Raw genomic sequence first — 72089 nt, forward strand, 5'->3', positions numbered from 1 at the left:
TGGAACCCCCTCGCTCACTACCTCATCCCCATCCCCTCCTCTGGTTCTCTCCCCTGCACCGTCCAAGCGCAGTCATTGTCGCCGCTCACCGTAGCCACGACCACCGTCCACCTATCGCCTCTCCACGTGTCCCCGAGCTCCGCCATGATGTCCTTGTCCTCCACACCGAGCCACGCAGTGCCAGAAGCCCTGCTGCATCTCCAACGCCGCCGTTTTCCCCCTCGGTCATCCAAGATCGCCACCGTCTGTAGGTCGCCCTCCGGCCTTCCCCGAGCCCGCTTCGACGCCTGCTGCAACCGCTGTGAGCCTCTGCATTGAACACCCCTCTTCTCTGCTTCTTTTGCTCGCTATAGACACCGCCCCCTTGCTCACCGTAGCACGCCGCCATGCGAGCTCGATGCCGGCGTCACTCCGGTGACCATTTGGTCATGCGCGGGTGCCTAACGCACTCACGGCACCTTGTAAAGCCTCTCTAGTGCGTCTGTTTCCCCACTAGCTCGCTGCAGCAGCAAAACCACCAACGGCCGAGCTTCGGCCGCTGCCCCGAGCTCGTTTTCGACGAGCTCCGACCACCCCAGCTCACCCAGCTTGCTCCACAAGCTGCGGCGCACTCCAGGAACCCATAGGAGGAAACCGCGCATCGAACGGTGCTCCGTAGCGATTAAACGATGCACCTCTGCCATCGGCCGAGGTCATCGCCGATTAACCTCCGGCGAGGATGACATGGCACCTTAATTAAACACTAATGACACCACTAACTAACCCCTAGCTCACTGGCGGATGGGCCCCACGCCCTAGTTAATCCCAGTTTTGTTTCTGTTTAGGTTAGTTTAAAACCCAGTGGGACCCACATGCTTGTGCTGACCCCGCTGACGTGGCCGTTGACTAGGCCCACACATCAGCGGCCCTAACCAGCACCGTGACACTGACCAGTGGGACCCCCTGGTCAGGTTTGACCTAGACCGGGTCAGTTGACTCGCTGACGTCACAGTGACGCAGTTAATCATTTTCTGGAATAACAATAATCTAGTAAAATTCCAGAAAATGATTTAAACTTAAAAAATTCATCAAAATTCAACCGTAACTCCAAATGAAATAATTTATATATGAAAAATTATCAGAAAAATCCAATCTTTCCATCTCTACTTGTTCCATGCATATTTAAACAACTTAACATTGTTGTTCAGATCAAAACATGATAATGCAACTTTATAAGTTCATAGTTTGAATTTGAATTTGAACCTTTGGTTCAAATCAACTCAAACCCTTTTGTTGCAAGTTGCGTTAGCTCAAATCACAGCATATTTCCATGTCCATTCATGCATCATATTGTTGCATTGCATTGATTGTGTTTCGTCTTTGTTGCCGGTAATTGTCCCCCTTCACTAGATGTTGTTCCGGCGATGAGATCGATGATACCGATGAAGAACTATACTATCTTCAGAAGTTCCAGGCAAGCAAAACCCCCTTGTTCATTCGATACAATCCCACTCTCTCACTCCTGCTCTCCTTTACTGCATTAGGACAACAACGATTAAACTGTTCCATGCCGTGATAGTTGAACCCCTTTCCTCTGCATGACCTGTCATTGCCACACTAAATAGATGAAACCCACTAGCATGAGTAGGAGTTGTTTGAGCCCTGATTTGCCTACTCATTCATGCTTATTTGTCATGCCTGCTACTGCTTAGAGTTGAGTCAGGTCTAATTCATCGGGCATGAATTGGAATGTGGTGAACATGTCCTACTGTTGAGAGCTATGTGTGTGAACACGATTTGGTAAAGGTAGCGGTGAGAGGCCATGTAGGAGTACATGGTGGGTTATCTCATTGCAGCCATCCTCAGGAACTGAGTTCTGTGTTTGTGATCCATGAACATCTACTACCACGCATTGGAATGCTTAAGTGCCCCTCTCGACTTATTAATCAACCTGATCTCTATCCATGAGTTGCAACTAGTTTCTCGTGTTTGTAGGTTGTGTTAGTAGTCTACCAAGTGGTACCCGGTACAGGTGGGCTTGGGACAGACTAGGCACCGTGGCATAGTGTACCAAGCATAGATCCATCCGTCGAGGTGGGCTTGGAACCCTGCACACATCATTTGGGGCCGTGTGCGACACCCCGGCCGGATCTCCTTGCGGATGGAACCCGAATAGGCGATAAACCTGGACGAGAGACTTGTGTGGTTAGTCAGGTTGTGGCCGACTTCCTCACCAGGCTTCCGCTTGAAGGTTGCCGAGATACACGACGTGTACATGGTGGTAAGTGGCGAGAGCGTGTGTGAAGAAGTACACCCCTTCAGGGCTAACATCATCTATTCGAATAGCCGTGTCCGCGGTAAAGGACTTCTCGCTTGCCTGTATAGTTCATAGACAAGTGAAAGTTGATACTCTAAAATGCGCAAGATAAGCGTGAGTGCTATGGATGGCATTCTCGTAGGTAGACGGGAGAGGATCCATAGTGCTGTATTGAATGGTGAATATGTGGACTCATGTGCGCCACCTCAAAAGAGTTACTTGCAGTCGTAGTTCAGGTTAGCCACTGAGTCAAAGCTGGCTTGCTGCAGTTAAACTCCACCACCCCCTTTATTGATACCGATGCATATGTCGATAGTTCTGATGTAAGTCTTGCTGGGTACATTTGTACTCACGTTTGCCTATTTTATGTTTTTGCAGAGAGACTTCAGTCTCGCTAGTAGTTCCGCGTGGACTTCGACGTTTATCTTGTTACCTCAACTACGATCTTGTGCTCTCGGCAGGGTCTTGTAGACAGTCAAGCTTCTTAGCCTTTTTCTTTTGAAGTTGTCTGTACTCAGACAAGATAAGTTTCCGCATGTGCTTGTTGTTTGTATGACTTGAATGCTGGGTCATCAGACCCATGTTTGTAATATCTGGCTCTTCAGAGACTAATAATAAATACTCTGAGTCGTAGAGTCTTGTTGTGATGCCATGTTGTATTTGCACATATTGAGCATATTGTGTGTATGATTTTGAAATGCTTGGTATGTGTGTGATCCGACAACCTAGTTGTTTATCCTTGGTAGCCTTTCTTATGGGCACATGTAGTCTAGTGCTTCCACTGATCCATGATAGTCTGCTACAGCCCGGTTTACTAGAGTCATGCTAGCTCAGTTACTACTGCTCCGGAACACTTACACTGGCTGGCATGTGATCCACTTCGTCCCTGTGTCTGTCCCTTCGGGGAAATGTCACGCGGTGACTTCCGGAGTCCTGATAGCCTGCTACACCGGGTTCCCGGAGTTCTGTTAGCCCAGTTGCTACAGCCTGGATTCACACGCTGATGACCGACACGTTCGATGCTAGTTCATGTATGCATGTCCCCATAAGTTAGTGCCACTTTGGGTTTACGACTAGTCATGTCGGCCCGAGTTCTTTGTCATATGGATGCTAGCAAGACTATCAGGTGTGATATGATGTGATATGATGGCACCCGTGGGAATACCGTGCGTGAGGCCACAAAGTGATATGATGTGTTGCACGCTAGATCGGTGTGACTTAGAATCGGGGTCCTGACAGCTTTGGTATCAGAGCCTGACTGCCTGTAGGATTACCAAGCCAAACTGGGTGAAGTTGAGTCTAGCAATGCTTTAGTTATATAAGGGAATTGATTGTGGAAGGGGACGTAAGGCTCGTTTTACTCCTTTACTTTATGCCCTTCTGATCTGAGTCAACCTCTTCTTTTCTGCGGGGATTAAGAACTAGGCTTCTCATCTTTCTATCAGGATCACGTGTTACTAATCTGTAGACCTATAACATTGATGGTTTCAAGCCCCAGTTCAGTTCTTACTACTTTTGTGTGTTGACAGTTGATCTCAGAACCATGATATTGTGCTTGTGACTGGTTATGCCACCATTTTGCAGGATGTCTCAAATCTTCTTGAGCAATTACAGCCGTTAAGCTGTCCGAGTCATCCAAGGTATCTGAATAATCTGATGCATTTGCAAATCCCTTCTTTCCGTTCTCGATGTTCCTTTGGGCCAGATTAACCACACTAATCGTTACGTTGAGGTACCCTGTTGCCTTGACATATATGTTGGAGTTATTATAATGACCCTAGGTGTCTTAGAGGACCACCCACTAATCTAGCAATGCTTTATATTCCCAGTGTGATGATTCTGGCCATCATTTTCAAAAGCATCCCCTGATGCCATTTAGATAGTAGGCATTCCATTCCTAGGTTCTTGAACCCGAGGTTCACTCTACTCATTCATGTTGGTAGTGTTTGCTAGTTCCTTATGATATTAGTAACCTTTGTGACAGTCCTCAAGGTCCTTGGTATCTCATTCTTCCAATACCATGAACCATCATGGCAAAAGTTCTTTTGAACCAAAAGATCACAACCAGGGTGCTCTTGAGGAGTACTCCATTCATTTTGTGACTCTGCCAGTTCTACCTTCTCCGCATGGGTTATCCGAAAGAAATATTTTGAACTCGTTCGACATGCTAATCTATGCATCCACAACTCAGAAAAGCATATGTTCTTTTCAGTTCTCCCTCTTTAGTTGTTTTCTAGCCCTCGTCTATCAATTTGTAGTTAGGAGTAGTCACGCACTCGTGTTATCGATGCCTATTACTCTTGTGGTTCGTCAAGCCATTCTATTTCAGAATGACTAGGAGAAACAAACTCTAGTACCTTGTCCATTTCTAGGATTGGGTCAAAGCAGTTGTCGGATTTCGGGTTCTGGCAGACCCTTGAGGTTCGAACACTGGGGTGCGCGCGGAGATTTCGCCTCCTACCTACCTGCACCCCTCCGCCATGCTAGGATCTAAAACTAAGGAAAGAACAACACGAGAGACACTGGGTTTATACTGGTTCGGGCCACCGTTGTGGTGTAATACCCTACTCCAGTGTGTGGTGTGGTGGATTGCCTCTTGGGCTAATGATGATGAACAATACAAGGAAGAACAGCCTCGCGAGGGTCTGTTCTTGGCTGGGGTGATGAACTGCTCGGAGGGGTTCAGTCACCTTTCTCTCTCTCTCTCTCTCTCTCTCTCTCTCTCTCTCTCTCTCTCTCTCTTTCTCTGCTTCCCGCCAACCGACCTCTTGCTATGTGGGTGGCTGGTCCTATTTATAGAGGCCCTGGTCCTCTTCCCAAATATCAAGCAGGAAGGGAGCCAACAATGGCGGGCTAATTTGAAGGGGGGCAGCAAGTATCAGCTATCCTGACAAAAGTAGTCTTCGCCTGCGCAAAGCTCTGGTGATGATGCTATCTTGGGCTCCATGGTGACCTCCGTCTCGTAGTCCTCCTGGTCTTGGTCTCGTTGCACCGAAATGGAAACCTTTGCCTGATGCCTCGGTACTCCGTGGCTGCGCTTGCCCCCTTTGCACCAAAGAGGAAAGGAGGATGCTGCGCGGGCTGGCACCCGCCTGGCGCCCTGAGTCGTCATGGCTTGCCTCACGGGCACCTCGTGAGGTACCCCACCATGATCTCTCCGCCTCCTCGTGAGCCAGCCTGACGAGGCCGTGCCTGAGGAAGCTCCACGTCGTCCGCCCCGTGAGGCTTGGCCCCTCGCGAGGGTCTTGGGTTTGTGTTGGTGAAGACGGGCCGTGCTGGGCCCCCCTTTGAGCCACGCCGCAGGTCGCAGGCAGGAAAGTCTGGGGACCCCCGTTCCCAGAACACCGACAGTAGCCCCCGGGCCCAAGGCGCGCTCGGACTTGGCCGTGCAGGGAGGCAGAAGGGCAAGAGCAAAGCGCCGCGGGCCCTAACAGCCTGCGGCCTTGGGCGCCGCATGGCGGCTGACTGGACGTGGGCGCCTTAGCAACCGCGCGAGTTGATAAAGGAGTGGCATCCTCCTAGGCCCTGCTTCTTGCTTTCCCCGGTTGCTGCTCAGATCCCCTTTCTTGCGCCTCTCCTTCCTTCCTCCAAAATTTCCAGATCTGCTCTGACCGTGCGACCTAGGGAGCCATGGCGCCTCGTCAGCCCCCGGCCGCAGCTTGGTACTCGTCTGCCCTGCACTCGCTGAACATGTCGGAGGCGAGCCTTGCCCGGTTGCGCTAGATGGCGACGGCGTGGGGAATCGACGGGGCGAAGGTGTTCAAGGCCGGCTCCGCCACCCCTGAGGGTCAAAGGAGCACCTTCTATCCGCTCTTCATAAGTGCCATTGTTGCTGGTCTGGTGCCTCCCTTCTCTGAGTTCTTCTTCTCTGTCCTCCGCGATTACAAGCTACAGGATCTGCATCTCCATCCCATCTCCGTCCTTCTCCTGGCAATCTTTGCTTATTATTGCGAGGCTCACGTTGGGGTGCAGCCCTCAGTGGCCTTACTGCGCCACTACTTCTACCTTCGGACCTCTCGTGGGACTGCTTCTGCGTGCGCGAGCTTCGTTGCGTACGGCGGCGCCATTGCCATCTCGAACTCTGGGAAGAGGATTGAGGGCTTCAGGAGCAAGTGGATCTTGGTGGATGCTGGGCGCATCCACCCTCGGCTGATCCTGCCCACGGAGCAGCCCATGAGCTCCAGCGACTGGGGTCGAGCGGAGCTCGCGCATCCCCGCATGAAGATGGTGTTGGAGAAGACGGACGCGGATCTGAGGCCGACCGACATGGCGGCGGCGAAGCTGACCGGCGCGTCGCTGCTGAGGGAGTTCCTGGAGCACCGGCTGGCTCCGCTTCGGCAGTACTCACTTCCAATGTGGAGGCCCCGTCCGAGCCCCGCGGCCTTGGCCGACGGAGACCTGGCTGCGGTTCTCCAGTCTCTGGTCGGGGGCAACATGGCGAGGCTGGAGGGCGCTCCCATGCCCTTGTTCTAACGACTGGGAGCGGGTAGTGAAGTCCATGCCCGTCTTCAACGGGGATGGGCCCGTGCCCATGGAAACTCCCGAGGAACCGGTGGACGTGCCCTCCAGTGACTCCAGCAAAGAGGAGGAAGGAGGGGAGCAGGGAAAAGGGCCTGACTCCGAGGCGTCTGACAGAGAGTCGAGGGCTCCCCTCCCCCGGTGTAGTTCCCGCGTTCTCCGCCTCTCTCCGAGCGATGACGATGAGGATGACGACGAAGACGACGACGAGGACAACGACGGGCAGGGCGGTGGGAGCTCGCCCCCGATCCCGAAGAGGGACAGGACCAGGCGGATCTCCCGCGGGTCTCCCCCAGCCCCGGGGTGAACCGCAGACACACCTTCTGCCTCCAAGCTTCCCGAGGTTGACCCTTCCATCCGGCTGCCAGAGGCCGCTTGAGCTCACTGGCGACGACCCGTAAGCATTCGATTCTTGTCTTTATCTCTTGCTCTGCTTCTGAGGCTTGACGTCCGCATTCTTTTGGATAGGCTGGCGCCCGCAGCAAAGAAGCCGGAGGGGGCTCCCGAGGTTCCATCCGTGGCGGCGCTTCTGCCCGCGAAGGAGGGTGACCGCGACGCATAGGCTCCTCCTGCCCGGTCGTCCTCGCGAGGCCTGGCTGAGACGACTGGGGCGAGCTCAGCCCCCACGGCCCAAGTGGCTCCCGAGGTGCTCTTGCCTGCCGCCGCCACTACAGCTGTCGGGGCGTAGCAAACTCCGTCTCAGGATGCCGCGGCTGCGCTGCTGCCTTCTCCTCCTACTCCACCGGCCGCTGTCTCTCCGACTCCTTCTGCCGTTCTGGATCGTGTTGTTGCTGAGCTGGACCGACTGCGTCAGGATCTTCTTGGCGCTGACCCCCGCTTGGTGGTCGGGCGCTTGGAGCTGGCTTCAGGATGGGTTCGCTCCGACGCCTCGATTCGGGCGGCGCTGGTCCAGGCCTCGACGACATGCGACGAGGAGAAGCAGGAAGTCCTGGAGGCGAAGGCTCCTCATGATGCAGCCCTGGGGGAGGTGGTCGATGTCCGTGGTCGTTGCAAGGCGCTGGAGGACGAGCTGCAAGGCCTGCGGGATCAGCTCGCGAAAGAGGTCCGCCTTCGCCAAGAGGAGGAAGAAGGCGTGAAGGCTCGCGAGGCGGTCGTCAAGGGCCGGGAGGCCAAGCTCAGGTAGCGCCGCGACCGCCTAGGCACGCTGGAGCAGGAGTTGGGGGAAAGGAAGGCCAAGCTACACGACGAGGCCCTGGTTCTTGCCGAGGACCGTGTGGCCTTCATGGAGATGGAGGCGAGGGCTCACTCCTCACTGAGGGCGCTTTACGACAGCAGCCTGGAGAGCCCATTGGCTGGCCCCGAGGACGGCCCCGCCAAGCTGCTTCCCTTCCTGGTTCACGCTCTTGAAGATGTCGCCCTTGGCCTTGGCCCCACGGCCGAGGCCGAGGCGCGTGTCCTGTCTTCTGCAGCACTGACGCGGGTCCTCACCCACATCTACCTTCACGATCCCGGTGTCGACCTCGACGGCCTGCTGGAGCCAGTGAGTGGTGAGCATGCTACTGCCGCTGCCGAGGCCATGAAGGGTCACATGGCGGCTCTGCTGGGGAAGTTTTGGGCCTTCAGCACCAAGCCGGAGCAAGGCGCTGCCGACCCCACTGCTCCGTGAGGCGAACCCGATCCGTGTTGCTCCACCGCCGATAAGTGACTCCGTCGCGGCTCCTGTCCTGCTTTTAGTTCCTGCACATGTATCATGCCTCCGGGAGGCGTTTAAACTTGCGTTGGGCATCGAGATAATAGTGTGGACTGTAATATTTGCTTTTGAATTCCTTGAAATTTGCGCTTTTCCTACCTACTTGCTTATGTACTACGCCGGCAGAGCTCGGCCCCGCGTGTATCTCACCCAACAATAGTCCCGACCGGAAACCAGGACGGGACCAAGGAGTGAGGGGCTACGTGACAAGTTAGGCTCCTGAGTCGCGATGCTCAGGAGTCCCCCTTGGCGCACGAACAGCAAGTAGGGAGGTATGATGTGGGTGGATCCACCGTTCTACGTCTGCAGAGCCCGGCCCCGCGTGTACCTCACCCAGCAATAGTCCCGATCAGAAACCAGGACGGGACCAAGGAGTGAGGGGCTACGTGACCAGTTAGGCTCCTGAGTCACGATGCTCAGGAGTCCCCCTTGGCGCACGAACAACAAGTAGGGAGGTATGATGTGGGTGGATCCACCGTTCTATGTCTGCAGAGCCCGGCCCCGCGCGTACCTCACCCAGCAATAGTCCCGACCGGAAACCAGGACGGGACGAAGGAGTGAGGGGCTACGTGACCAGTTAGGCTCTTGAGTCGCGATGCTTAGGAGTCCCCCTTGACGCTCAAACGACCTTCGTACCTTGGCTTCGCTCGGGGAGAGACGCGCGACGAACCAGGCCCGGGGGGACCTGGCTAGGCGGCGTGCGTCTGGGTGTGACCCAGGCGCAGCCCCGTGCCCAGCCCCCTCACGCGGCACTCCCGAGGGGAGGCGTTACGATGAGGCTAGACACTGAGCTCTGGGCTCCCTGAGGTTGATGCGGCCCGGGGGCCACCCTCAATTGTTTATCACCAGCGCGGAGCATAGCGCTACCATATGTGTACGGGCATAGCCGCTCCTCGGCAGTGTCGTCAGCCAGCGCGGAGCATGGTGCTTCCACTGGTATGTGGGAGGGGGGCCCCCTCCAGGAGGAGCCCCCGGGGCGTGTACAGCTCCACCCTGACACGTGGCTGGCACGGTAGGGCCTGGCGAGGTGTATCTGGGCACCCGTGAGGCAGCGCGGGACTCACGGGGCCCTACCTCTAGGCGGGTTGCGCCTGGCACTGGGCCTTATCTTGTGATGTGTCCCTGCAGATTTGGTTAGATGTCGACACTCTACGTCCTCGGGTCCTGGCCCTTGAGCTGGTCTCAGCCGTCGCTGGTATGCCAGGTCGTGATGCCATGGACAAGGCCAGAGGGTGAGGGCTGGAGAGCCAGTAAGAGCCCTGAGTCACGATGCTCAGGTACCCCCCCCCCCTTTAACGTGCAAGTGGTCGGCATGGAGGAGAAGAGGTGCCGTGGACCGGCATCACATAATCGAGCATGGTGGTTCTAGCGCATAACCAGAAATAAACGCAAATGGGATACGTGCCGCCGGGCCTGGCCCGAGCGGCTTGGGGATGATGCAGCCCGGGTGGCGCCCCCAACAAGGTAAGCTAACAACATGGAATAAAAGGGATACACGCCGCAGGGACGGACCCACGCGGCCTGGGAATAATGCAGCCCTGGGGGCGCTCCCAGTTGAAAGTGAAACTTGAAAGATGTCACCTGATGACGCTGAAGACGAAGGGGTGTTGGTGTAGCAGACTCGGTGGGCTGCGGAAGCCAATCCTCATGAACCCCAAGGCCCAGGAGCCTCGGGAGGCTCCGGAGGCGCTGGCAGCTCCTCGCGGGCCATCTCCACCCCTGCCAGGGCAGCGAAACGCCTGGCCTCTCGTGCCTCCGTGATGCCCCTCATGAGGCGCTGGTACGCGTCAGCCGCGTTCGGCAAGCCGTAAGGCATCCGAACGTAGCTATGGGGTGGGCCTCCGCAGCGCCCCACTCGCGAGGGCCAGAGGCGCTCCAGAGAGGCGACTCGGTTGAGCCCTGGTATGTCGATGCAGACGCGCAGCCCCACCATCCTCGCCTGGATGGGGAGCCACTGCTGGCAGGCGGCGGCCGCCTTTCATGACTTTTGACTCCTGTAGCTCCTGAATGGCCTTGCAGACAAACTCCTGAGGGTCTGGATCTCCTTGCCTTGCTCCTTCTTGAGGGAAACGTGCTTCAAAACACGCCTCCATGTGGTGCCCAAGCGCCTCCCTCGTGACCCTAGCTAGGTCGGTGGCCCTCCAGGGGAGAGCCCCCGAGCCCTGCCTGAGGAGGGCGCCGGGTGCGCTTTCCTATGCGATGGAGGGAGGTTCCCCCTAGGCAGGCGCAGACCCAGAGGGGCCTGCTGATGGAGTCATGTACCTAGGGTAGGGTCACAGACCTGATCTAAGTACCCTTCCCAAGGACACCCTTAGAAGAGATCACCTTCCAGTCGACCTACGAGGGACTCACTCGACTGACTTGAAGGACTCGACCACGAAGACTCACTCGACCACCAGAAGGTCAAGAGGCACTCTGCACTACAACGGTCTGTAATTAAGTAGACTTTATGATAGTAAAGACACTTTATGTGGGGCGTTACCAGTAACGCCCCGGACTTAATGTACCTTAAACCCTTCATTACGTGGGTTGGCTGGGGTCCTGGCGCACTCTATACAAGCCACCCCCCTCCACAGGCAGAAGGGTTCGGCACCTTGTAATCCATATACACATAATCCACTCGACCGCCTCCGGGCTCCGAGACGTAGGGCTTTTAATTCCTCCGAGAAGGGCCTGAACTCGTACATCTCTTGTGTTTACAACCTCTCCATAGCTAGGACCTTGCCTCTCCGTACCTACCCCCACTGTACTGTCAGGTTTAGATCCACGACAGTTGGCGCCCACCGTGGGGCCGGTGTTTTAGCGATTTTGTGGAGAAGTTGCGATTCTTCCGAGTACTTTCATCATGGTAGCTGCTGGAGTTTTGGTCGAGGGTCGAGAGATTCGTCTCGGTGCTCTCACCTTCGATGCGCTCCCCGTCCGCGGTGCGACGCATTTTCGCGCATGTGTCCGCGGCGTTCTGCTGCGGCAACCGTCGACCCCATATCAGTCAACTCCCCTATCGACCACCCTCCCGGTCTCCCGCCAGCGCAAGCGCTCGGGTCGGTCGAGGCTTCAGCGGTGGGTGAGACACGCGGTGGCTCGCCAGACGGCCACCACCCAAGTTGCGGCAATCGAGCCCGACGAATCTCTCTACGGCCTGTTCGATCTGTCGACTGGCTCCGTAGAGACTGCATCCGAATGCGATAGCAGTGATCCAGCGGCGGAAATCCTGATGGTCGACGGGCCTCGCAGCCCCCTGGCTTCGCCCATGATGGTGGGGCAGGCGACGGAGGCGACCCCGCACGAGACCACGAAGAGTACCAGCCCGAGCCACTCGACTCTCTGCAAAGAGAGGAACTTCGCCGCACGAACATGGATGCCCTGCATAGTCCCATCGCAGGAGAAACCCCCGAGGCTCGCGCCTTGGAGGAGGCACGTTTGGCCAATTTGGCCGAACGTGCTCGCCTGGAGGATCTTCAGCGAGCACTAGACGAGCGCGCACGGCAACGAGTTCCCGACACCAATCGATGTCAACTCTTCCCGCCGACTCAGGTATATCGAACCCCAATCCAGAATTTAGCAGCTGCGACCCGTATAGCAGAGTCCATTCAGCCCTCTCAGTCGGAAGCTGGCAGAGGCTTGATGCAGATCAGGGATCTGCTCCAGGCAGCAGGAGATCAGAATTCAGCCGTGTCGCAGTCGCGCAACAGAATTCACAGTCGATCCGTCGCTGCGAATACGGTTCAGTCGGCTCACAGCCCCAGATCGCCTCCGCGGCGTGAAGGGCGCGAGAATCGGCGAGACCAATATGGAGACCGACACGACCGAGATGATAGGCGTCGAGTGCCCACTTCCCCTCCGAGGGGTGGGTCTTATGCTCCTCGGCAGCAAGATGACAGACGTCAGCTCAGTGCAGGGTGAAGAGTTCCAGTCGACCCCAGAGAACCAGGCTTCAACGCGCAATCCATTATCGTGCAAGGCTTGGTCGACCGGAACAGAGCCCATCGAGGTGGACTCGATAGAGATGCGCCCACGAGCAGTCGAGTGCACGTTTCTGGTCCGGAATGTTTCAGCAGAGCTATCAGAGCCGCAGTGATTCCTCCCAATTTCAGGTTGGCAACAAGAGTCAGCAAGTTCACCTGTGAGTCTAAGCCTGAAACTTGGCTTGAGGACTACCAAGTGGTGGTTCAGATTGGTGGTGGGAATGACGAGGTGGCCATGAAGCATTTGCCCCTCATGTTGGAAGGTTCTGCCAGAGCGTGGTTGAATCAGTTACCTCCTAGCAGTATTTACACTTGGGAAGATCTGTCCCGAGTGTTTGTCAGAACGTTTGAAGGAACTTGCAAGCGACCGGCTGGATTGACAGAGCTGCAAGTCTATGTGCAGAAGACCAATGAGACTCTCAGAGAGTATATTCAGAGATGGATCACTTTGCACCATACTGTGGAGAATGTGTCTGATCATCAGGCAGTCTGCGCCTTTAAGGATGGTGTCAAGAACAGGGAATTGAGTTTGAAATTTGGTCGAACCGGAGACATGACCTTGAGTCGGATGATGGAAATTGCTACCAAGTACGCCAACGGCGAAGAAGAAGACCGACTCCGAAGCGGCAAGCACAAGCCGAGCCAGTCGGAGAAGGGAAACACCAGTCGGAAACAGAAGCGGGAGGCTGAACCGGCAGCTCCTGGAGAGGCTCTGGCCGTGGCTCATGGAAAGTTTAAAGGGAAACCAAAAGGATCCTGGAACCCTAAGAAGGTAAAGGATAAAGAAGGGAACGACATGATGGATATGCTGTGTCACATCCACACGAAGAAAGACGAAGAGGGGAATATCATTTACCCAAAGCATACCACTCGCCAATGTCGACTCCTGATCCAGCAGTTTCAAGGAAAACAGCCTAAAGACAAGGAAAAGGAGTCGGACAAGGCCGAAGACAAGGAGGACAGTGAGGAAGGATATCCGCATGTCAACTCCACTCTGATGATCTTTGCAGATGTGGAAAGCAAGAGTCGATTGAAAGTCATTAACCGCGAGGTGAACATGGTTACCCCAGCAAAAGCAAATTATCTGAGATGGTCCCAAACACCCATCACATTCGACCAATCTGATCACCCGACTCATATTGCCACCCCTGGGAGGCAAGCTTTGGTGGTCGATCCAGTTGTCGAAGGCACTCGACTGACAAAAGTGCTGATGGACGGTGGTAGCGGGCTGAATTTGTTGTATGCAGACACACTGAAAGGAATGGGCATTCCGATGTCCCGACTGAGCACCAGTAACATGAGCTTTCATGGAGTTATACCAGGGAAGAAAGCCGAGTCACTCGGCCAAATAGCTCTAGACGTGGTGTTTGGTGATTCGAAACATTTTCGCAAAGAGAAGTTGACGTTTGAGGTCATGGATTTTCAGAGTGCATATCATGCCATTTTGGGGAGACCAGCTTATGCACGGTTCATGGCTTGACCATGTTACGTGTACCTCAAATTGAAGATGCCCGGCCCCAAAGGAGTGATCACTGTCACCGGTGATCGGAAAAAGGCAGAAGAGTGCTTTCAGAAGGGCTCAAAGATTGCTGATTCCCAGGTGACAGCGGTCGAGTTTGAAGAATACAAGCAAAATGCAGATCCGAGTGATTTGCTGCGATCCAAGAAACCCGCCACAGAATCTGCATTTCAGTCGTCCGGTGAGACGAAGCCTGTTCACATTCACCCGACCGACCCCGATGCAGCCCCGACCCACATCTCCACAACACTCGACCCGAAATAGGAAGAAGCGCTCATCCAGTTCCTCCGTGAGAACTGGGACATTTTTGCATGGAAGCCCGCTGACATGCCAGGTGTTCCCAGGGGACTGGCTGAGCATCGCCTAAGAGTCGACTCATCAGCAAAACCAGTCAAAGAGCATCTTCGGCGGTCCACCGTCCAGAAGAGAAAAGCCATTGGTGAGGAAGTGGCTCAACTGTTGGCGGCAAGATTTATCCGAGAGATATACCACTCCGAGTGGCTCCCCAATGTCGTCATGGTTCCTAAGAAGGCCAAATCGCTCCGAATGTGCATTGATTTCAAGCACATCAACCGGGCCTGCCCGAAAGATCATTTTCCTCTCGCTCGCATAGATCAAATTGTTGACTCGACCGCGGGATGCGAGAGATTGTCTTTTCTAGACGCCTACTCCGGGTACCACCAGATCCGTCTGTACATACCCGACGAGGTAAAAACAGCTTTCATCACTCCATTCGGGTGCTTCTGCTATATCACCATGCCATTCGGCCTCAAGAATGCCGGAGCCACATTTATGCGAATGATTCAGAAGTGTCTACTCACTCAAATCAGTCGGAATGTGGAAGCGTATATGGATGATATCGTCGTCAAGTCACGAAACGGTTCCGACCTGCTCGCTGACCTCGCCGAAACATTTGCCAACCTCAGAAGGTATGATATCAAGCTCAGTCCATCAAAGTGCACATTCGGAGTTCCTGGTGGCAAGTTACTCGGTTTTCTCGTTTCTGAGCGAGGGATCGACGCTAATCCAGAAAAGATCAGCGCTATTCTCCAAATGAAACGCCCTGTGCGAGTGCACGATGTCCAGAAGCTTACTGGATGCTTGGTCGCATTAAGTTGATTCATCTCACGACTCGGTGAAAAGGCATTGCCTCTTTACCGACTGATGATGAAGGCAGACAAGTTCGAGTGGACTCCAGAAGCTGATGCAGCGTTTGCCGAGCTAAAAGCTCTGCTCTCCACCCAGCTGGTGCTTGCTGCTCCAATCAGCAAAGAGCCTCTGTTGCTTTATATCGCAGCCACAGGACAAGTCGTCAGTATAGTGCTTACGGTCGAGCGGGAAGAAGAAGGAAAAGCTTTCAAAGTTCAGCCCCAGTGTATTATTTGTCCGAAGTCTTGACTCCATCCAAGCAGAGATATCCTCATTACCAGAAGCTTGTGTATGGAATATACATGACCACAAAGAAGGTTGCTCATTATTTCTCTGATCATTCCATCATAGTCGTCAGCGACGCTCCACTATCAGAGATTTTGCACAACAGAAATGCAACTGGTCGAGTGGCGAAATGGGCGATTGAACTTCTTCCCCTTGATATCAAGTTTGAGGCAAAGAAAGCCATTAAGTCCCAGGCAATAGCAGATTTCCTCGCCAAGTGGATTGAACAGCAGCAGCCGACTGAAGTTCACTCGGAGCATTGGACCATGTTTTTTGATGGATCTAAGATGTTGAATGGTTCCGGTGCTGGGGTTGTCCTGGTTTCCCCCAGAGGAGATAAGCTCAGATATGTGCTCCAGATTCACTTTGATTCCTCCAACAATGAGGCAGAGTATGAGGCCCTCTTATACGGATTGCGCATGGCCATTTCACTTGGCGTCCGTCGCCTGATGGTCTATGGCGATTCAGATTTAGTGGTCAACCAAGTGATGAAGGAGTGGGACGTGAGAAGCCCAGCCATGACTGGATACTACAGTGCAGTGAGGAAGCTGGAAAAGAAGTTCGAGGGGTTGGAGCTCCATCATATACCCCGACTGAAAAATCAAGCAGCTGATGATCTAGCAAAGATAGGTTCCAAGAGAGGAGCCATTCCGAGTGGTGTGTTCTTGGAGCATATACACACTCCGTCAGTCAAAGAAGATCCTTTCACCGAAGAAGCTCCACAGCCCAAGAGTGCCACAGATCCGACTGAGGTTGAGGTCCCAGCAGTGGTCGACTTGGTCATGGAGGTCTTGGTGGTCATTCCCGACTGGACAGTTCCGTATATCGCGTACATCCTGAGAAAAGAGCTTCCGGAGGATGAGGAAGAGGCTTGACAGATCGTCCGTCGATCTAAAGCCTTTACCGTAATCAAAGGACAGTTATATAGAGAAAGCGCGACTGGAGTTGGTCAGAAGTGCATAACACCAGAAGAAGGTCGAATCATCCTTAATGATATCCACTCGGGGACCTGTGGTCATCATGCGTCCTCTCGGACCATCGTGGCCAAAGCATACCGAGCCGGATTTTACTGGCCAAAGGCGAATGAGATGGCAAAGGAAATAGTGGATAAGTGCGAGGGATGTCAGTTCTACTCGAATATGTCGCACAAGCCTGCATCAGCTCTGAAGACCATTCCACTCGTCTGGCCTTTCGCAGTATGGGGGTTGGACATGGTTGGTCCTTTGAGAACAGGTCGAAGTGGCTTCATGCACGTACTGGTGGCAGTCGACAAGTTCACCAAGTGGATTGAGGCTAAACCAATCAAGAACCTTGACGCCGTACTGTTGTTAGCTTCATCAGGGAACTGATATTCAGATATGGAGTCCCACACAGCATCATTACGGATAATGGGTCGAACTTTGACTCGGAGGAATTCAGGGATTTCTGCAACTCTCAAGGCACACGAGTCGACTATGCTTCAGTCGCCCATCCGCAGACGAATGGACAAGCAGAGCAAGCCAATGGCCTGATTCTCAAGGGATTGAAACCCCGGCTGATGCGTGATCTCAAGCATGCAGCTGGAGCGTGGGTCAACGAACTTCCCTCTGTGCTTTGGGGACTGCGGACCACACCTAATCGATCGACCGGAAGAACTCCATTCTTCTTGGTCTACAGAGCTGAAGCAGTCTTGCCGAGTGATCTTCTCCACAATGCTCCTCGAGTTGAGATCTACAACGAAGCAGAAGCTGAACAAGCGCGGCAGGACGCAGTCGACCTTTTAGAGGAAGAAAGGGAGATGGCTCTGATCCGATCGACCATCTACCAACAAGATTTGCATCGTTTCCACGCCAGAAATGTGAGGGGTCGAGCCTTCCAAGAAGGAGATTTAGTCCTCCGAGTGGATCAGAAGAAACCACACAAGCTTGCTCCTTCTTGGGAAGGACCCTTCATCGTCACCAAAGTTCTCCACAACGGGGTGTACCGTCTTTACAACGTCGAACATAATATCGACGAGCCCCGAGCTTGGAACGCGGAACTACTCCGCCCATTTTACACTTAAGTTTATCACTCGGATGAGTTGCAATAAAGTACTCCCGTAGTTCATGGATTTCAAAATAATAGTGTCATAGTTCCTCCATAATTTTTGTCACTTTTTATTTTTGTCCAATAAAATTTTCCCCCCAGCGGGTGACTTAGCCGCGAATCCATTTCGCCTAAGTTTGTAAAAATCCTTACCGAGTGGTGAGCCAGACTCCCACTCGGAGGCTTAGCTGCGAATCCGTTTCGCCTAAGATTAAATAAAATCCAACCGAGTGGTAAGCCTGACTTCCACTCGGGGGCTTAGCTGCAGTCCAAGTACTCGCCTAAGTTATAAAAACCCTACCGAGTGGTAAGCCAGACTTCCACTCGGAGGCTTAGCTACAGTCCAAGTACTCGCCTAAGTTATCAAAATCCTACCGAGTGGTAAGCCAGACTTCCACTCGGAGGCTTAGCTACAGTCCAAGTACTCGCCTAAGTTATCAAAATCCTACCGAGTGGTAAGCCAGACTTCCACTCGGAGGCTTAGCTGCAGTCCAAGTACTCGCCTAAGTTATAAAAATCCTACCGAGTGGTAAGCCAGACTTCCACTCGGAGGCTTAGCTGCAGTCCAAGTACTCGCCTAAGTTATAAAAATCCTACCGAGTGAAGAGCAAACCTCTCACTCGGGGGCTTAGCTGCAGCCCAGTGCTCGCCTAAGATATAAAAATCCTACCGAGTGAAGAGCAAACCTCTCACTCGGGGGCTTAGCTGCAGCCCAGTGCTCGCCTAAGATATAAAAATCCTACCGAGTGAAGAGCAAACCTCTCACTCGGGGGCTTAGCTGCAGCCCAGTGCTCGCCTAAGATGTAAAAATCCTACCGAGTGAAGAGCAAACCTCTCACTCGGGGGCTTAGCTGCAGCCCAGTGCTCGCCTAAGATGTAAAAATCCTACCGAGTAAAGAGCAAACCTCTCACTCGGAGGCTTAGCTGCAGCCCAGTGCTCGCCTAAGTGGATTAAGGAATAAGTCGACTGAGGTGAGCGTCTCGCTTTGAACCTGCAAAAGACATTTCAAGCCAAAAGCAATCATGTTCAAACATCAAATTCAAGTTCGGAACGATACCTAAAGGAACCGAAAGTGCTCAGGCGCTAAGCCTGTTAAAGTTTATCGGTTACAACTCCACTCAGCATACCGAGGCAAATTTAAAGCGTCGAGCGTAAAAGAAGTTTTTTACCCCTCCTGTGGAGGGCTGGAAGGTGCAACAAACTCATCAAGATCAATTCCATCTGCGATCCGAGTGGCAGCAGCAATGAAAGTTTCCATAAAGGACCTGAAGTCGTGTTTCTTGGTGTTGGCCACCCGGAGGGCCGCCAGCTTGTCTTCTCGCGCATCTTTGCAGTGGACTCGGGCCAGACACAGAGCAACATCTGCACCGCACCGAGCCGAGGACTTTTTCCACTCCTGCACTCGACCCGGGACCGTGTTCAAGCGAGCCACCAGCGACTCGAGGTCGTTCGGGAGTGTCTCCCCGGGCCAGAGCGTTGAGTCGATGCGAGATGTGGCGACCTTCAGCCTTGCAAGATAGTCCACGACAACTGCAACACGGGACTCCAGTCGGAAAACATTCATGGCAACTTCGTCATTCACCGGAGAATTGACGGGGTCAAGGTTTGGTTCCAGCCGGCTAGTCTCTTCTTCAAAGTCTTGACAAAATTCTGCAAGGGCGATCACCGAGTCAAGGCAATAGTCGAATGGAAAAATCACAGTTGAAAATGATTGTTGAGCATAAAGGTTTACCTTCAAGCATAAGGAACAGCTTCTTGGCAAGACCATTCAGGAAGGCCTCCAGATCATTTTTCTTCCCAAGAGCAGCTTTCAGATTGGTATTTTCTTGTTCAAGCTTGGTGACTGAAGCTAACTTCTCGTCAGCAAGCTTGATCTTCTCAGCTAGTTCAAGGTCTTTTTTCTGTTGGGCCTCCTTCACCTTACCTGCAAGTTACAGCAAGATCAGATTTTGAAACAAATAAAGGGAAAAAGCAGTCGTCGAGGTCTCACCAAACATACCTTTGGTCTCCTCCTTTGCCTTCGTCAGATTCTCCTGAGCCAGCTTCAAATCCAGCTCGAGCTGAATGTGCTTGTTTTCCAGCTCAGTGTAGCGAGCCGCAAGGTCACAGGATCTCTGCGAAGAATCAATCGACTAAATGTCAAAGATAATTCACTTCCGAGTGGAATAGGAAAAATCATGCGTTTCTAAGACTACAGCCGAATACAAGCATTCGACCGTAGTCTCGGGGACTACACCCAGTGGGTGCACTCAGCGTGCCCCCACTAATCCTATTGAAGACAGAGTCGACCAGTCGACCTCAAAAAAAAACAAGATGTATTCTTTAAGACTGTAATCGACTGCAAGCAGTCGACCACAGTCTCGGGGACTACACCCAGTGGGTGCACTCAGCGTGCCCCCACCGGTTTGCGAAATCCAGTCGCCATAGTCGAATGACGGAAAGACTGAACTTATAAAGCCTAAGGCCGACTGCCAGCAGTCGACCTTAGCCTTGGGGACTACACCCAGCGGGTGCACTCAGCATGCCCCCGCTATCACGGAGTTTAAATCGACACACCCACTGGGTGATTACTATAAATTCTGGAAAGAAAACAAGCGGTGGTCGACTGACCTGAACAATGCTTTGAAGGGTGGAACTGGCGTCGTAAGCTGCCTGGCTCGCATCCCGGATGGTCTTCAACTGCTCCATCATGATCCCTGCCTGGCGTATCGCCTCCTTCGCGGCGCCAGCTTGGTCCTCTGGGACGTGGTGCGTCGTGAAGAGGGAGGGCTGCAGAGCACTCGTCAGTGGATCTGCGAAGGACACAGTGTGTCGAGTGGTGTTCTCCTCCTCCGCGACCAGAGTCTCAGGCACCGTCACATCCTGGGACACCCTGCCGGCAGACGCTTTCCTACTCCTTCTGGGCTTCAGTGGTTCCTCATCTTCATCATCATCAGGGAGAGTGATAACAACATTGGATGGAGCTACAGAAAAGAATCAGAATTAGAGATCATGAGTCAGTCGACTAGAAACAGTGTTAAGAATATAGTACCAGGTTTTGAGGTTGCTGCATCCTCCATCTCATGGTCGTCAGCCTGGGCTGAGGTCTCAGAAGTAGCAGCACTGCAACTCCAAAGAATCAGTCGACTAACTCCAGCGCCAACCAGAGATAATGTTCGCACAAAACAAGAAGACTCAAGCAGCATGATTACCCTGATATGGTGGGGATGGACACCTTCATCTTCGGCAGGAGCTTGGTCGGCTTTGACGGGGCCGCCCTGGGCTGCTTCGACGCCTTTTCAGTCGGCGCCGGAGAGGTGGTCCGAGGGCGCTTGGTCGACTGTGTAACAGTCGCAACCCCCTTGCCACGTTCAGTCGCAGGGTCATGGACAAGTTTCGACCGCCTTTCCGAGCGCGGTGGTGCGACCTCCTCCTCCTCCTCTTCTTCGTCCTCATCATCATCATCATCATCTTCATCGTCATCGTCATCATCATCATCCTCAGCGGCGTCCGAGTCCCACTCCTCCTCCTGGCTCTCGCCCCCGCTCGCTTCTCCCTCCTCAGTCGGAGCCTGTGCTCCATTGGGCATCGAGTACAGCTCAGTGAGAGCCTGATAGACATCAAGACAAAGATCAGTCAACCGATCGGCAGAGAAAACAGAAATAAATGTGACAAGAATACAATGGGAATTGGAGCAGACATACCTTGTTTGGATCACTGTGGTGGTCGAGCGGAGGAATCCTTCTGGCTCCATGAGGGTTATCCTTGTTCCCAGTAACAGCGGCCATCCACCTTTCCAGAGTGGCATCGTCGACTGCTTCTGGATTGACCCGAGTCACATCCTCAGTCCCGCAGTACAACCACATGCAATGGCTCCGGAACTGAAGAGGCTGGATACGACGCCCAAGAAAAACCTCCAGGAGATCCATACCCGTCACTCCCTCCCGAACCAACTGAACTACACGCTCCATCAGCATCTTCACGTCAGCTTTCTCCTCCGGAATCACCTTCAGAGAGGAGGGCTTGCTCACTCGGCCCATGGTGAACTGAGGGAGTCCACTCGACTGCCCCGGCGTCGACTGATCCTGGCAGTAGAACCAGGTCGACTGCCAGCCTCTGACCGACTCGGGAAATGTCATGGCTGGGAAGGTGCTCTTGTTCCTCACCTGGATCCCCAGACCCCCACACATTTGGACAACTCGGGTTTTTTCGTCGCCTGGGCTCGCCTTCTTCACGGTCGACAACCCAATGCGGTCAACAACCCAGGAAACTCTCACACATGGACACAAACGCGGCAAGCTAGGCGATAGAATTCGGGGTGAAGTGGTGGAGTTGCGCTCCAAAGAAGTTCAAGAAACCACGGAAGAAAATGCTCGACGGCAAAGAAAATCCGCGGTCGACATGGGTAGCCAGAAGCACGCACTCACCCTCTTCCGGCTGGGGCTGCCACTCTTTCCCCGGAAGCCTTGCCGCTCCATGAGGGATCAGGCCCTCGTTGGCCGTGTCGAGGAGATCCGTCTCCGTGATGGTCGATTGGATCCAATCTCCCTGGACCCAGCCTTTCGGCAGGCGAGATCTAGACGAAGACCCGCCACGACTGGTGGATCTCCCCTTCGCCTTCTCCGTCGCCGACGCCTTCTTCACGTGTTCCAGCGCTACCGTCTTCTCCTTGACCATGGCTGCCGGCGAGACGCGCGAGGAGAAGTTGTGCGGAGGCGAGAGCGAGCGCGTTGGGCGAAGACAAAGGGAGCAGAGAGAGAATGCTGAAGCACTGCTCAAAAAACCCTCGCCGGGCGCGTTTATAAGATCCCTTCCGAGTGGATGACAGGTGGGCCCGGTCGATCTAATCATATCCTGAAACAGTTGCGCGGACGCGATACGTGGTGAAAAAAGCGGCGCGGAGATCGAGGCGTCTATGCCCTGTCCCATCCGAGCGCCACGGTCCGCTCCGCTTCGCGCGCTTCCCCAAATTTCGTATCCCGCGGAATCCGCGAACTGCAGATCGGTCTGCCCGACGCGGGATTTCCTGTGATCCGTCGCTCGGAAATCGGCGAAGTCCAAAAGATCACTCGACGAAGGAAAAGAATGGATCGAGTCAACCGAAGAAAAGTTGTTCACTATCAACAAAGAGATTTTTTGGTTCAAAAACAACGCACGGCCAGTATGCGAAGGCTAATCGGAAACAGCATCAACTCCTTCATCACTCAAGCCTCAATCCATTCGGGGGCTAATGATGGAGTCATGTACCTAGGGTAGGGTCACAGACCTGATCTAAGTACCATGCCCAAGGACACCCTTAGAAGAGATCACCTTCCAGTCGACCTACGAGGGACTCACTCGACTAACTTGAAGGACTCGTCCAGAAGACTCACTCGACCACCAGAAGGTCAAGAGGCACTCTGCACTGCAACGGTCTGTAATTAAGTAGACTTTATGATAGTAAAGACACTTTATGTGGGGCGTTACCAGTAACGCCCCAGACTTAATGTACCTTAAACACTTCATTACGTGGGTTGGCTGGGGTCCTGGCGCACTCTATATAAGCCACCCCCCTCCACAGGCAGAAGGGTTCAGCACCTTGTAATCCATATACACATAATCCACTCGACCGCCTCCGGGCTCCGAGACGTAGGGCTTTTACTTCCTCCGAGAAGGGCCTGAACTCGTACATCTCTTGTGTTTACAACCTCTCCATAGCTAGGACCTTGCCTCTCCGTACCTACCCCCCACTCTACTGTCAGGTTTAGATCCACGACACCTGCCTCCTGAGTGGTCGGGCCGGAGGATGTCTTCTTCTTCTTGGGGGCCGTCTCGGGAGCCCTCCTGCTTCCACGATCTGGGTCTTCCAGGGACGCGGCCTGGAAGGCTCGTTCCAGGGAACACACCATGTCCTTCTCTTCACAGGGCACCGTGATGACTCCACCGCTTCCTGGCATCTTGAGGACGTTGTAGCCATGGTGAGTTACGACCATGAACTTGGCCAGCGCTGGGTACCCAAGGATGGCGTTGTACGGTAAGCGAATGTGGGCGGCGTTGAAGTCAATGAGCTCGGTGCGGTAGTTGTCGCGTGCCCCGAAGGTGACAAGGAGGCGGACCTGCCCAATCGGGACCATGGAGCCGTCGGTGATACCGGAGAAAGGCTTAGTTGCTGAAGCTGGCTGTAGGGCACTTAGAGGTTGTTGAACGTCTCCACGGACAGGACGTTGAGCCCTGCCCCTCCATCGATGAGGGTCTTGGTGACCACCACGTTGCTGATGATTGGGGAACAAAGCATCGTGAGGACTTCGGCTGTAGCCGCACACTTGAGCTGATCTGCTGAGCTGAACGTGATGGCGCACGCCGACCACCTGAGGGGGTGCGTGGCTTCGAGCCTGGGGAGGACTGCATTCACTTCGTGGGCGAACTGCTTGAAGATGCGCTAAGAGGCGGGGCTTGTGCTCCGCCCAAGATGCAGGCGATTGCACGCGGCTCCTGGAAGCCCCCAGCCTCCTCGTCCTGGTGGCGGTCCTCGTTTCTCCTTGGCTGCGGCGGCAGCAGTGGGAGGCCTGTGTTGCCTTGCGGGCGATCCTCGTGAGGCTGATCCCTCTAGTCTCCCTCGCGAGGCTGATCCCTCCATCCTCTCTCGTGAGGCGGGTCTTGCCAGGGATCCTCGCGAGGTTGGTTGCTCCACCCTTGGCGCGGGCCACGGTCTTCCCAGCGTCCTGCGTTCCTTCCTCCTCCTCGATCGTAGCCCCGGTCACCGCGGTCGGGGCGATGGCCGATCCTTCCTTCTCGCATGGCTCGGAGTTCTTGACATTCGTTGGTGTTGTGGGTGTGGAGGTCATGGTACACGCAGTACCGGCTGCCCTTGGAAGGTTCGGGCTGATCTCTGCCCCGCTTGGTGTCTGGTTCTGTCGTGAGCACGGCAGCCCCCTTGCGCTTCACATCCTTAGCCTTGGGCTTCTTCTCTTCTGGGTCTGCGGCGGACAGCTCGAGGAGGGAGAGACGCCCTTCCTCAGCCCTGGCGCACTTGTTTGCCAAGTTGAACATCTCCAAGGAAGTGCACAGGTCTTCATGCATTGCCAGCTCCTCCTTCATCTTGACGTCGCGCACGCCGTCGGAGAAGGTCAAGATGATGGCCTCCTTAGTCACCTTGGGAATCTTGAGGCATGCGTTGTTGAAGCGCTGGATGTACTTCTGCAGGGTTTCCCCAGGCTGTTGCTTGATGCAGCGCATGTCGCTCACGGCGGGTGGCCGGTCACGAGTGCCTTGGAAGTTGGCGATCAAGCGGGTGCGCATCTCGTCCCAGGAGGAGATCGTGTCTGGAGCCAGGTTCAGGAGCCAGGGCTGAGGGACTTCTTGGCAGCTCTGCTCTTGCCGCGCTGGCACCTGACGGAGCGGGTTTCGCCCAGGGGCCCCGCGCCTTGGGGCCATGGCGTCTTCTTGAGGACGAGGCGGCTGGGGCTCCGCCGAAGCCTCATCGCCCGCGCGGGGCGGGGTGCGGTGCAGTGGAACGGACGGCGCAGGAGAGCCCCCTTCGGCGCGGACGAGCTCGGCGACGCGGTCGAGCCATTCTTCGTAGACGTCGTTGACGGGACGGTAGCGCAGGAGCTCATTCACCGCGATGAGCGCAGCTTGAGCCTCCATGGGTGTGCGGAGCGTGCGGGACGAAGAACCAGCTGCGGTGAGCGAGGGAGTTGCGGTGTGGCCGTCTTGCCGCACGGACGGATGCTGGGACGATGCTTGCCGCTCGTCCCCCACCGGGCTGGTGGCGGCATTGACGGCAGGTGACGGGGAACAGTGTGGATGCCCGCCAACAGGGGCCATCTGGGCGACGCAGGAAGCGAGTGCGGCCCAGCGCTCGGCGCGGGCCCGACGAGCATCAGACATGGGCGTGATGGTCGGAGGAGAACGGGGCGGTGGAAGACGAATTCTGGCGCACCCCTACCTGGCGCGCCAAATGTCGGATTTCGGGTTCCGGCAGACCCTTGAGGTTCGAACACTGGGGTGCGCGCGGAGATTTCGCCTCCTACCTACCTGCACCCCTCTGCCATGCTAGGATCTAAAACTAAGGAAAGAACAACATGAGAGACACTGGGTTTATACTGGTTCGGGGCACCGTTGTGGTGTAATACCCTACTCCAGTGTGTGGTGTGGTGGATTGCCTCTTGGGCTGATGATGATGAACAATACAAGGAAGAACAGCCTCGCGAGGGTCTGTTCTTGGCTGGGGTGATGAACTGCTCGGAGGGGTTCAGTCACCTTTCTCTCTCTCTCTCTTTCTCTGCTTCCCGCCAACCGACCTCTTGCTATGTGGGTGGCTGGTCCTATTTATAGAGGCCCTGGTCCTCTTCCCAAATATCGAGCGGGAAGGGAGCCAACAATGGCGGGCTAATTTGAAGGGGGACAGCAAGTATCATCTATATTGACAAAAGTAGTCTTCGCCTGCGCAAAGCTCTGGTGATGACGCCGTCTTGGGCTCCACGGTGACCTCCGTCTCGTAGTCCTCCTGGTCTTGGTCTCGTTGCACCGAAATGGCAACCTTTGCCTGATGCCTCGGTACTCCGCGGCTGCGCTTGCCCCCTTTGCACCAAAGAGGAAAGGAGGACGTTGCGCGGGCTGGCACCCGCCTAGCACCCTAAGTCGTCATGGCCTGCGTCACGGGCACCTCGTGAGGTACCCCGCCTTGATCTCTCCGCCTCCTCGTGAGCCAGCCTGACGAGGCCATGCCTAAGAAAGCTCCGCGTCGTCCGCCCCACGAGGCTTGGCCCCTTGCGAGGGTCTTAGGTTTGTGTTGGTGAAGACGGGCCATGCTGGGCCCCCCTTTGAGCCACGCTGCAGGCCGCAGACAGGCAAGTCTGGGGACCCCCATTCCCAGAACACCGACAACAGTTGTATTCCGTAGATCAGATGCCAATCCAGCTTTTGTTCTGTTCTACCTTGGGGCATTACCCTCTTTATGTCAAGAATGTCATAGGAATTGCACCCCATCTTATGAATTCTTGGTGCAGTGATACTTCTCGCCATCATTATTCATTTGTCGGTATCCGTGTTGTTGTGACCGGAATACCGGCAAGTGATCCATGATGTGTGAAATCCATACTCCTAGCACCTTCGTTGCTTGGTAGTTAATGGACAACAACCTCATTCTTAGCATGTTGGTTATTCAATCATCATCCTGAGATTGACCGTGTTACCTCGTCCATTTTTCCTTGTGCACTCCTTGATCAATGAGTTAAGATTGTGTCAATCCCTCGCTCTTTTGATCATATCGTCTTTCCCTGAAAGGCAAGATTGTTTTCGAGCTTCATAACATATTGGTGGTTCGTGATTTCCCGATTATCTTCTCGGAGGAATCACCAGGTTGTTCCCTGGCCGTTATGTTGAGTTCGTGATCAAGATGGGTTTTCCCTAAACCACCCCTTCTCCAAGAATCTATGTTGGATACCCTAAGCTAGTTGGCTAAGCTAAACAACAACTTGGAGAGTTGGAAGATAAATGCTTTATCTGACTTAGTTCATTCCAAAGGGATATTTCTTTGTTTACGTGTGTTGAAGAAAGTTGGTATCTTCAGCGATTGATCTCCTTGACCAAATGTTGGATCTATTGTCTTGTCCAAACTTTGATTTGAGTGTGGGTTATTCTCAAATCAACTCCGAACCAACGATATTCATAATGTTGTCTTACTCTTGGTTGACCCTCGAGCATACACCATTATATCTTTTGGGTCTGACCAATACTATCGTCTTGTTCGCATAGTTGTGGAATTCCACCTTCATGGGAATCTTGATGACTTGTTGTTGAGCCCATCAACAGCATCTTATCTCATCCATGATTCGTGTTGAACATTAAGCTAGTGTTGGAAACTTTTTGAAAGCATTTCTTCATGCTAGCTCATGAAGCATATGTTTGTATGAAAGAAGTGACTTCCTCTAATTCATGTGCACTTGATGCAAGTTGTCGCCGTGAATTCGAGAAAGCTTGTTTTTGCTTCCTGTCGGTGTCAAAACCGGCGGATCTCGGGTAGGGGGTCCCGAACTATGCGTCTAAGTCGGATGGTAATAGGAGGCAGGGGACACAATGTTTTACCCAGGTTCGGGCCCTCTTGATGGAGGGAAAACCCTACGTCCTGCTTGATTAATATTGATGATATGGGTAGTACAAGAGTAGATCTACCACGAGATCAGAGAGGCTAAACCCTAGAAGCTAGCCTATGGTATGATTGTTGTTCATCATACGGACTAAAACTCTCCGGTTTATATAGACATCGGAGAGGGCTAGGGTTACACAGAGTCGGTTACAATGGTAGGAGATCTACATATCCGTATCGCCAAGCTTGCCTTCCACGCCAAGGAAAGTCCCTTCCGGACACGGGACGAAGTCTTCAATCTTGTATCTTCATAGTCCAGGAGTCCGGCCGAAGGTATAGTCCGGCCATCCGGACACCCCCTAATCCAGGACTCCCTCAGTAGCCCCTGAACCAGGCTTCAATGACGACGAGTCCGGCGCGCAGATTGTCTTCGGCATTGCAAGGCGGGTTCCTCCTCCAAGTACTTCATAGAAGATTTTGAACACAAAGGTAGTGTCCGGCTCTGCAAAATAAGTTTCCACATATTGCCATAGAGAGAATAATATTTACACAAATCTAATCTGCTGACGTATTCCGTAGCGTGACATCACACCACGGCCAAGTCTTTATTCGAATCGTTTTACTGTCCCACCTCAGCGCGTTTAGCGAGGCGGTTTCCTTGGCACGTCTTGTTAAAGCAGAGATCGTGTCCCCTTATTCCGGGATTCTCATCAATACGGGTGTGGGTAACCCAACCGCGCCATTGAGTATGGCGCTTGGGAGATAAGCGAGTTTTACCAGGCTGGTGGGGGCGCACAGTTGCGTCCGCCCATATAAGGGGATAAGGATCCACCTTTTCATCCACGCCTTCTTCCTCCTTTGCCTATCCATTTCCGCGCACTCGAGCTCCAGCGCCCAAGTCCGCACACCCCACCTCAACCTTCTCCAGGCATGTCCGGAGCGGGAGGCAAGTGGATGGTCTCCTCCGTCATGGAGGGACACATCAAAAAACTGAGGAAGGCCGGATACTTGTCTAACGACATTGCGCTCCGGCTTCCCGAAGAGGGGCAGCTCATCCCCACCCCTAGGCCCCATGAGAGGGTGGTGTTCCTCCCCCATTTCCTCCATAGTCTGGGCTTCCCTCTCCACCCATTTGTCCGGGGGCTCATGTTCTACTATGGCCTGGATTTCCACGATCCGGCCCCGAATTTTGTCCTCGACATCTCGGCATTTATCGTCATGTGCGAGGCTTTCTTCCGCATCCGCCCCCATTTTGGCCTATGGCTCAAGACTTTCAACGTCAAGCCGAAGGTGGTGCGCGGCACCCAAGCAGAGTGCGGAGGCACCATGGTGGGCAAGATGCCCAATGTCCTATGGTTCGAGGGCTCCTTCATGGAGTCCCTAAAGGGGTGGCAGTCGGGGTGGTTTTACATCACCGAGCCACGCGACCCTGAATGGGTCGCAGCCCCCGAGTTCCGATCCGGACCCCCTACGTGGCTCGCCTCCTGGAAAGAGACGGGCCTGTCGTGGGGTAAAAAAGGAGAGCTGACCGGACTCCAAACATGCATCCAAACCCTGGTGGACAGGAATCAAACTTGTCAACGTAGTCCAGGTTATGCTCATCCGTCGGATCCTCCTGTGTCAACAACGGGCTTTCAACCTATGGGAGTTCGACCCGGCGCCGCACTGAACTCTGAGCAGGCTCTTCGACACGACCTACGAAGATGCCTGGAAGGTGCTTTTCAAGGGCGCCGAGGCCCCCGCATCCGCTACCGAGGATCGCGGATTCAGCACGCAGCGTCGCGCTCGTGCGGTAAGCTGTTTTTACCTTTTACAGGGTATTAGTTTTTCATAGTTCGACCCCATGCGGGATCTAAGTTCCCATACCTTTGACAGGATTGGTAGGAGACGTCCGGACAGATCAACTGTCCGGCTCCTTTTCCCGAAGGCCCAGCGGACTCTCGCTTGGTGAAGCTGCTGGTTCCGGCACCCTATGTGGTGCCGAAGAAGAAGGCCAAGAAGAAGGCCACGGGGACTCGAAAGAGTGCCCGGCGCTTGGGGGTGTCGGATTCATCATCCGATGACTCCAAGACGCACTCCTCCCGTGAAGATGAGGAGGAGGAAGAAGAGACCTCTCCCCTCCAGCGGGGGGAGAGAAGAAAAGGAAGGCCGCCCCAACTGGGAGGCCAAAGGGTCCAAGAAGGGGAAAACCCTTCCTCCGGACGGCTGCACCAACGCCAACAACAGCGAAGAGGAGTGGCCACACAGGGCCAAGCCCCTGGCGAGATCGTAAGTGTCCGGATACCAGAATGATTCATAGTATTCTTCCATTGCACATCTTTTCCTTATGTCGAACATGTTTATGTAGTCCACCCAAAGACCGACTTGACGTGTCGTCGAGCGGTTCCCTGGATTCGTCGGATGTGAATTCGCTTCCGACGGCTACCTCCCCCCACCTACGGACGACGCCGAGGTGCTGTCCCAACAGGTTCCAAGCCAGGAGGAGGTGGTCCTGGAGGCGCCGCAAGGCGACCTCCCGGACTCCAGGCGCAAAGGGGATAAAACCCCCAAGGGCTCCGAGTCCGGCCTTGAGCCGGACACCGCGCCGGAACCTTCAATGGTTCCGGACTCCAGTAGGCAGCCTCCTTCCAAGAGGAGCGAGCCTACCGAGCCGGTGACCTCCGTCCAACCGGAGGCACCGGACAATTTGCTGGAGACGCTTAACGGCGCCTCCATCGACGAGGAGCACCGCACTATTATGAGTGCGGTGATCCAGAAGGTTCAGTCCGCCAAGAGCGGACTGACTGAAGCCTGTGCCAGCCTTCTAACAGGCTTTGAGGTAAGTAAAGAATATGTAAAAATATTACCGCATAGACAGTAGCCCCTGATGCTCTGTTCGGCGTTCGGAAAGAAAAGCCGAATAGAGGATCTAATAACATTCATAGGAGTCTAACATAATCAAGTCAATATGCGTATGCAGGCTTTGCTGCTGGCCTCCGCCGCACTGACTGCGGAGGTGGATACGCTGAAGCAAAACCTCGCGCGGTCCGAGAACGAGCTCGGCCATGCCAAGAGGCAACTCGAGGAGAAGGAAGGTAAGTAATACCTTGCGCAATTATATAGAGAAGATGTGGTTGCAAAAAATGACAGGATCAACGTGCTATTATAGGGGCCACGACCGAGGTGGCAACCCTTAAGCAAGCACTGTCCGAGGCCGAAAATAGGGCGGCCGCGGAGCGCACGGAGAGAGAGAAGCAGGAGGCGCGGGTGGAGGAGGTGCAGAAAGAGCTCCAGGCTCTCGTGAAAAACACGAGAGTTTGGAGCTTGACTCAAAGACGCAAGCGTCCGAGCTTGCGGCAGCCCTCAAAAGCGCGAAGTCTGCCAAGGCCGAAGCCCAGAAAGCCCTCAAAGAAATTGACGCGATGAAGAAGATAGCGGCGGGTAAGGCATTCATTATGCAAAGCAAGCACGTGAAAGTGAATTACTTGTTACTTACCCGAGTCCGGAGCTCTCCAGGAGCATTCGCAGATTTGCCCCGCAGTGCGTCGGATGCCGCCGCCTACTACCGAGCCGAAGAGGGGAGCTCGACGGAGAAGGTGTTCTGGTCTCAGTATGCTGAGGCCGGACACCTGGTGCCTTTGAGCGACCAGCTGAAGCAAATGGTCGAGCTCCACAAGGTTGCCGAACAGGCCATAAAGGGCCTCATAGTTCGGCTGTGGCCTGGAGAGGCTCTGCCTGGGAGCTACTTCGGGCTGGTGAGGCGGCTGGTGGATGCCTGTCCACGGCTTGAAGTAATCAAGCGCTCCGTCTGCATCGAAGGTGCCCGTAGGGCGCTTGCCCGTGCTAAAGTGCACTGGGGCAAGATGGATGCGGAGAAGCTGGTGAAGGACGGGCCGCCGCCGGGCAAGGAGCATCGCGTCCCGGAAGCGTATTATGAGGGCGTCCTGAAGGGTGCCCGCCTTATAGCGGATGAATGCTCCAAAGATGTAATTTTTGAGTAAACTCGCATTTGTGATCCTGTACGCTGAAAACTTGTTCATATGCGCTAAGCAACGCTTTTGAATTTAAAATATTACCTTCTGTGCGGCCGTTTATCAAATTTGAGAGATGGCGAGTCGTCGGCTTCTGCCCCCATGCCACGAGTGCTGGGGTGTTCGGGATAAACATGAGCGCTCTTTTTCCCATTCTTGGGTCCTTCGAGGGAGGCGCTCAACACAACGAACAAGGCAATCGGACTATAATGCTTGAACACTCTCACTTAGCCATAGAATTCTATAATTTTAAATTTCGGCGAAGCCCCTAGTGTTCGGAAGACCGAGTTCGGGGCGCTATCCACGCCTAGGCCGGACAAAGCCGACTCCTCGCTCTAAGCGGCATAAGTCTTTAGGGACTCGAAAACCTCTCGAACAGCGACCAGCTCTCGCCTCATCATGACGGTCAGTTTTAGCTTTCTCTACTGAGGTGCTTAGCCCAGCTCAACTGGGGCACAATCGCAGTAGTTCTCCTAGTGCTACCTTAGCCGATATAACGGAACGTAAGGTACCAAAACATAGGAGCCGGGCAAACCCAACTATTGACCCAAGACATGATTCGGAGACGATGCATATAATGCTATAAGTTCGGGGTGCCGCACTTGTGAGAGTGTTCGGACTTCTCACGCCATATTGTGGGGTACTTAAGCCCCTGGCGTATTGGACGTACCAAAGTGTACGGGTGCAACATGTCATTAATGAACAGATATTCGTAAAAAGAGGTAATGCAATAATAGACGGAAGCTATGCATTGTTTATTTAAAAAAGCTGCGATCAAAGCAGAACGATACAAATAGTGCGATAAGCAAAAGATGTTACTATCAAATATGTCCTTTCCAGAGGCGAGCTGTGAAATGTTATGCGAAACAGGTATACTGCTCGTTATAGAGACCACCTTAGAGTTCCGTAGTGCAGCGTAGCTTTCTGCTTCCCTGGTTGTATCGTTTGTGCGGCAATTATACTGCCGGACAAGCCTTTTGAAGAATAGAGTCCTGAAAATAAGAGAAAATTAAGAAATCGGCAGCCCCTAGTGCGGTTTAAGCCGCGTTTCGGGCGTGCCGTGATGGTGCCCCTCCCCCTGTGCCCATGGTATTTCTAGAGCGTAGTTATGTACGCGCAACACTGGTTTCGCAAGTTCGCAAGGGCGAGGGTTGGGGCCGCATTGCTACGCTTGCTCGGAACGTGCCAGGCGGTCTTGTTGTAGGTTACTCCGGGCGCGCTTGACGGTGTCCGGACGTTTAATGGCCGGACTGGAGAATTGCCTTGAGAGGCTGCTTTGTACTTCCGCTGCGATAGCCGCCGTATGCTCCTCCGTTCGGAGAGAGCGTTCGGTGTTTCCATTGACCGTGATGACGCCTCGAGGGCCTGGCATCTTGAGCTTGAGGTATGCGTAGTGCGGCACCGCATTGAACTTGGCAAATGCGGTTCGCCCGAGCAGTGCGTGATAGCCACTGCGGAACGGGACTATGTCGAAGATTAACTCCTCGCTTCGGAAATTATCCGGAGATCCGAAGACCACTTCAAGTGTAACTGAGCCTGTACAGTTGGCTTCTACACCTGGTATGACGCCTTTAAAGGTCGTTCTGGTGGGTTTAATCCTCGAGGGATCGATGCCCATTTTCCGCACTGTATCCTGATAAAGCAGGTTCAGGCTGCTGCCGCCGTCCATAAGGACTCTAGTGAGGTGAAATCCGTCAATAATTGGGTCTAGAACCAATGCGGCGAATCCGCCATGACGGATGCTAGTGGGGTGGTCCCTTCGATCAAAAGTGATCGGGCAGGAAGACCATGGGTTGAACTTTGGGGCGACTGGCTCCATCGCGTATACGTCCCTTAGCACACGCTTCCGCTCCCTCTTGGGGACGTGGGTTGCGTATATCATGTTCACCGTCCGCACTTGTGGGGGAAAACCTTTCTGTCCACTGTTGTTCGGCGGCCGGGGCTCCTCCTCGTCATCGCTATGCAGCCCCTTGTCTCTGCTTTCGGCATTTAACTTGCCTGCCTGCTTGAACACCCAACAATCCCTGTTGGTGTGATTGGCTGGTTTTTCGGGGGTGCCATGTATCTGGCATGAGCGGTCGAGTATTCGGTCCAAACTGGACGGGCCCGGAGTATTTCTTTTGAATGGCTTTTTCCGCTGACCGGGTTTAGAGCCTTTGAATCCGGCATTAACTGCCGTATCCTCAGCATTGTCGCCGTTAATGCGGCGCTTTTGCTTGTTGCGACGCGACCTGCCACTGCTGTCCTTGGTATCCGAATTACCAGGGCTCTTGGTCATGTTATTGCTGCGAGCTAGCCAGCTGTCTTCTCCCGCGCAAAAGCGGGTCATAAGTGTCGTGAGGGCTGCCATAGATTTCGGCTTTTCCTGTCCTAGGTGCCGTGCAAGCCACTCGTCGCGGATGTTATGCTTGAAGGCTGCTAGGGCCTCTGCGTCCGGACAGTCGACGATTTGATTTTTCTTGGTTAGGAACCGTGTCCAGAATTGTCTGGCCGATTCCTCTGGCTGCTGAATTATGTGGCTTAGGTCATCGGCGTCTGGTGGTCGCACATAAGTGCCCTGGAAATTGTCGAGGAATGCGGCTTCCAGGTCCTCCCAACAACCAATTGATTCTGCTGGCAAGCTGTTAAGCCAATGCCGAGCTGGTCCTTTAAGCTTGAGTGGGAGGTATTTGATGGCGTGTAGGTCATCACCGCGGGCCATGTGGATATGAAGGAGATAGTCCTCGATCCATACCGCAGGATCTGTTGTGCCATCGTATGATTCGATGTTCACGGGTTTGAAACCCTCGGGGATTTGATGATCCATTACTTCATCTGTGAAGCATAGTGGGTGTGCGGCGCCTCTGTATTGGGCTACATCACGACGCAGCTCAAACGAGCTTTGTCTACTGTGTTCGGCCCGGCCGGATTTACTGTATCCGGCGTGACGAGTACCGTCTCGTGCCGTGGGGCGCCCACGTGATCCGTAGATCGATCTTGTTTGCCTTGCCTTGTCCTCCAATATATCTCGCAGGTCTGGCGCATTTTCCCATGCCTTGGTAGTTTTTGAGCGGCGCCGGGGTGCGGCTTGAGTGGAGGGCCGAGAGGCCTCTCTGTCGCGGCCACGGGGTGGCCGGTCGGCCGCATCATGCGCTGGTGATGTAGGTTTAGGTGCTTCCTCCTCTAATTGGGGTAGCAACCTGCGCTTTGGGTAGCTCTTGGAGGGGCGTTCGAGTTCATACTCTTCGGCCGCAAGGACTTCAGTCCATCTGTCGGCTAGCAAATCTTGATCAGCTCTAAGTTGTTGCTGTTTTTTCTTGAGGCTGCTCGCCGTGGCCATAAGCCTGCGTTTGAAACGCTCTTGTTCGACGGGATCCTCCGGCACGACAAATTCGTCGTCGTCGAGGCTTGCCTCGTCTTCGGAGGGAGGCATATAATTATCGTCCTCGACCTCTCTGTCTGTCGCTCTCTCATGAGGGCTGGCTTCTCTATCCTCCTGTGCTGAATCTTGCTGGAGGTGGTTGTCTTCGGCACTGTCCGGGGTGTTATTATCCCCCGTGCCGGAATCACCGTTTTTGTTTTGGCGGGATTTAGAGCGGCGCCGCTGACGCCGGCGCTTAGGCTGCTTCTTGGAGGGGTCATCCTCCGCTGTTCCATCGCCATTGCCTTCTTTTGGGGTGTCCACCATGTATATATCATACGACGAGGTGGCTTTCCAGTGCCCTATAGGCGCTGGTTCTTGATCGTCTCCTGCATCGGCGTCCATACCGTCGATGTCTTCGGAGTCGAAGTCGAGCATGTCGGTTAAATCATCGACAGTGGCTACGAAGTGGGTGGTGGGTGGGCTTTGAATTTCTTCATCATCCGCATCCCAACCTTGCTGACCATAGTCCGGCCAGGGCTCTCCTGACAAAGAGAGAGACTTTAGTGAATTCAGAATATCGCCGAAGGGCGAGTGCTGAAAGATGTCCGCGGCGGTGAACTCCATGATCGGCGCCCAATCGGGTTCGATCGGTCGGGGCGCGGAGGGCTCGGAGTCTGGAGAGGAGTCCGGCTCCTTGGAGTCACGGGCTTCGCAGAGAATAGGGCTGGTGTTCGGCTCGATCGCCGTAGAGATTGCAGCCCCCGAGGCGGTGTCTAACCACCCATCCTCGTTGGTGTGATCGGCTCCGAGCTAGGGGTCGGAGCGGACACAGGTGCGGCCTCCAGGGCACTGTTCGGCGGCAGAGCTAAATCATGCCCATCGTGACAGTGCGGCGCGCTCGGCTGTGGCTCGAATCCGTCGAAGATCAAGTCTCCGCGGATGTCGGCCGTGTAGTTCAAACTTCCAAATCTGACCTGATGGCCAGGGGCGTAGCTTTCGATCTGCTCCAGATGACCAAGCGAATTGGCCCGCAGTGCAAAGCCGCCGAATACGAAGATCTGTCCGGGGAGAAAAGTCTCACCCTGGATTGCATCGCTGTTGATGATCGGAGAAGCCATCGGGCCTAAAAGTGACGACACAGAGGAACTCTCAATGAAAGCACCAATGTCGGTGTCAAAACCGGCGGATCTCGGGTAGGGGGTCCCGAACTGTGCGTCTAGGTCGGATGGTAACAGGAGGCAGGGGACACGATGTTTTACCCAGGTTCGGGCCCTCTTGATGGAGGTAAAACCCTACATCCTGCTTGATTAATATTGATGATATGGGTAGTACAAGAGTAGATCTACCATGAGATCGGAGATGCTAAACCCTAAAAGCTAGCCTATGGTATGATTGTTGTTTGTCCTTCGGACTAAAACTCTCCAGTTTATATAGACACCGGAGAGGGCTAGGGTTACACAGAGTCGGTTACAATGGTAGGAGATCTACATATCCGTATCTCCAAGCTTGCCTTCCACGCCAAGGAAAGTCCTTTCCGAACACGGGATGAAGTCTTCAATCTTGTATCTTCATAGTCCAGGAGTCCGGCCGAAGGTATAGTCCGGCCATCCGGACACCCCCTAATCCAGGACTCCCTCACTTCCTCTAGAATCATCCCAAGTTAGTCATGCACGTGCGAAGTTCTCTATGGTTTGATAGGTTGGCCGCCTCCACTCCATATGTGTTTGCTAGCACACCAAGCCACTGACTGATTTGTTCTAGGAAAAGGAGTTAAGTGCTAGTCCATGGTAATGCACAAGACTTTGATATCCTCGATGATGGTTCCCCACATGAAGTTGGTAGTGTTTTGTTGTAAGACTACTGTGTGGTCATGCTTGTCTGGGACAGCGTGTTCACATGTGTGTAGCAGAACCAGCTAATGTTTTGGATCTTGCTATTGCAGTTCATTTCCCGAGAATCTCGCAACATTGTCTTGTCGATTTTTGTTGCAAACTTTCTTTTGCAGACATGTTGAGTTTGAAGTATCCTGTTACTAACCAGATCTGAATCTCAGGCAGATATGATGGTTGGAACATTCCCAACAATTGCATTCTATTCCCAGCTTGCACCCGCCTCTGTGCCATTTTACTATGGTCTGCCTTCTCGGTATTTGTCATCCAAGATCATCTTCAAAAGTGGACTTACCTGGGCCCTATCCTTCCTCGATAATAAGCAGAAATCATCCATCATGTTTTCTTCAACAAGGTAGTCCACATCATCCATTCTAGCCTGAGTATGTCGTTCCCTCGAACTCCATCAAATGATCGATTGTGATTTACCTTAGGCTGGTATAGAGAGTTTCAATGATCTTTGTATCAAAAGTAATTCTTTTGCCACTTAAGGGAATAATTCTACAAGTCATCTTCTCCGAGGTGTCCTGTAATGGAATTATGGAAATTATTTCATTGCTATCTTGACAACATTCACCATCCTACCTAAGCATGGAATTGTTGCCTACCAATTTGAACCTTCGTCATCCGTTTCATTCCATCCCTATGGATGTATGCTTCATGTCTCAGCTCGAGAGATGTTTCTAAGTCTCATTCCATGGGTAGATCTTGTGATCATTAAGATGATCCATCCATGTAGACATGTTTCGCTCTTTTGTCCTTGTGTTGGATGAAGATCTCGAAAGCAAAGACGTCCAGATCAATTTAAGTCAACAAATCAACATTCTTACGAAGTGCAAATGGATCATGAAGATTGTGATAGTTTTGTCACCCCCCTTTCCTCTTACCTCACATCTTGAATCTTGGGACGAGATTCTTGTTTAGTGGGGGTGAGCTAACATCCCTAGCCTTGCTACACACTTGTACTAGCTTGGTTGTTGCATCATGTCTAAATTTCTTTTAAACTTGAAATGGGGATTGTTCAAACCCTAGCACAAAATGAAATGCAACTAGGATCAAATAAAAATATTTTCAATGAATCTTAAATGCCCTTCAAAAATGTTCATCATCTCTACCTTGGTCTAAAACCTCTGCCAAAAATGGTTCACATTTTTGTAGGACACCTAAGGTCACTGAATTAAATCATACTTTATTTGCATTTGGGCATTTAAATACTATGTAATATTTTAAATGTCCAAATAAGTGAGGGCTGTTGGAAATATTCCAAATAGAGCCCACAATTATTTTTAGGGTTTTTGAAAATGCCTTAGCATTTTAATTAAGTCAAAACAATTGCAGAAAAATAGAAAACAGAAACTAAATTCGAAGAGAGAGAGAGAGAGAGAGAGAGAGAGAGAGAGAGAAGTTACCTGGCGTAGCCCACCGGGCAGCCCACTGGCCGGCCCAGCGCTGTGCTGGCCCATGGCCAGTCAGCTGCTTCCTCTCACCAAGCAGGTAGAGAGGTGAGCACCGGCGTGCCCGAGCTCGCCACACCGTCACCTGCTTGTCGCCAAGTCGCTGGACGCATGGATGAGTTCCTCCGCATCGCCACGCACCCCCTGGAACCCCATCGCTCACTGCCTCGTCCCCATCCCCTCCTCTGGTTCTCTCCCCTGCACCGCCCGAGTGCAGTCGTCGCCGCCGCTCGCCGTAGCCACGACCACCGTCCACCTATCGCCTCTCCGACGTGTCCCCGAGCTCCGGCACGACGTCCTTGTCCTCCCCATCGAGCCATGCGGTGCTGGAGGCCCTGCTGCATCTCCAACGCCGTTGTTTTCCCCCTTGGTCATCCGAGATCACAGACGCCCGTACGTCGCCGTCCAGGGCCTTCCTCGAGCCCGCTTCAATGCCTGCTGCAACCGCTGTGAGCCCCTGCGCCGAACACCCCTCTTCTCTGCTTCGTTTGCTTGTTGTAGACACGGCGCCCTTGCTCACCGTAGCACGCTGCCGCGCGAGCTCGACGCCGGCGTCACTCCGGTGACCATTTGGTCATGCGCGGGTGCCTAACGCACTCACCGCACCTCGTAGAGCCTCTCTAGGGCGTCTGTTTCCCCGCTAGCTTGCTGCAGCAGCAAAACCACCAACGGCCGAACTCCGGCCGCCGCCCCGAGCTCGTTTCCGACGAGCTCCGACCACCCCAGCTGACCCTGCTTGCTCCACTAGCCGCGGCGCACTCCCAGGAACCCATAGGAGCAAACCACGCATCGAACGATGCTCCGTAGCGAGCACACGATGCACCTCCACCGTCGGCCGAGGTCATCGCTGATTAACCTCCGGCGAGGATGATGTGGCACCTTAATTAAACACTAATGATGCCACTAACTAACCCCTAGATCACTGGCGGATGGGCCCCATGCCCTAGATAATCCCAGTTTTGTTTCTGTTTAGGTTAGTTTAAAATCCAGCGGGACCCACATGCTTGTGTTGACCCCGCTGACGTGGCCGTTGACTGGGCCCACACGTCAGCATCCTTAACCAGCACCATGACACTGACCAGTGGGACCCCCTGGTCAGGTTTGACTTGGCTCGGGTCAGTTGACTTGCTCACGTCACGGTGACGCAGTTAATCATTTTCTGGAATAACAATAATCCAGTAAAATTCCAGAAATTGATTTAAACTTCACAAATTCATAGAAATTCAACCGTAACTCCAAATGAAATAATGTATATATGAAAAATTATTAGAAAAATCCATTTTTCCATCTGTACTTGTTTCATGCATGTTTAAACAACTTAACATTGATGTTCAGATCAAAACATGATAATGCAACTTTATAAGTTCATAGTTTGAATTTGAATTTGAACCTTTGGTTCAAATCAACTCAAACCCTTCTGTTGCTAGCTGCATTAGCTCAAATCACAGCATATTGCCATGTCACATTCATGCATCATATTGTTGCATTGCATTGATTGTGTTCCGTCTTTGTTGCCGGTAATTGTCCCCCTTCACTAGATGTTGTTCCGGCGATGAGATTGATGACACCGATGAAGAACTATACTATCTTCAGAAGTGCCAGGCAAGCAAAACCCCCTTGTTCATTTCGATACAATCCCACTCTCTCGCTCCTACTCTCTTTTACTACATTAGGACAACAACGATTCAACTGTTACATGCTGCGGTAGTTGAACCCCTTTCCTCTGCATGACCTATCATTGCCACAGTAAATAGATGAAACCCACTAGCATGAGTAGGAGTTGTTTGAGCCCTGATGTGCCTACTCGTTCATGCTTGTTTGTCATGACTGCTACTGCTTAGAGTTGAGTAAGGTCTGATTCATCGGGGATGAATTGGAATGTGGTGAACATGTCCTACTGTTGAGAGCTAAGTGTGTGAACATGATTTGGTAAAGGTAGAGGTGAGAGGCCATGTAGGAGTACATGGTGGGTTGTCTCATTGCAGCCGTCCTCGGGAACTGAGTTCTGTGTTTGTGATCCATGAACAGCTACTACCACGCATTGGAATGCTTAAGTGCCCCTCTCGACTTATTAATCAACCTGATCTCTGTCCAAGAGTTGGAACTAGTTTCTGGTGTTTGTAGGTAGTGTTAGTAGTCTACCAAGTGGTACCCGGTACAGGTGGGCTTGGGACGGACTAGGCACCATGGCACAGTGTACCAAGCGTAGATCCATCCATCGAGGTGGGCTTGGGAACCCTACACACATCGTTTGGGGCCGTGAGCGACACCCCGGCCGGATCTCCTTGCGGATGGAACCCGAATAGGCGATAAACCTGGACGAGAGACTTGTGTGGTTAGTCAGGTCGTGGCCGACTCCCTCACTAGGCTTCCGCTTGAAGGTTGCCGAGATACACGAGTGTACATGGTGGTAAGTGGCGAGAGTGTGTGTAAAGAAGTACACCCCTGCAAGGTTAACATCATCTATTCGAATAGTCATGTTCGCGGTAAAGGGTTGCCTGTACAGTTCATAGACAAGTGAAAGTGGATACTCTAAAATGCGCAAGATAAGCGTGAGTGCTATGGATGGCGTTCTCATAGGTAGATGGGAGCAGATCCATAGTGGTGTATTGAGTGGTGAATATGTGGACTCATGTGCGCCACCTCAAAAGAGTTACTTGCAGTCGTAGTTCAGGTTAGCCACTGAGTCAAAGCTGGCTTGCTGCAGTTAAACTCCACCACCCCCTTTATTGATACCGATGCATACGTAGATAGTTCTGATGTAAGTCTTGCTGGGTACATTTGTACTCACATTTGCCTATTTTATGTTTTTGCAGAGAGACTTCAGTCTCGCTAGTAGTTCCACGTGGACTTCGATGTTTATCTTGTTACCTCAACTACGATCTTGTGCCCTCAGCAGGGTCTTGTAGACAGTCATGCTTCTTAGCCTTTTTCTTTTCAAGTTGTCTGTACTCAGACAAGATATTTCCGCATGTGCTTGTTGTTTGTACGACTTGAATGATGGGTCATCAGACCCATGTTTGTAATATCTGGCTCTTCGGAGCCTAATGAATAAATACTCTGAGTCGTAGAGTCTTGTTGTGATGCCATGTTGTATTTGCACATATCGAGCATATTGTGTGTATGATTTTGAAATGCTTGGTATGTGTGGGATCCGACAACCTAGTTGTTTATCCTTGGTAGCCTTTCTTATGGGGAAATGTAGTCTACTGCTTCCACTGAGCCATGGTAGTCTACTACAGCCCGGTTTACCGGAGTCCTTCTAGCCCAGTTACTACTGCTCCGGAACAGTTAGACTGGCCGGGATGTGATCCACTTCTTCCTTGTGTCTGTCCCTTCGGGGCAATGTCACGCGGTGACTTTCCGAGTCCTGGTAGCCTGCTACAGCCCGGGTTCTCGGAGTCCTGTTAGCACAGTTGCTACAGCCTGGATTCACATGCTGATGACCGACACGTTCGATGCTAGTTCATGTATGCCTGTCCCCGTAAGTTAGTGCCACTTTGGGTTTACGACTAGTCATGTCAGCCCAGGTTCTTTGTCATATGGATGCTAGCGACACTATCATAAACGTGAGCCAAAAGGCGCAAACGGTCCCGGGCCAGGTAAGGTGGCACCTGTGGGAAAACCATGTGTGAGGCCGCAAAGTGATATGATGTGTTACATTCTAGATCGGTGTGACTTAGAATCGGGGTCCTGACATCATATGACTTCTTAAAGAAGAGAGAAATTTCGGAGGAAAGATTTTAAAATCAAATAAATATTGTATTTGGATTTTATTCGAGATTTTATTTGAATTTGAAAAAATATGCATTTATAAAAATTGGATTCTTAGGCGAGAAAAATGTTCACTTTGTTCTAAATATTTTATTTAGATGGTGAAAATTGTTTTTGGCATTTTTTAGAATTTTTTTATATTTATTTAGGATTTTTCTTCGGTGGAATTTATTTATTTTTTAAAAAAAGGGTTTCGCCCTACTAGGCCAACGGCCCAGCCGAGCAGGCCGACCGCCTCAGCGCCGCCACCTTCCTCCCGCTGAGCCCCGCCGCCACACGAACTCCGAGTCTGGCTCGGCCACGCCGCCCCGCTGCCTTACCCCCTCCCCCAAACGGCCCTGCCCCGCCCCCTCTTATAAGCCGCCACCCCGCCGCCTCTCCTCTCCACCCTAGCCCGCAGCCGCCGCCGCCTCCCAAGCCGCGCTGCGCCGCCCGCCGTTAGCCGCCGCCTCCCAAGCCGCGCCGCGCGCCCGTTGTTAGCCGCTGCTTGCGCCCCCGCCGCCCCGCCGTGCCGGAGCCGCCGTCCCGCACCAACGTCGCCGCCGCTCGTGTCGGATTCCGCCGCCCCACCGCCATTCGGATCCGCCGCCGCTGCCTGTTCTTTTTGTCCGGTTTTCTTCGGTTTATTTTGGTAAACCCTAGATCTAACTAGGTTTTTTTCATAGATCGGGTTTCTCGGTTTTTCTTCGGTTTAGATCTATTGTGCGAACGTTCGTTCATTGAGTTCTTATAATGTACGAATTCATTCGTTTGTCTCTGTTAGCGGACGTCCGTACGATAGATTTTTTCTTTTTCTGTTGTTTTTCGCCAGGGACCTATCCATTATTATTTTTATCGCAAATTAGCCCCTAATCTTCAAACCCTCATAGTTTGTCAACCGTTCGTCCAAATCTAGTGAAACCAACGCCAAAATCTTTGTCTCAAACCCCTCTTTCCAGTGTATAAACTTTAACATGATTTTGACAATTTAAAATTTGGTTTCAAGAAGATTTGAATTCGAACTTCCTTTGATCGTAGTTTGAGTTTCGTAGCTCCGATTTGGGCGACTCTTTTTGGAAATCGAAGCACTTCAGTTGAACTTTTAGTTTGGACTTTCTCATATGAGTTTTACCCTTGCATATATGCTTGAGTGCTTATGTATGCTATTGTTTATTTGCGATAGAATTCCCGGAGTGTGAAGCGTGCTACTACGAGTCTCTAGGGTTTGCGGAGCATCAGCAAGGCAAGTAACACTTTGATCATACCCTGTTATTACCCAGTTTTTACGCATTAGTTTCAACCCTCAAACATTGCATGAATAGGATTGATAACATGTGGGTATTGGGAAGTAGATGATGAGGTAGAACCTATTGTCCTTTATATCAAACCCTGGGAGTTACTTTTACGTTATGCTTATACTGCTATGCTATGCTAGTAGACGTGATTTGGTTTGAGAGATCCATGACAGATGTGAGAGGATTATTGATGGTTAAACTTAGGTGGCTACTTTAATACACATCTGGGTGGATTGGTTGCGGGCACCTAGAGAATCCAGTGTTGTCCTAGGATATCCCGGAGTACCCATGTGATCACTCTATGGTTCGCCACCCAGGCTCAAAGGGATTATAAGATTATTCATGCTAGAAACTTCCGTGTGCAGCCACAAGCCATTATAGGCTCTGGCATAGTTAAGTATGTTGCGTGACCTCTTTCTGTGGTAGGCTAGTAGATGTAGGGGATATAGGTGGTACTGTCTACCCAGAGTAAAGAGTTAATGCTTCTGAAAGGCTATGTCTCGGTCATCCGTTCTCAAACACCATGTAGTGCGAGAAATCCAACGGAGGAGATCGAGTCTTGTTGGGAAAAGTGCGCAAACCTCTACAGAGTGTACAAACTAATCATGGTTAGCCGTGTCCCTGGTTATGGACATCTTGAGTATCTGGTTCTTGAATTATTGATTTGATCTCACCACTCTAAATTAATTTGTTGGGTTTTTAATACTATTTAATTGGGATTGAGTTGTAGGAACCTTCTCAATGTTTATCAACTACCATGATAGTTAAACAAAATACATTCCTTTGTTGTAGGGAAAAATTGGCTTTTCGCAAAAACATGAAAACCGTAGAGCCTCCACCAGCCATGTATGCATGTAGTCATAGTTGTTTCATGTTCATTGCTCTACAGTGTTATTTTGCTAGCATATTCCATATGTTGACCCGTTTTCGGGCTGCAACGTATTGTGTTGCAGACCTTTTAGACGAAGAGTAAGGTGCGCTAGGTCGTTGTCGTGCACTCAGCTATGCCGTTGGAGTTGATGGACTCATTTTCCATCGATGCTTCCATAGTTATCTTATTTAGATGGCCTTAAGCCATATTATTGTAATTAGTTCTCTTTTGAGACATTCAATGTAATAAGTGTGTGATTGCACTCTATTATAAATCCTTCAAGTACTGTGTGTGTCAGCATTACCGATCCAGGGATGACACTTATGCACAGAGATTTGACCGTTTGAGGTCGGATCGCTACATAGCAAGAACCATTCTTACCTATGCATCAAAAACCACAACGTGGTGTAGTGATTGCTTTTTGATCTTCAGAAAGAACCCTGTTCACTGAATCCGATTCAACTAAAGTTGGAGAAACTGACACCCACCGAGCACCTGTGTGCAAAGCACGTCGGTAGAACTTGTCTCATGAACTAGGTCATGTAATGTCGGTCCGGGTCATTTCATCCAACAATACCGCCGAATCAAGAAACAACTAGTGACGGCAAGCAATATGTATATACCCACGCTCACAACTCCTTTGTGTTCTACTCGTGCATATAACATCTATGCATAGACCTCGCTCAGATGCCATTGTTGGGGAACATATTATTTCAAAAAAAAAATCTAAAATCACGCAAGATCTATCTAGGGATGCATAGCAATGGGAGGGGAGAGTGTGTCTATGTACCCTCGTAGACCGAAAGCGGAAGCGTTAAGTAACGTGGTTGATGTAGTCGAACATCTTCGCGATCCAACCGATCAAGTACCGAACGCACGACACCTCCATGATCTACACACGTTTAGCTCGGTCACGTCCCTCGAACTCTAGATCCAGTTGAGGCCGAGGGAGAGTTTCGTCAGCACGACGGTGTGTTGACGGTGATGATGAAGTTACCGACGCAGGGCTTCGCCTAAGCACTACAACGATATGACCGAGCTGGAAATCTGTGGAGGGGGCACCGCACACGGTTAAGAGATCAACTTGTGTGTGTATGGGGTGCCCCCCTCCCCCGTATATAAAGGAGGGGAGGAGGGGGGCGGCCGGCCTCATAATGCTCCCACAAAGGGGAGATTCCTACTCCTACTAGGAGTAGGTTTCCCCCCTTTCCTAGTCCAACTAGGAGGGGGAAGGAAGGGGAAGAGGAGAAGAAGGAAAGGGGGGCCGGCCTGCTTCCCAATTCGGATTGGACTTGGGGAGGCATGCCCCCACCTCTTGGCGCCTCCTCTCTCTTCCACTAAAGCCCATGTAGGCCTATTAAGCCCCCGGGGGGTTCTGGTAACCCCCCGATACTCCGATATATGCCCGAACTAACCCGAAACCATTTCGGTTCCAAACATAACCTTCCAATATATCAATCTTCATGTCTCGACCATTTCGAGACTCCTCGTCATGTCGGTGATCACATCCGGGACTCCAAACTACCTTTGGTTCATCAAAACACATAAACTCATAATACCGATCGTCATCGAACGTTAAGCATGCAGACCCTACGGGTTCGAGAACTATGTAGACATAACCGAGACTCATCTCCGGTCAATAACCAATAGCGGAACCTGGATGCTCATATTGGTTCCTGCATATTCTACGAAGATCTTTATCGGTCAAACCGCATAACAACATACGTTGTTCCTTTTGTCATCGGTATGTTACTTTCCCGAGATTCGATCGTCGGTACCATCATACCTAGTTCAATCTCGTTACCGACAAGTCTGTTTACTTGTTTCGTAATGCAACATCCCGTAACTAACTCATTAGTCACATTGCTTGCAAGGCTTATATTGATGTGCATTACCAAGAGGGCCCAGAGATACCTCTCCAACAATCGGAGTGACAAATCCTAATCTTGAGCTATGCTAACTCAACAAACACCATTAGAGACACCTGTAGAGCATCTTCATAATCACCCAGTTACATTGCGACGTTTGATAGCACACTAAGTGTTCCTCCGGTATTTGGGAGTTGCATAATCTCATAGTCATAGGAACATGTATAAGTTATGGAGAAAGTAATAGCAATAAACTAAACGATCATAGAGCTAAGCTAACGGATGGGTCAAGTCAATCACATCATTCTCTAATGATGTGATCCCATTCATCAAATGAAAACTCATGTCTATGGTTAGGAAACTTAACCATCTTTGATTAATAAGCTAGTCAATGTAGAGGCATACTAGTGACACTCTGTTTATCTATGTATTCACACATGTACTAAGTTTCCGGTTAATACAATTCTAGCATGCATAATAAATGTTTACCATGATATTAGGAAATATAAATAACAACTTTATTAATGACTCTAGGGCATGTTTCCTTCATATACCATTGACAAAATCGATAGTTTCATCAAAACATGCTAAACAACGCATCAAAAATAGAGTCTATCTTAAATAGGACAGTCTGTAGAAATCTGAACATTCAACATACTTCTATAACTCCAAAAATTCTGAAAAATTAGGACAAAATAAAAAAATTCATATCAATACTGTGTAAAATTTCAGATACTTTTGACGTTCATGTAAAAAATAAAAATTCACATACTACAGCCAAAGTTTTTGTTTTTACACCGTAATCTAATCATCCTAAAGGCAAATCTTGGCACATTATTTTCATAATACAATGGATTTGTACAAGGGGATAATTATTTTTGCGATAACTTTCATGAAAAATTACATTGTTTCATGAGCACGAACACAAGTGTTCAAGGTCGACCCTCACTTCTCCAATGCATCACCTTTCAATCGCTTCTCTTTTTGAAAAAGTTTTTAGGTTCCCCTATATATTTTTTTGTTTTTAAACTTTATAAAAGTACTCAATAGAAATAAATGACTCTCTAAATCTTCTGGGTTGTCCCCCTGGCAATGCTTTCTTTAAAGCCATTAAGCTAGGCATAAAGTGCTCAAGTAATGGATCCACCCGGATCCCAAGGTATATCAAAGTCAATTTTAATTAGCAATGATTTGTAATTTAGTAGCGGGCACAAAGCAACATATATCATGCAATGACGAAGTCTAACTCTCTTCATATCCATCGGCATGTCATACAAGAATAATTCATGCACATCAAGTAAAGGCCAATACATAGTATAAGCAGTTTCTTGCAATTTTATCGTGTTGGAAACATAGAGAGGCGGAGATATAATTCCTCTCTCATAATAATTGCAAGTAGGAGCAGCAAGCACATGCATATTATATTCAACAAAATCATCATGTGCATTGGTAAAAGGCAACCCATCAATGTAATCCTTGATAAGTGCAAACTTCTCCGATATAGTGTAGTTCCGAGAATTCAAAAAAAATAGGACTATCATGTGTGGGTGCAATAGCAACAATTTCATTCTTAACATAAGGAACTATAGAGAGTTCATCTCCATAAGCATAATTCATATTGGCATCATGGCCACAAGCATACCAAGCATCAATTTCATCAAAAAGGGATATTTAAAATGAATCAATGGGATCATAGCAATTATCATCGCATTCATCCTTTGGTAAGAACAAAGGAACATTAAACAATGTGTGAGTTGAAGAGTTACTCTCATTAGAAGGTGGGCACGGATAGCTAATCCGCTCTTCTTCCTTTTGTTCTTCGCTCTCCTCATCATCTTTTTCATCCAATGAGCTCATAGATTCATCAATTTCTTCTTCCATAGACTCCTGCAAAATATTATTCTCTTCTTGGACAACAGAGACATTCTCAAGAAATACATCAATATCAGAATTGTATTTATAATTCTCATAGCAATATTTAGGGATAGCAAAATTTTCAGGTCTATAAACTGAACCATCAAAATCTTCATATTTCTCAAACAAAGATTCAATTTCATAAACACCCTTAAAAGCAACAAATTCTTCTATTTGTTCCACATCATAGTAATATGATACATCCATTTTGCATCATGCTTTTATATTGATATTTATTGCATTATGGGCTGTTGTTACACATTATGTCACAATACTTATGCCTATTCTCTCTTATTTTACAAGGTTTACATGAAGAGGGAGAATGCCGATAGCTGGAATTCTAGGCTAGAAAAGGAGCAAATATTATAGACCTATTCTGCACAACTCCCAAAGTCCTGAAACTTCACGGGAGCAAGTTTCAGAATATATAAAAAATACTGGGCGAAAGAAGTACTAGAGGGGGGTCACCCACCATCCACGAGGGTGGGGGCGCGCCCTACCCCCCTGGGCGCGCCCCCTGCCTTGTGGGCCCCATGACAGCCCTCTGATGCCCATCTTCTGCTATATGAGGTCTTTCGTCGAGGAAAAAATCATAAGCTAGCTCATGGGACGAAACTCCGCCGTCACGAGGCAGAACCTTGGCGGAACCAATCTAGGGCTCCAGCGGAGCTGTTCTGCCGGGGAAACTTCCCTCCGGGAGGGGGAAATCATCACCATCATTATCACCATCGATCCTCTAATCGTGAGGGGGTCAATCTCCATCAACATCTTCACCAGCACCATCTCATCTCAAACCCTAGTTCATCTCTTGTATCCAATCTTTGTCTCAAAACCTCAGATTGGTACATGTGGGTTACTACTAGTGTTGATTACTCTTTGTAGTTGATGCTAGTTGGTTTATTCGGTGGAAGATCATATGTTCAGATCCTTTATGCATATTAATACCCCTCTGATTATGAACATGAATATGATTTGTGATTAGTTATGTTTGTTCCAGAGGACATGGGATAAGTGTTGCTATAAGTAGTCATGTGAATTTGGTATTCGTTGATATTTTGATGAGATGTATGTTGTATTTCCTCTAGTGGTTTCATGTGAACGTCGACTACATGAGGACGAGCAGGAATTAAGCTTGGGGATGCTGATACGTCTCAAATGTATCTATAATTTTTTATTGTTCCATGCTATTATATTATCTATTTTGGATGTTTATGGGCTTTATTATACACTTTATATTATTTTTGGGACTAACCTATTAACCGGAGCCCCAGCCCAAATTGTTGTTTTCTTGCCTATTTCAGTGTTTCGAAGAAAAGGAATATCAAACGGAGTCCTAACGGAATGAAACCTTCGGGAGAGTTATTTTTGGAACAGAAGCAATCCAGGACACTTGGAGTATACATCAGGGAAGCTTCGAGGTGGCCACGAGGCAGGGAGGCGCGCCTGCCCCCCTGGGTGCTTCCCTCACCCTTGTGGGCCCCTTGTGGGCCCCTCGTGGCTCCCCTGACCGACTTCTTTCGCCTCTATATGTCCATATACCCTAAAAACATCGACGAGCAGAATAGATCAGGAGTTCCGCCGCCAGAAGCCTCCGTAGCCACCAAAAATCAATCTAGACCCATTCCAGCACCCTGCCGACAGGGGGAATCCTTCTCCGGTGGCCATCTTCATCATCTCGACGCTCTCCATGACGAGAAGGGAGTAGTTCACCCTCGGGGATGAGGGTATGTACCAGTAGCTATGTGTTTGATCTCTCTCTCGTGTTCTTGAGATGGTACGATCTTGATGTATCGCGAGCTTTGCTATTATATTTGGATCTTATGATGTTTCACCCCCTCTACTCTCTTGTAATGAATTGGGTTTTCCCCTTCGAAGTTATCTTATCGGATTGAGTCTTTAAGGATTTGAGAACACTTGATGTATGTCTTGCATGTGCTTATCTGTGGTGACAATGGGATATCACGTGATCCACTTGATGTATGTTTTGGTGATCAACTTGCGAGTTCCGTGACCTCGTGAACTTATGCATAGGGGTTGGCACACATTTTGGTCTTGACTCTCTGGTAGAAACTTTGGGGCACTCTGCATATCGTATAATCATACCCATGGATACTTGAGGTGACATTGGAGTATCTTGGTGACATTAGGATTTTGGTTGATTTGTATCTTAAGGTGTTATTCTAGTACGAACTCTATGATAGATCGAACGGAAAGAATTGCTTCATGTTATTTTACTACGGACTCTTGAATAGATCGATCGAAAAGGATAACTTTGAGGTGGTTTCATACCCTACCATAATATCTTCGTTTGTTCACCGCTATTAGTGACTTTGGAGTGACTTTTTGTTGCATGTTGAGGGATAGTTATATGATCCAATTATGTTATTATTGTCGAGAGAACTTGCACTAGTGAAAGTATGAACCCTAGGCCTTGTTTCCTAGCATTGCAATACCGTTTGTGCTCACTTTTATCATTAGTTACCTTTCTGTTTTTATATTTTCAGATTACAAAAACCTATATCTACTATCCATATTGCACTTGTATCACCATCTCTTCGCCGAACTAGTGCACCTATACAATTTACCATTGTATTGGGTGTGTTGGGGACACAAGAGACTCTTTGTTATTTAGTTGCAGGGTTGCTTGAGAAAGACCATCTTCATCCTACGCCTCCCACGGATTGATAAACCCTAGGTCATCCACTTGAGGGAAATTTGCTACTGTCTTACAAACCTCTGCACTTGGAGGCCCTACAACGTCTACAAGAAGAAGGTTGTGTAGTAGACATCAAGCTCTTTTCTGGCGCCGTTGCCGCGGAGGTGAGTGCTTGAAGGTATATCTATAGATCTTGCAATAGCATCTTTTTGTTTCTTGTTTTCGCACTAGTTTAGTTTATAAAAGAAAACTACAAAAAATGGAATTGAGTTTGCCTCATACTCTTCATATTTTTAACTTCGTGAGAATGATGGAAAGGAAAATTGTGCTCAAGTGCTAGAAGAAGAAGTCTATAAAATGTTTGGCACTAATTCTTCGAATGATGAGCATGATTGCAATGTTGTTAGTATGAACTCCTTGAATATCCATAGTACGAATGATGATTGCATTAGTCATGATGAAAATGTCTCTTATAAGCATATCAATTTTTGTGGAGTGCATAGAGCTTGCAAGTACACACCAATTAGGGAAAATAGATTTTGTAGGAGGCATAAGTATTTAGAAACTAAATGGTTGTAAGAAAGGCTAGATGTTTGTGCTGAAAATTTAAAATTTCTTCACCATACTTGTGAACTTTGCAATGAACATGGTCATTTAAATATCAAATGTAAATTGTTTCATGATCATATCGTGTCCAAAAATTGTAATGATTTGTTTTCCCTTGCACATCATAATGAACTTAGTTTTCTTTTGGGTTATGAAGAAATGAAACGTATAACTAAGCATATTCCAGAATATAACCTTGAGAAATTCCTCGATATTGATCTAGAAGAAATTTTTATGTATTGTGCGGCGAATTGCATTGAAAATCCTTATATTGGCAATTACATAAAGAAAAGAAAACAAATAGAGGATGAAGAGAATACTAATGAAAGGGAAGATGCTTCCCAATATCCTCCTATTATTTCTTATGATGAATCAGGTAACGAGGAGGAGCCTTCTGTTCAACCAATCTCATCAATAAGGAGCTCCGAAAAGAGGATTGAACCCACACATAATGTGAAGAAGAAAAATAAAAAATGAAGAAGCAAAGGTAGAAAGGTATCTCTCCCAAATGATGTTGCTCCTATTACTCATTGTGATGATAATAATTGCTATACCATTGGTGCTATCCATACTATTAATGATGAGAGTGATTATGCTTATGATATGAAAAGGCCCAAGCTTGGGGATGCTATGTTTGATGAGAATGACAAGTTTGAAAATATATTTGCTGCAATTAATGTTTGTCCCAAGCTTGGGGATGCCATGTTTAATGAATATGATATTTGTAGTCTCTCAAGTTTTGATATGCAAACTTATTATGATGATAGCATGCCTCCTACTTATGATGATTATATTGATGAAAGTGGGTTTGGAAGAGTGTCAACTTTAGGAAGTAATGATCCCACTATTTTGGAGGATGTTGAATCTTATTGTTATAATTATGAAAGTGTATTTGGAGAGTTCATGACTTTATTTAGTAATGATTCCACTATCTTGGAAGAGGTTTCAATTGATTATGATGAGAACAAAGTTGCTACCTATGATGATTATTGCGATGACACTTATGCTATAAAAAGTAGTGATGATTATATTTATAAAACTTGTCATGATTATGATTACCCTTTTTCTGAATATTACTCCTTTAATGTGGAAACAATTTATAGTATTCGAGTTTCTTATGATACTCCCACTATTCCGAATGAGAAGAATTTTGCTTATGTGGAGAGTAATAAAATTTCTATGCTTGCAGATCATGAAAAGAATGCTTTATGTGATAGTTATATTTTTGAATTCATTCATGAAGCTACTGAAAATTATTATGAGGGAGGAATATATGCTTGTAGGAATTGCAATAATATCAAGTTTCCTCTCTATGTTCTTAAAGTTTTGAGTTATGCTTGTTTTGCTTTCCTATGCTAGTTGATTATTGGTCCCATAAGTTGTTTTCTCACAAAATCCCTATCCATAGTAAGTGGGTTAGACTTAAATGTGCTAGTCATATTCTTCATAATGCTCTCTTTATATTTCAATTCTTATCTTTTATGTGAGCATCATTGAAATCATCATGCCTAGCTAGTGGCGTTAAATGATAGCGCTTGTTGGGAGGCAACCCAACTTTATTTTTGTTCCTTAATTTTTGTCCCTTTTTAGTAATAAATAATTAATCTAGCCTCTGTTTAGATGTGGTTTTATGATTTTAATTAGTGTTAGTGCCAAGTAGAACCTTTGGGAAGACTTGGGGAAAGTCTTGCTGATCTTGCTGTAAAAAGCAGAAACTTTAGCGCTCACGAGAATTGCTGCCATTTTTTATTGGAGAGTGCTATTTAGTTAATTATTTTTTCAGATAATTAATATATAAATGCCTCACGTCCAGCAATTTATTTTATAATTTTTGGGGTTCCAGAAGTTTGCGTTAACTACAGATTACTTCAGACTGTTCTGTTTTTGACAGATTCTGTTTTTCGTGTGTTGTTTGCTTATTTTGATGAACCTATGGCTAGTAAAAGAGTTTATAAACCATAGAGAAGTTGGAATACAGTAGGTTTAACACCAATATAAATCAAGAATGAGTTCATTACAGTACCTTGAAGTGGTGTTTTGTTTTCTTTCGCTAACGGAGGTCACAAGATTTTCTATTTTGAGTTTTGTGTTGTGAACTTTTCAAGTTTTGGGTAAATATTTGATGGATTATGGAACAAGGAGTGGCAAGAGCCTAAGCTTGGGGATGCCCATGGCACCCCAAGGTAATATTCAAGGACACCAAAAATCCTAAGCATGGGGATGCCCCGGAAGGCATCCCTCTTTTGTCTTCGTCTATCGGTAACTTTACTTGGAGCTATATTTTTATTCGCCATATGATATGTGTTTTGCTTGGAGCGTCACTTCATTTTATTTTGTTTTGCTTTCTATTTGAATAAAATACCAAGATCTGAAATTATTAAATGTTAGAGAGTCTTCACATAGTTGCATAATTATTCGACTACTCATTGATCTTCACTTATATCTTTTTGAGTAGTTTGTCATTTGCTTTAGTGCTTCACTTATATCTTTTTAGAGCATGGTGGTGATTTTATTTTGAATAAATAGATGAACTAACATGCTTCACTTATATTGTCTTGAGAGTCTTTTAGAACAACATGGTAATTGGCTTTTAGGCATAATAAAAACTTACATATAAAGTGTGTTGAATACTGTGAGAAGTTTGATACTTGATAATTGTTTTGAGATATGGAGATGGTGATATTAGAGTCATGCTAGTTGAGTAGTTGTGAATTTGAGAAATACTTGTGTTGAAGTTTGTGATTCCCGTAGCAGGCACGTATGGTGAACCGTTATGTGATGAAGTCAGAGCATGATTTATTTATTGATTGTCTTCCTTATGAATGGCGGTCGGGGACGAGCGATGGTCTTTTCCTACCAATCTATTCCCCAAGGAGCATGCGCGTAGTATTTTGTTTTGATAAATAATAGATTTTTGCAATAAGTATGTGAGTTCTTTATGACTAATGTTGAGTCCATGGATTATATGCACTCTCACCCTTCCACCATTGCTAGCCTCTCTAGTATCGCGCTACTTTCGCCGGTACCATAAATGTAACATCCCAAATTTTCAATTTGGAATGTTATACTAGATCATTCATGCATATCATATTTTCATTTGCATATCTGCTTTGCAATCCTTGACATTCTACGCAACTCAAGGACCCACGTAGAGAGCTGGGGATTTCACCGTTTTCATATTTGAATTTTATCAAATATTGAAACGAGGATCATTTGTTTTAATTATTTTTCCCTCCGAAAATATTTCATATTAAAATATAAGAGAGGAGATAATATGACTTTATTTGGATTTTAATGCTATTTTATTTGAATTAGGAAAAACATGTGTTTTAATTGCATAAGAGTCCTAAATAAATGTTCACCTTGTCTGGCATATTTTTAGAGGACGGGGAAAATTTATTTCGGAATTTTTGGAGTCCGTTTAGTATTTCTTTTCTTTGTTTTTCTATGGCATGTTTTTTTAAAAGGGGGAAACCAACCTACTGGGCCGTGTCCGCCTGGGACACTGACCCGGCTGGCCTCTTATAAGCCGCGGCCCGCCAGCCCCCCAAACCCTAGCCGCCCCAAGCCCCGCACTCCAGCCGCCACCGTCGCCCGTGCTAGCGTCGCCGCCACCGGTTGCCGCCGCGCCGCCGCCCGCCGCCGACCCCGCCGAAGTTCTCGCCACCGTCATCGTCACATTTGCCGAGGTAGCCGCCGGTTTAAAAAAACCGTTCTTTTTTATTTCGAAAAACCTAGATTCATTTCTTAGACTAGATCGGTTTGGTTTTCCGTCGGTTTATTTATTTTGGGTACGTTCGTCTGTACGTTTGTTTTAACGAACACCGTTCATCCATTAGTCACAGATAGCGAACGTTCATTTGTTAGACTGTTCATCAGTTTTTCTTTTTCCAGGGTTTTCCGCGATTAGTTTCGATCGCGATTTCCGCCCCGTTTTTCGTTTTAGTTAATCTTTTCGCTCGTTAGTCGGAATCAGGCGATTCAAGCGCCTGGATCTTCGTCTCGAAGCCCTCTTTCTGTTTGACCAACTTGAACAAGATTTTGGTACTGTAAAATTTGACTTTAGTCCAGATTAGTAATCGAATCTTGTTTTTTTCGCAGTCTGAGTTTCGTTGCTCCGTTTGATTTGATTCTTTTTGCAAACCGGAGTTCTTCAGTTGAACTTTCTGGTTAGATCTTCTTATTTGAGTTTTACCCGTGCATCTTTGCTTGATTGCTTATGTATGTTATTGTTTGTTGGCGATAGAATACCCGGAGTGCGAAGCGTGCTACTACGAGTCCCTAGGATTTGCAGATCGTCAGCAAGGCAAGTAACACTTTGATCATACCCCTTTATCACCCAATTTTATGCATTAGTTTCAACCCTCACACATTGCATGAGTAGGATCTCTTAACATGTGTGTCTGGGAAGTAGATGATGAGGTAGAACCTATTACCTGTTTTATTATCAAACCCCTGGGAGTTACTTCTATGTTATGGTTATATTGCCATGCTATGCTCGTAGACGTTGATTGGGTTTGAGTGTATCCATGACAAATGTGAGATTTTTAATAATGGTTCAACTTAAGGTGGCAACTTTAATACACATCTGGGTGGATTGCTTGTGGGCACCTGGAGAATCCAGTGTTGTCCTAGGATATCCCGGAGTACCCTTGTGATCATCATACGGTCCGCCACCCAGGCTCAAAGGGATCATAAGACTGTTCATGCTAGAAACATCCGTGTGCAGCCACAAGCCATTATGGGCTCTGGCATAGTTGAGTAAGTTGCGTGAGCTCTTCAACAGGTGGACTAGTAGATGTAGGGGATTGTAGGTGTACAGGTCCGGCCGGAGTAAAGAGCAAATGCTTCTGAAAGATTGTGTCTCGGTCATCCGTTTCTCAAACACCATGTAGTGCGAGAAATCCAACGGAGGAGATCGAGTCTTGTGGGGAAAAGTGCGCAAACCTCTGCAGAGTGTACAAACTAATCATGGTTAGCCGTGTCCCCGGTTATGGACATCTTGAGTATCTGGTTCAGGGATTATCATATGGATCTCATCACTCTAAATTAATTTGTTGGGTTGATAATTACTTTTAATTGGGATTGAGATGGAGGAACCTTCTCAATGTTCTTCAACTACCATGATAGTTAAATAAAATATATTCTTTTGTTGTAGGGAAAAATTAGCTTTTTGCAAAACAATATAACCTTAGAGCCTCCACCAGCGATATATGCATGTAGTGATAGTTTTTATCTGTTCATTACTCTCCTGTGTTACAATGCCAGCATATTCCATGTGCTGACCCGTTTTCGGGCTGCAACATATCATGTTGCAGACTTTTCAGACGAGGAGTAAATTGCGATAGGTCATTTGTCATGCACTCAGCTATGCCGTTGTCTTCCAAGCCTTCCGATGTTATCGTATTAGATGGCCTTAAGCCATATTTATTGTAATAAGTTCTCTCTTGAGACATTCTATGTAAGAAGTGTGTGATTGCCACTCTGTTATAAATCCTTCGAGTACTGTGTGTCAGCATTACCGATCCAGGGATGACACTGAAGGACAGAGACTTGACCGTTTGAGGTCGGGTCGCTACAATAAGCCCACCATATACCATTCTCAAAACAGCCACCGTACCTACCTATTATGGCATTTCCATAGCCATTCCGAGATATATTACCATGCAACTTTCCATCGTTCCGTTATTATGACACACTTCATTATTGTCATATTGCTTGCATGATCATGCAGTTGACATCGTATTTGTGGCAAAGCCACCGTTCATAATTCTTCATACATGTCACTCATGCATCATTGCACATCCTGGTACACCGCCGGAGGCATTCACATAGAGTCATATTTTGTTCTAAGTATCGAGTTGTAATTCTTGAGTTGTAAGTAAATTAAAGTGTGATGATCATCATTATTAGAACATTGTCTCAGTGAGAAAAGGATGATGGAGACTATGATTCCCCCGCAAGTCGGGATGAGACTCCGGACGAAAAATGAAAAAAAGAAAGAATAAAAAAAAGTGGCCAAAAAGAAAAAAATAAGGCCAAATAAAAAATATAATGAGAGAAAAAGAGAGAAGGGATAATGTTACTATCCTTTTCCACACTTGTGCTTCAAAGTAGCACCATGATCTTCGAAGCCTTCCGATGTTATCGTATTAGATGGCCTTAAGCCATATTTATTGTAATAAGTTCTCTCTTGAGACATTCGATGTAATAAGTGTGTGATTGCCAGTCTGTTATAAATCCTTCGAGTATTGTGTGTGTCAGCATTACCGATCCAGGGATGACACTAAAGCACAGAGACTTGACCGTTTGAGGTCGGGTCGCTACAAGATGGTATCAGAGCACACGCTGAATGTAGGACATGACCACTAAGAAAAGCCATAGGCCACTCCGCTCTACTTATTTCTGACTCCTCTCCACTCTCTACTCTTTAGGATGGCAGACTCGAGGAACAAGTTTGCACAACCGGATGAAGACACACCTTTTGGATGACACTTGAAGGAAGTCACTAGGTACCTGAACATCGGAATACCAAGCTTCACTGGGACCTATACCGCCACTTTACCAGAAGAAGAGCGATGGATGATTCAAGTTCAAGTTCCAGGAAGGACGTTCACGCCAGTCACTAAACCCATAGAGTTTTCCTTTGATGCACCCACCTGGAGTCTAGGCAAGAGTATGGCAGCCCACATTGCTATAGGACACATCGGTGAAGTTTACCACAAGGAGCTTAAGGACACTATCTACCAGATATGTGGGCGCCCAGATGAGCAATGGGAGATGATCATCACCAGGACAGGTCCATTGCCGCATTCATCTAGGAATTAAACCATCACATTCGTTCTTAGGAGAACCAGATGTGTGCAAGCATGATAGATTTGAAGAAGGCGATGATCAGGATCACAGAGCTAGAAGAAGAGCTTAAGTCTACACGCAATGAATATGAGGAGGAAATGATGATACTTTTGGAGAGGAATGACGACATGACCAAGAAGCTAGGAGTTTTCATGGGAGACCCCGTGCCAGGAGAAGACGGCGAACCTAAGGAGATTCGTTCTGAAGACTACATCATCATCGATGACACCGACTCCGACCCTGATAGTAGTGATGACGACTATGAAGACGAAGCTGGAGCGGATATCATGGAGTCTTCCACTGATCAAAATTTCTAGTACACCACCATACTATTAGTAGTACTCCCCCATGTAAATATTAGTAGTCCGAGCACTGTAACAATAGTTAGACCAATTGTATGCCCTTGCTTGATTGATTGAGTGATATGATATGATTGTGTTTGTCTCATGTGCATATGGGGAGTGTTTTCTCATTAGACCTTATTCTATTCTAATCTCTTCCCTTCAAACCCATAAGATGCCTCCGAGACATGACCCCGGGTTTTCCTTCCCACCGGAGCTCACTCAGTTGATCCAGCAGCAGAATACATTGATGCAGTTGCTAGTTCGGAACCAAGGCAACAACAACAACCCTCCGCCACCACCACCAGTTGACAACTTAGCCTGTTTTCTAAGGTTGCAGCTGCCGGTGTTTTCCAGTCGCACCGAGCCAATAGTTGCTGATTATTGGCTACATAGGATTGGAAGGGAGTTAACCACTGCCGGTTGCACAGATGCTGAGAAGGGGCGTTTTGCAGCACACCAATTGGATGGACCCGCAGCCGCATGGTGGGAGAACTACACAACCACTTTTCCTATAGCCAATGTCACTTGGGAGCAGTTTCAGCAAGCATTCCGCACCGCCCACGTATGCACTGGAGCTATGAGCATGAAGAAGTGTGAGTTTCACAACTTACACCAAGGGAACCATACTGTAGGCCAGTACGTGGAGGAGTTTAGTAAGTTATCCCGCTATGCTCCAGATGATGTGGCCATAGATGCCGCGAAGCAGGAGAAGTTTATGTAAGAGCTGAATGATGAGATGAGTATGCAGTTAATGGTGGCAACATTTAACAACTACCAGGAGTTGGTAGATAAAGCTCTCATGATCGAAGGGAAGCAGTAGCAGATAGAGCCGCAAGAGGAAATATGGACAAGGGAAGTACAATTCAGGAGCTCAGCAGAAGCCTCGCTTTACCCCAAACTCGGGAGGGCTTACCCATAACCATGGAGGCCACACTCACAATGGAGGAAGTTCTCATAATCATAATGGCCCAAAGAATGGGAATGGGAATGGAGCCAGCAGCAATCAGAACCGCTCCAATCCAGCCACACCCGCCAAGAGGGACCTAAGCCACGTTACTTATTTCAAGTGCGGGAAGACTGGACACTATGCCACTAAGTTCCCTGAAGCAAAGAACAAAAATGGTAATGGGAGCTTTGGGAAGAAGCCCAATCCATTTAACAAAGGACAAGTGAACCACGTGAACATGGAGGAGGTTGAAGAGCAACTAGATGCAGTTATCGATAAGTTTTTAGTTAAGTCGTTTACCGCAATCGTACTTTTTGATACTGGTGCATCGCATTCATACATATCAAGGGGATTTGTGGATAAGTATAAGTTGCCCACTAAAGTTCTTAAGACACCTATGCTAGTAACCTCACTCGGAGCCGAGTATATGGCAAGCAATGATGTTTTCAGATGCCATTAACCATATGTAGTCATGTTTTCCCCTCTGACTTGATAATTTTGGAGTCGAAAGGATTGGATGTGATACTAGGAATGGATTGGCTGTCGATGTATGGAGGAAACATTGATTGCGCTAGTAAGACAATCCTACTTACCACCCCGGAAGGAAAAAGGATCAAGTATGTATCCAGGCATGTGCCAGGGAGAACCCAAGTAAATTCTCTCACAGGAGTTGTTCAGGAAGAAGTGCCTATTGTGAAGGATAACCCAGATGTATTTCCATAGGAGTTACCAGGCATGCTGCCAGATCGAGACATAGAGTTTTTGATAGAGTTGTTGCCAGGCACCGGGCCTATATCAAAGAGACCATACAGGATGCCCGCGAATGATCTGGAGGAGATCAAGAAATAGATTAAGGAGTTACTGGAGAAAGGTTACATTCGACGAAGTTCATCACCATGGGGAGCCACAGTGCTATTGGTTGAGAAGAAGGATAAGTCTCTGAGAATGGTTGTCGATTATCGGTCTTTGAATGAAGTGACAATCAAGAACAAGTACCAACTGCCGATGATCAATGATCTGTTTGACCAGCTGCAAGGAGATAAAGTGTTTTCGAAGATCGATCTGCGATAAGGATATCACCAGCTGAAGATTCGAGAAAAGGATATACCTAAGACAGCTTTTACCACAAGGTATGGGCTATATGAGTACACGGTTATGTCATTTGGATTGACTAATGCCCCTGCATATTTCATGAGTATGATGAATAAGGTGTTCATGGAGTCCTTGGATAAGTTTGCTGTGGTGTTCATTGATGATATATTGGTATACTCAAAGGATGAAGAGGAACACAAGGAGCATTTGCGTTTAGTTCTTGAGAAGCTCGGGGAACATCAGTTATATGCCAAGTTTAGCAAGTGTGAGTTTTGGTTGAAGGAAGTTGGATTTCTTGGACATGTTATATCAGGAGAAGGTATTGCAGTAGATCCTACCAAGGTTAAATCAGTAACTGAGTGGTTGGCACCCACCTCAGTTGGAGAGATCCATAGTTTTCTTCGACTCATGGGATACTATCGGAGATTCATTGAAAATTTCTCTAAGATTGCGAAGCCTATGACGATGTTATTGAAGAAGGAAACTAAGTTCCATTGGACTGAAGAATGTGAAGCAAGTTTCCAGGAGTTGAAGAAACGTTTGACTATGGCTCCATTGCTGATTCTACCAGATATACGCAAGGATTTCCAAGTGTATTGTGACGCATCTCGCTTAGGACTTGGAGGAGTACTTATGCAAGATGGAAGAGTTTTTTCATATGCCTCACGACAACTTCGACCGCATGAGTTGAATTATGCCACGCATGATTTGGAGTTGGCAGCGGTAGTGCATGCGCTAAAAACCCAGAGACATTTTCTTAGTGGGAACCATTGTGATGTACGGATCATAAGAGTTTGAAGTACATTTTCACACAGAAGGAGTTGAACCTCAGGCAAAGGAGATGGTTGGAGCTTATAAAGGATTACGATATTAAATTGCACTATCATTCAGGCAAGGCCAATGTCGTAGCAGACGCTTTGAGCCAGAAGAGTTATGCCAATACCTTAGTAACAGGAGGTTTGCCCAGGGAGTTAGCAGAAGATTTCAGGGAGCTACGTTTAGAGATTGTTCCTAGAGATTTTGTTACAACCATGGAAGTTCAGTCGACATTGTTGGGAAAGATTCGAGAAGCCCAGAAGGAGGACAAAGAAATTGTCGAGATAAAGGAGAAGATGAGTGAAGGCAAAGCCAAAGGTTTTCGTGAGGATGAGCACGACACCTTGTGGTTCAAGGACCGGATATATGTGCCCAATAATGCAGAGATCAGGAAGTTAATACTATAGGAAGCTCATGACTCACCATACTCGATACACCCCAGAAACACCAAGACGTATTTGGATCTGAAGGAGCGTTTCTGGTGGACTGGTATGAAGAAGGATATTGCCGAGTATGTAGCCGTATGTGATGTGTGTCAGAGAGTGAAGGAAGAACATCAGAAGCCAGCATGATTATTGCAGCCTATGCCGATACCCAAATGGAAGTGGGATAAGCTTGGCATGGATTTTATCACTGGATTACCCAGGACCCCATCGGGATACGATTCTAACTGGGTAGTAGTGGACCGCTTGACCAAAGTAGCTCACTTTATCCCAGTGATAACCACATATACAAGTGCGAAGTTGGCCAAGATATACATGACCAGGATCGTATGTCTGCACGGAGTCCCGAGGACCATCGTATCAGATAGAGGAACACAGTTTACTTCAAAGTTTTGGCACCAACTGCACGAGACTTTGGAAACCGGGCTGGAGTTCAGTACAACTTTTCACCCGCAGACAGATGGACAGACCGAGAGAGTCAATCAGATTCTGGAGGACATGTGGAGAGCTTGTGCGCTAGACTACGGGTCTAGTTGGGATGATAATTTACCCTACGCGGAGTTCTCGTACAACAACAGCTACCAGGCTAGTTTGAAGATGGCACCATTTGAAGCCCTGTACGGAAGAAGATGCCGAACACCGTTGATGAGGGATGAAGTTGGAGACCGCCAGTTGTTTGGATCTGATTTGATTAAGGAGTCTTAAGAGAAGGTTAAGCTGATTCGAGACAGACTGAAGGTAGCTCAGTCCAGGCAGAAGAGTTATGCCGACTCAAAATGCAAGGAGGTAGCGTATGAAATCGGAGACAGAGTATATCTATGAGTGTCACCTCTGCGAGGAGTTAAATGTTTTGGAGTTAAGGGAAAGTTAGCCCTGAGATTTGTAGGACCATACCAAGTTTTGGAACGCATGGGAGAGGTTGCCTACATGTTGGAATTGCCCGAAGGACTATCAGGAGTACATTATGTGTTTCACGTTTCCCAGTTGAAGAAGTGTCATGCCGAGATGGCCGATATTCCTCTGAGAGGTACAGTGCCCCTGGAAGCAATACAGTTAGACAATGATTTGGCATATGAGGAGAAACCTGTCAGGATTCTCGAATTTGCCAGTCGAGTTACCCGCAACAAGGTTATCAAGTTTTTCAAAGTTCAGTGGAGCCACCATACCGAGGACGAAGCCACCTGGGAATGAGATGATGATCTACGCAAGACCACCCACACCTATTTTCTAGCCAACCCGAATCTCGAGGGCGAGATTCATCTTAAAGGGTGTAGGTTTGTAACATCCCAAATTTTCAATTTGGTATGTTATACATAGATCATTCATACATATCATATTTTCATTTGCATATTTGCTTTGCAATCCTCGAAATTCTATGCAGCTCAGGGACCCACAGAGAGAGTTGGGGATTTCACCATTTTCATATTTGAATTTTATCAAATATCGAAACGAGGATCATTTGTTTTAATTATTTTTCCCTCCAAAAATATTTCATATTAAAATATAAGTGAGGAGATAATATGACTTCTCCAAAAAAATAAAAAAAAATAAACATTTTTATTTGGATTTTAATTCTATTGTATTTGAATTAGGAAAATATGCGTTTTTCAAAATTGCACAAGAGTCCTAAATAAATGTTCACCTTGTCCGGCATATTTTTAGAGGACGGGGAAAATTTATTTCGGAATTTTTGGAGTCTGTTTAGTATTTCTTTTCTTTGTTTTTCTGCGGCATGTTTTTTTTAAAAAACGAAACCGACCTACCAGGTCGTGTCCGCCTGGGACACCAACCCGGCCGGCCTCTTATAAGCCGCGGCCCGCCAGCCCCCCCAAACCCTAGCCGCCCCAAGCCCCTCACCCCAGCCACCGCTGCCCACGCTAGCGCCACCGCCGCCGCCTCGCGCTGTCGCCGCGCCGCCGACCCCGCCGGAGTTCCCGCTGCCGCCGCCGTCACGTTTGCCGAGGCCGGTTTTTTAAAACCGTTTGGTTTTATTTTGAAAAACCTAGATTCGTTTTTTAGACAAGATCGGTTCGATTTTCTGTCGGTTTATTTATTTTGGGGCGTTCGTCCGTACGTTCGTTTTAACGAATGCTATTCATCCATTAGTCACAGACAGCGAACGTTCGTTTGTTAGCCTATTCGTAAGTTTTTCTTTTTCCAAGGTTTTCCGATATTATTTTTTATCGCGATTTCTGCCATGTTTTTCGTTTTAGTTTATCTTTTAGCTCGTTAGTCGGAATCAGGCGATTCAAGCACCTAGATCATCGTCTCGAAGCCCTCTTTCGGTTTAACCAACTTGAACAAGATTTTGGTACTGTAAAATTTGACTTTAGTCCAGATTAGTAATCGGATCTTGTTTCTTTCGCAGTTTGAGTTTTGTTGCTCCGTTTGATTTGATTCTTTTTGCAAACCAGAGTTCTTCAATTGAACTTTCTAGTTAGATCTTCTTATTTGAGTTTTACCCGTGCATCTTTGCTTGATTGCTTATGTATTCTATTGTTTGTTGGCGATAGAACACCCGGAGTGCGAAGCGTGCTACTACGAGTCCCTAGGATTTGCAGATCTTCAGCAAGGCATGTAACACTTTGATCATACCCCTTTATCACCCATTTTTATGCATTAGTTTCAACCCTCACAAATTGCATGAGTAGGATCTCTTAACATGTGGGTCTGGGAAGTAGATGATGAGGTAGAACCTATTACCTGTTTTATTATCAAACCCCTGGGAGTTACTTCTACGTTATGCTTATATTGCCATGCTATGCTCATAGACGTGGATTGGTTTTGAGTGTATCCATGACAGATGTGAGATCAACTTAAGTTGGCAATTTTAATACACATCTGGGTGGATTGCTCGTGGGCACCTGGAGAATCCAGTGTTGTCCTAGGATATCCCGGAGTACCCGTGTGATCATCCTACGATCCGCCACCCAGGCTCAAAGGGATCATAAGACTATTCATGCTAGAAACTTTCGTGTGCAGCCACAAGCCATTATGGGCTCTGACATAGTTGAGTAAGTTGTGTGAGATCTTGAAGAGGTGGACTAGCAGATGTAGCGGATTTTAGGTGTATCGGTCCGCCCGGAGTAGAGAGCAAATGCTTCTGAAAGATTGTGTCTCGGTCATCTGTTTCTCAAACACCATGTAGTGCGAGAAATCCAACGCAGGAGATCGAGTCTTGTGGGGAAAAGTGTGCAAACCTCTGCAGAGTGTACAAACTAATCATGGTTGGCCGTGTCCCCAGTTATGGACAGCTTGAGTATCTGGTTCGTGGATTATCATATGGATCTCATCACTCTAAATTAATTTGTTGGGTTGATAATTACTTTTAATTGGGATTGAGTTGGATGAACCTTCTCAATGTTGTTCAACTATGATGATAGTTAAATAAAATATATTCCTTTGTTGTAGGAAAAAATTAGCTTTTCGCAAAACAAGTTAACCTTAGAGCCTCCACCAGCTATATATGCATGTAGTGATAGTTTTTATCTGTTCATTACTCTCTTGTGTTACAATGCCAGCATATTCCATGTGCTGACCCATTTTCGGGCTACAACGTATCATGTTGCAGACTTTTCAGACGAGGAGTAAGGTGCAATAGGTCGTTTGTCATGCACTCAGCTATGCCGTTGGAGTTGATGAACTCACTTTATCTTCCAAGCCTTCCAATGTTATCGTATTAGATGGCCTTAAGAAATATTTATTATAATAAGTTCTCTCTTGAGACATTTGATGTAAGAAGTGTGTGATTGCCACTCTGTATAAATCCTTCGAGTACTATGTGTGTCAGCATTACCGATCCAGGGATGACACTGAAGCCTAGAGACTTGACCATTTAAGGACGGGTCGGTACAATAAACCCACCTTATACCTTCCTCAAAACAGCCACCATACCTACTTATTATGGCATTTCCATAACCATTCCGAGATATATTTCCATGCAACTTTCCACCGTTTCGTTATTATGACACGCTTCATCATTCTCATATTGCATGCATGATCATGTAGTTGACATCGTATTTGTGACAAAGCCACCATTCATAATTCTTCATACATGTCACTCATGCATCATTGCACATCCCGATACACCACCGGAGGCATTCACATAGAGTCATATTTTGTTCTAAGTATTGAGTTGTAATTCTTGAGTTGTAAGTAAATTAAAGTGTGATGATCATCATTATTAGAACATTGTCCCAGTGAGTAAAGGATGATGGAGACTATGATTCCCCCACAAGTGAGGATGAGACTCCGGACGAAAAATAAAAAATAAAAAGAAGAAGAAAAAAGTGGCCAAAAAGAAAAAAACAAAAAAATAAGGCCAAATAAAAAAATATAATGAGAGAAAAAGAGAGAAGGGACAATGTTACTATCCTTTTCCACACTTGTGCTTAAAAGTAGCACCATGATCTTCATGATAGAGAGTCTCCTATGTTATCACTTTTATATACTAGTGGGAATTTTACATTATAGAACTTGGCTTGTATATTCCAATGATGGGCTTCCTCAAATTGCCCTAGGTCTGCATGAGCAAGCAAGTTGGATGCACACCCACTTAGTTCTTTTCTTGAGATTTCATACACTTATAGCTCTAGTGCATCCGTCGCATGGCAATCCCTACTCACTCACATTGATATCTATTGATGGGCATCTCCATAGCCCGTTGATGCGTCTAGTTGATGTGAGACTATCTTCTCCTTTTTTCTGCACAACCACCATTCTATTCCACCTATAGTGCTATGTCCATGGCTCACGCTCATGTATTGCGTGAAGATTGAAAAAGTTTGAGAACATCAAAAGTATGAGACAATTGCTTGGCTTGTCATCAGGGTTGTGCATGATTTAAATATTTTGTGTGATGAAGAGAGAGCATAGCCAGACTATATGATTTTGTAGGGATAGCTTTCTTTGGCCTTGTTCTTTTGAGAAGACATGATTACTTTGTTAGTAAGCTTGAACTATTATTATTTTTATCTCAATATTAAACTTTTGTCTTGAATCTTTCGGATCTGAATATTCTTGCCACAATAAAGAATTACATGGATAAATATGTTAGGTAGCATTCCACATCAAAAATTTTGTTTTTATCATTTACCTACTCGAGGACGAGCAAGAATTAAGCTTGGGGATGCTGATACGTCTCCAACGTATCTATAATTTTTGATTGCTCCATGCTATTATACTATCTATTTTGGATGTTTATGGGCTTTATTATACACTTTTATATTATTTTCGGGACTAACCTATTAACTGGAGGCCCATCCCAAATTGATGTTTTCTTGCCTATTTCAGTGTTTTGAAGAAAAGGAATATCAAATGGAGTCCAAACAGAATGAAACCTTCGGGAGAGTTATTTTTGGAACGGAAGCAATCCAGGAGACTTGGAGTATACATCACGGAAGCTTCGAGGTGGCCACGAGGCAGGGAGGTGCGCCTGCCCTCCTGGGCACACCCCCACCGTCGTGGGCCCCTCGTGGCTCCCCTGACCGACTTCTTTCGCCTATATATCTCCATATACCCTGAAAACATCGAGGAGCAGAATAGATTGAGAGTTCCGCCGCCAGAAGCCTCCGTAGCTACCAAAAACCAATCTAGACCCGTTCCGGCACCCTGCCGGCAGGGGGGAATCCCTCTCCGGTGGTCATCTTCATCATCCCAGCGCTCTCCACGATGAGGAGGGAGTAGTTCACCCTCGGGGCTGAGGGTATGTACCGGTAGCTATGTGTTTGATCTCTCTCTCGTGTTCTTGAGATGGTACGATCTTGATGTATCGCGAGCTTTGCTATTATATTTGGATCTTATGATGTTTCTCCCCCTCTAATCTCTTGTAATGAATATAGTTTTCCCCTTTGAAGTTATCTTATTGGATTGAGTCTTTAAGGATTTGAGAACACTTGATGTATGTCTTGCATGTGCTTATCTGTGGTGACAACGGGATACCACGTGATCCACTTGATGTATGTTTTGGTGATCAACTTGCGAGTTCCGTGACCTCGTGAACTTATGCATAGGGGTTGGCACATGTTTTCGTCTTGACTCTCCGGTAGAAACTTTGGGGCACTCTTTGAAGTTATTTTTGTTGGTTGAATAGATGAATCTGAGATTGTGTGATGCATATCGTATAATCATACCCACGGATAATTGAGGTGACATTGGAGTATCTAGGTGACATTAGGGTTTTGGTTGATTTGTATCTTAAGGTGTTATTCTAGTACGAACTCTATGATAGATCAAACGGAAAGAATAGCTTCATGTTATTTTACTATGGACTCTTGAGTAGATCAATCAGAAAGGATAACTTTGAGGTGGTTTCGTACCCTACCATAATCTCTTTGTTTGTTCTCCGCTATTAGTGACTTTGGAGTGACTCTTTTTTTCATGTTGAGGGATAGTTATATGATCCAATTATGTTATTATTGTTGAGAGAACTTGCACTAGTGAAAGTATGAACCCTAGGCCTTGTTTCCTAGCATTGCAATAGCGTTTGTGCTCACTTTTATCATTAGTTACCTTGCTATTTTTATACTTTCAGATTACAAAAACCTATATCTACTATCCATATTGCACTTGTATCACCATCTCTTCGCCGAACTAGTGCACCTATACAATTTACCATTGTATTGGGTGTGTTGGGGACACAAGAGACTCTTTGTTATTTGGTTGCAGGGTTGCTTGAGAGAGACCATCTTCATCCTACGCCTCCCACAGATTGATAAACCTTAGGTCATCCACTTGAGGGATATTTGCTACTGTCCTACAAACCTCTGCACTTGGAGGCCCAACAACGTCTGCAAGAAGAAGGTTGTGTAGTAGACATCAAGCTCTTTTCTAGCGCCATTGTCGGGGAGGTGAGTGCTTGAAGGTATATCTTTAGATCTTGCAATCGAATCTTTTTGTTTCTTGTTTTAGCACTAGTTTAGTTTATAAAATAAAACAACAACAAAATGGAATTGAGTTTGCCTCATACACTTCATCTTTTTAATATTTTTCGTGAGAATGATGGAAAGGAAAATTGTGCTCAAGTGCTAGAAGAAGGAGTCTATAAAATGTTTGGCACTAAATCTTTGAATGATGAGCATGATTGCAATGTTGCTAGTATGAACTCCTTGAATATCCATAGTACTAATGATGATTGCACTAGTCATGATGAAAATGTCTCTTATAAGCATGTCAATTTTTGTGGAGTGCATAGAGCTTGCAAGTACACACCAATTAGGGAAAATAGATTTTTTGCAAGAGGCATAAGTATTTAGAAACTAAATGGTTGCAAGAAAGGCTAGATGTTTGTGTTGAAAAATTAAAATTTCTTCACCATACTTGTGAACTTTGCAATGAACATGGTCATTTAAATATCAAATGCAAATTGTTTCATGATCGTATCGTGTCCAAAAATTGTGATGATTTGATTTCCCTTGCACATCATAATGAACTTAGTTTTCTTGTGGGTTATGAATAAATGAAACGAATAACTAAGCATATTCCAGAATATAACCTTGAGAAATTCCTTGATATTGATCTAGAAGAAATTTTTATGTGTTTTGCGGTGAATTGCATTGAAAATCCTTATATTGCCAATTGCATAAAGAAAAGAAAACAAATAGAGGATGAAGAGAATACTAATGAAAGGGAAGAGGCTTCCCAATATCCTCCTATTATTTCTTATGATGAATCAGGTACCGAGGAGGAGCCTTCTATTCAACCAATCTCATCAATAAGGAGCTCCGAAAAGAGGATTGAACCAACACATAATGTGAAGAAGAAAAAGAAAAGATGAAGAAGCAAAGGTAGAAAGGTATCTCTCCCAAATGATGTTGCTCATATTACTCATTGTGATGATGGTAATTGCTATACCATTGGTGCTATCCATACTATTAATGATGAGAGTGATTATGCTTATGATATGAAAAGGCACAAGCTTGGGGATGCTATGTTTGATGAGAATGACAAGTTTGAAAATATATTTGCTGCAATTAATGTTTGTCCCAAGCTTGGGGATGCTATTTTTAATGAGGATGATATTTGTTGTCTCTCAAGTTTTGATATGCAAACTTATTATGATGATAGCATGCCTCCTACTTATGATGGTTATATTGATAAAAGTGGGTTTGGAAGAGTGTCAACTTTAGGAAGTAATGATCCCACTATTTTGGAGGATGTTGAACTTATTGTGATAATTATGAAAGTGGATTTGGAGTGGTCATGACTTTATTTAGTAATGATTCCACTATCTTGGAAGAGGTTTCAATTGATTATGATGAGAACAAAGTTACTACCTATGATGATTATTGTGATGACACTTATGCTATAAAAAGTAGTGATGATTATATTTATAAAACTTGTCATGATTATGATTACCCTTTTTCTGAACATAACTCCTTTAATGTGGAAACAATTTATAGTATTCGAGTTTCTTATGATACTCCCACTATTCCGAATGAGAAGAATTTTGCTTACATGGAGAGTAATAAAATTTCTATGCTTGCAGATCATGAAAAGAATGCTTTATGTGATAGTTATATTGTTGAATTCATTCATGAAGCTACTGAAAATTATTATGAGGGAGGAATATATGCTTGTAGGAATTGCAATAAAGAGATCATATGGATCTTATGGAGAGTAATGACTTCACATATAAAGAGTATGATGAATAAAAGTTGTTGAGAGTTGACAAACATAGTTTTGGTCATCGTTTCAATTAATAGGAAGTAATAAAGAAAGAGAGGTTTTCACATATAAATATACTATCTTGGACATCTTTTATGGTTGTGAGCACTCATTAAAATATGACATGCTAAAGAGTTGATGTTGGACAAGGAAGACAACATAATGGGTTGTGTTTCCTTACATCTGAGATAAATTATATTGTCATGGATCATCCAACATGTTGAGATTGCATTTCCCTCTCATGCTAGCCAAATTCTTTGCACCAAGTAGAGATACTACTTGTGGTTCCAAATATCCTTAAACCTAGTTTTGCCATCAGAATCCATGATACGTCCATTTTGCATCATGCTTTTATATCGACATTTATTGCATTATGGGCTGTTATTACACATTATTTCACAATACTTATGCCTATTCTCTCTTATTTTATAGGGTTCACATGAAGAGGGAGAATGCCGGCAGCTGGAATTCTAGGTTGGAAAAGGAGCAAATATTATAGACCTATTCTACACAACTCCAAAAGTCCTGAAACTTCATGGGTGCAAGTTTCAGAATATATAAAAAATATTGGGCAAAAGAAGTACCAGAGGGGGCCACCCACCATCCACGAGGGTGGGGTGCGCCCTACCCCCTGGGCGCGCTCCCTACCTCGTGGGCCCCCTGGCAGCCCTATGATGCCCATCTTCTGCTATCTGAGGTCTTTCGTTAATAAAAAAAATCATAAGCTAGCTCACGGGACGAAACTCCGCCGTCACGAGGCGGAACCAATCTAGGGCTCCGACGGAGCTGTTCTGCCGGGGAAACTTCCCTCCGGGAGGGGGAAATCATCACCATCGATCCTCTCATCGGGAGGGGGTCAATCTCCATCAACATCTTCACCAGCACCATCTCATCTCAAACCCTAGTTCATCTCTTGTATCCAATCTTTGTCTCAAAACCTCAGATTGGTACCTGTGGGTTACTAGTAGTGTTGATTACTCTTTGTAGTTGATGCTACTTGGTTTATTCGGTGTAAGATCATATGTTCAGATCCTTTATGCATATTAATACCCCTCTAATTATGAACATGAATATGATTTGTGAGTAGTTACGTTTGTTCCTGAGGACATGGGAGAAGTCTTGCTATAAGTAGTCATGTGAATTTGGTATTCGTTCGATATTTTGATGAGATGTATGTTGTCTTTCCTCTAGTGGTGTCATGTGAACATCGACTACATGACACTTCACCATTGTTTGGGCCTAGAGGAAGGCATTGGGAAGTAATAAGTAGATGATGGGTTGCTAGAGTGACAGAAGCTTAAACCCTAGTTTATGCATTGCTTCGTAAGGGGCTGATTTGGATCCATATGTTTCATGCTATGGTTAGGTTTACCTTAATACTTCTATTGTAGTTGCGGATGCTTGCAATAGGGGTTAATCATAAGTGGGATGCTTGTCCAAGGAAGGACAGTACCCAAGCACCGGTCCACCCACATATCAAATTATCAAAGTACCGAACGTGAATCATATGAACGTGATGAAAACTAGCTTGACGATAATTCCCATGTGTCCTCGGGAGCGCTTCACTTTATATAAGAGTTTGTCCAGGCTTGTCCTTTGCTACAAAAAGGATTGGGCCATCTTGCTGCACCTTATTTACTTTTGTTACTTGATACTCGTTACAAATTACCTTCTCACAAAACTATCTATTACCGATAATTTTAGTGCTTGCAGA

Source organism: Triticum aestivum, chromosome 3A (assembly GCF_018294505.1).
Source record: "Triticum aestivum cultivar Chinese Spring chromosome 3A, IWGSC CS RefSeq v2.1, whole genome shotgun sequence".
NCBI classification, from domain to species: domain Eukaryota; kingdom Viridiplantae; phylum Streptophyta; class Magnoliopsida; order Poales; family Poaceae; genus Triticum; species Triticum aestivum.